The sequence below is a fragment of the Tachyglossus aculeatus genome, chromosome X1, assembly GCF_015852505.1.
Source record: "Tachyglossus aculeatus isolate mTacAcu1 chromosome X1, mTacAcu1.pri, whole genome shotgun sequence".
Taxonomy (NCBI): Eukaryota; Metazoa; Chordata; class Mammalia; order Monotremata; family Tachyglossidae; genus Tachyglossus; species Tachyglossus aculeatus.
The window spans coordinates 28637028-28708901 of NC_052101.1; the positions used below are offsets into that span (position 1 = coordinate 28637028).

The 71874-nt window shown below is 45.1% G+C and overlaps 2 protein-coding genes across 2 annotated transcripts; one reads left to right on the plus strand and one right to left on the minus strand.

Moving 5' to 3' along the window:
- Nucleotides 1–5435: 5435 nt before the first annotated feature.
- On the plus strand, nucleotides 5436–17172 carry NUDCD2 (NudC domain containing 2). Its single transcript, XM_038772381.1, has 4 exons — nucleotides 5436–5660; nucleotides 15183–15231; nucleotides 15914–16065; nucleotides 17071–17172. Exons 1-4 carry the CDS (start codon nucleotides 5472–5474, stop codon nucleotides 17152–17154), a joined length of 474 nt encoding a protein of 157 aa, XP_038628309.1. The 5' UTR covers nucleotides 5436–5471; the 3' UTR covers nucleotides 17155–17172.
- A 1892-nt stretch (nucleotides 17173–19064) lies between these two features.
- Nucleotides 19065–29424, minus strand: CCNG1 (cyclin G1). The gene is made up of 7 exons (XM_038772380.1): nucleotides 29373–29424; nucleotides 24913–25176; nucleotides 23703–23956; nucleotides 22901–22979; nucleotides 22712–22810; nucleotides 22290–22480; nucleotides 19065–20728 (listed from the first exon to the last, which is right to left on the minus strand). Coding segments are annotated over exons 2-7 (888 nt in total). The 5' UTR covers nucleotides 29373–29424; the 3' UTR covers nucleotides 19065–20727.
- Nucleotides 29425–71874: the final 42450 nt, after the last annotated feature.

The window sequence follows — 71874 nt, forward strand, 5'->3', positions numbered from 1 at the left end:
TAAGCGCTGGGGGAGATGATAATAATGATGGCATTTGTTAAGCGCTTACCAAGTGCCAAGCACTGTTGTAAGCGCTGGGGGAGATGATAATAATGGCATTCGTTAGGCGCTTACTAAGTGCCAAGCACTGTTCTAAGCGCTGGGGGAGATGATAATAATAATGGCATTCGTTAGGCGCTTACTAAGTGCCAAGCACTGTTGTAGGCGCTGGGGGAGATGATAATAATGATGGTATTCGTTAAGCGCTTACCAAGTGCCAAGCACTGTTGTAAGCGCTGGGGGAGATGATAATAATGATGGCATTCGTTAAGTGTTTACTAAGTGCCAAGCACTGTTCTAAGCGCTGGGGGAGATGATAGTAATGATGGCATTTGTTAAGCGCTTACTAAGTGCCAAGCACTGTTCATTCATCAATCGTATTTATTGAACGCTTACTGTGTGCAGAGCACTGGACTAAGCGCTTGGGAAGTACAAGTTGGCAACTGCTCTAAGTTCTGGGGGAGATAATAATAATGCTGGCATTTGTTAAGCGCTTACTAGGTGCCAAGCACTGTTCTAAGCGCTGGGGAAGATAATAATAACGGTGGCATTTGTTAAGCGCTTACTAGGTGCCAAGCACTGTTCTAAGCGCTGGGGAAGATAATAATAACGGTGGCATTGTTAAGCGCTTACTAGGTGCCAGGCACTGTTCTAAGCGCTGGGGAAGATAATAATAACGGTGGCATTTGTTAAGCGCTTACTAGGTGCCAAGCACTGTTCTAAGCGCTGGGGAAGATAATAATAACGGTGGCATTTGTTAAGCGCTTACTAGGTGCCAGGCACTGTTCTAAGCGCTGGGGGAGGTAATAATAATGCTGGCATTTGTTAAGCGCTTACTAGGTGCCAGGCACTGTTCTAAGCGCTGGGGGAGGTAATAATAATGACAATGGCATTTGTTAAGCGCTTACTAAGTGCCAGGCACTGTTCTAAGCGCTGAGGGAGGTAATAATGACAATGGCATTCGTTAAGCGCTTACTAGGTGCCGAGCACTGTTCTAAGCGCTGTGGGAGATACGAGGTGATCACGTTATCCCCCGTGGGGCTCCCAGTCTTCATCGCCATTTGACAGATGAGGGAACTGAGGCCAAGAGAATAATAATAATAATAATAATAGTGATGGCATTTGTTAAACACTTATTATGTGCCAAGCACTGTTCTGAGCGCTGAGGGAGATATGAGGTGATCAGGTTGTCCCCCGTGGGGCTCCCAGTCTTCATCGCCATTTGACAGATGAGGGAACTGAGATCAAGAGAATAATAATAATAATAATGATGATGGTATTTGTTAAGCACTTACTAGGTGCCAAGCATTGTCCTAAGCGCTGGGGGAGATAATAATAATAATAGTGATGGCATTTGTTAAACACTTATTATGTGCCAAGCACTGTTCTGAGCGCTGAGGGAGATACGAGGTGATCAGGTTGTCCCCCGTGGGGCTCCCAGTCTTCATCGCCATTTGACAGATGAGGGAACTGAGGTCGAGAATAATAATAATAATGATGATGGTATTTGTTAAGCACTTATTAGGTGCCAAGCACTGTTATAAATGCTGGGGGAGATAATAATAATAATAATAATGGCATTTGTTAAGCGCTTACTATGTGCCAAGCACTGTTTTAAGCGCTAGGGGGGTACAAGGTAGTCAGGTTGTCCCACGTGCGGCTCACACTTTTAATCCCCATTTTCCAGATGAGGTAACAGAGGCCCAGAGAAGTGAAGTGACTTGCCCCAAGTCACACAGCTGACAAGCGGCAGAGCCGGGATTAGAACCCACGACCTCTGGTTCCCAAGCTCGGGCTCTTCTCACTGAGCCACGCTGCTTAAGCGCTTACTATGTGCCAAGCACTGTTCTAAGCGCTGGGGGAGAGACAACGTCATGTGGGCTCCCAGTCTTCATTGCCATTTGACGGATGAGGGAACTGAGGCCCAGAGGCTAATAATAATAATGACGATGGCATTTGTTAAGCGCTTACGACGTGCCGAGCACTGTTCTAAGCGCTGTGGGAGATACGAGGTGATCACGTTATCCCCCGTGGGGCTCCCAGTCTTCATCGCCATTTGACAGATGAGGGAACTGAGGCCAAGAGAATAATAATAATAATAATAATAGTGATGGCATTTGTTAAACACTTATTATGTGCCAAGCACTGTTCTAAGCGCTGAGGGAGATATGAGGTGATCAGGTTGTCCCCCGTGGGGCTCCCAGTCTTCATCGCCATTTGACAGATGAGGGAACTGAGATCAAGAGAATAATAATAATAATAATGATGATGGTATTTGTTAAGCACTTACTAGGTGCCAAGCATTGTCCTAAGCGCTGGGGGAGATAATAATAATAATAGTGATGGCATTTGTTAAACACTTATTATGTGCCAAGCACTGTTCTGAGCGCTGAGGGAGATACGAGGTGATCAGGTTGTCCCCCGTGGGGCTCCCAGTCTTCATCGCCATTTGACAGATGAGGGAACTGAGGTCGAGAATAATAATAATAATGATGATGGTATTTGTTAAGCACTTATTAGGTGCCAAGCACTGTTATAAATGCTGGGGGAGATAATAATAATAATAATAATGGCATTTGTTAAGCGCTTACTATGTGCCAAGCACTGTTTTAAGCGCTAGGGGGGTACAAGGTAGTCAGGTTGTCCCACGTGCGGCTCACACTTTTAATCCCCATTTTCCAGATGAGGTAACAGAGGCCCAGAGAAGTGAAGTGACTTGCCCCAAGTCACACAGCTGACAAGCGGCAGAGCCGGGATTAGAACCCACGACCTCTGGTTCCCAAGCTCGGGCTCTTCTCACTGAGCCACGCTGCTTAAGCGCTTACTATGTGCCAAGCACTGTTCTAAGCGCTGGGGGAGAGACAACGTCATGTGGGCTCCCAGTCTTCATTGCCATTTGACGGATGAGGGAACTGAGGCCCAGAGGCTAATAATAATAATGACGATGGCATTTGTTAAGCGCTTACGACGTGCTGAGCACTGTTCTAAGTGCTGGGGGGCGGGGGGGGGGGGACACAAGGTGATCAGGCTGTCCCACGTGGGGCTCACAGTCTTCATCCCCATTTTACAGATGAGGTAACAGAGGCCCGGAGAAGTGAAGTGACTTGTCCAGAGTCACACAGCAGACAAGTGGCGGAGGGGTGATTAGAACCCACGACCTCTGATTCCCAAGCCCGGGCTCTTTCCACCGAGCCACGCTCCTTCTGGAGCGATAATAATAGTAATAATAATAATAATAATAATGGCATTTATTAAGCGCTTACTATGTGCAGAGCACTGTTCTAAGCGCTGGGGAGGTTACAAGGTGATCAGGTTGTCCCACGGGGGGCTCACAGGCTTCATCCCCATTTTGCAGATGAGGTAACTGAGGCCCAGAGAAGTGAAGTGACTTGTCCAGAGTCACACAGCAGACAAGCGGTGGAGGGGTGATTAGAACCCACGACTTCTGACTCCCAAGTCCGGGCTCTTTCCACCGAGCCACGCTGCTTCTGGAGTGATGATAATAATAATAATAATAATAATGATAACAATAATAATAATAATGGCATTTATTAAGCACTTACTATGTGCAGAGCACTGTTCTAAGAGCTGGGGAGGTTACAAGGTGATCAGGTTGTCCCATGGGGGGCTCACAGTCTTCATCCCCATTTTGCAGATGAGGGAACTGAGGCCCAGAGAAGTCAAGTGACTTGTCCAGAGTCACACAGCAGACAAGTGGCGGAGGGGTGATTAGAACCCACGACCTCTGACTACCAAGCCCGGGCTCTTTCCACTGAGCCACACTGCTTCTGGAGCGATAATAATAATAATAAATAATAATAATAATGGCATTTATTAAGCGCTTACTATGTGCAGAGCACTGTTCTAAGCGCTGGGGAGGTTACAAGGTGATTACTTCCCAAGCGCTTAGTACAGTGCTCTGCACATAGTAAGCACTCAATAAATACGATTGATGATGATGATGATGATGAGGTTGTCCCACGGGGGGCTCACAGTCTTCATCCCCATTTTGCAGATGAGGTAACTGAGGCCCAGAGAAGTGAAGTGACTTGTCCAGATTCACACAGCAGACAAGTGGCGGAGGGGTGATTAGAACCCATGACCTCTGCCTCTCAAGCCCGGGCTCTTTCCACCGAGCCATGCTGCTTCTGGAGCGATAATAATCATAATAATGGCATTTATTAAGCGCTTACTATGTGCAGAGCACTGTTCTAAGCGCTGGGGAGGTTACAAGGTGATCAGGTTGTCCCACGGGGGGGCTCCAGTCTTCATCCCCATTTTGCAGATGAGGTAACTGAGGCCCAGAGAAGTGACTTGCCCAAGGTCACACAGCAGACACGTGGTGGAGGCGGGATTGGAACCCATGACCTCTGCCTCCCAAGGCGGGGCTCTTCCCACCGAGCCACGCTGCTTCTCGCGCCTGCGCTGTAGACGGTGGGGTCGGGGCCCGCGACTGCGTCGTGGGAGGGGCTCGGCGCTCGCGCCTGCGCTGGTGGGGGGGGGGGGGGGTCGGCGCTCGCGCCTGCGCTATAGGAGTGGGGTCGGCGCCCGCGCCTGCGTTGTGGTGATGGTGGAGGGGGTAGGCGCTCGCGCCTGCGCCGTGGACGGGGCCCGGCGCCCGCGCCAGCGCTTGGGAGGGGGTGGGCGTCCGCGCCTGCGCCGTGGACGGGGAAGGGGTCTGCGCTCGCGCCTGCGCTATGGGGGGGGGGGTCGGCGCCCGCGTGTGCGCTGTGGTGGTGGTGGGGGGGGGGGGTGGTAGACCTCGCGCCTGCGCCGTGGGAGAGGGGTAGGTGCCCGCGCCGTGGACGGGGCCCGGCGCCTGCGCCTTGGGAGGGGGTGTGCGCCCGCGCCTGCGCCGTGGACGGGGGAGGGGTCGGGGCTCGCGCCTGCGCTATGGGGCGGGGGGTCGGCGCCCGCGGCAGCGCTGTGTTGGGGGTGGGGGGGGCAGGCGCTAGCGCCTGCGCCTTGGGAGGGGGTGGGCGCCCGCGCCTGCGCCTGCGCCTGCGCCGTGGACGGGGGAGGGGTCGGCGCTCGCGCCTGCGCTATGGGGGGGGGGTCGGCGCCCGCGCCTGCGCTGTGGTGGTGGGGAAGGGGGGTGGTAGGCGCTCGCGCCTGCGCCGCGGGAGAGGGGTAGGTGCCCGCGCCTGCGCCTTGGACGGGGCCCGGCGCCTGCGCCTTGGGAGGGGGTGGGCGCCTGCGCCGTGGACGGGGGAGGGGTCGGCGCTCGCGCCTGCGCTATGGGAGGGGTGGTCGGCGCCCGCGCCTGCGCTGTGTTGGGGGTGGGGGGGGGGTAGGCGCTCGCGCCTGCGCCTGCGCGGAGAGGGGTAGGTGCCGCGCCTGCGCCTTGGACGGGGCCCGGCGCCTGCGCCGTAGTGGCGGCGGCGGGGAAGTGGGCGCCCGCGCCTGCGCCGTGCGAGGGGCCGGCGGCGGGGATGTCGGACTGCTTCGAGGAGCGCAGCGGGGTGGTGTGGTGCGGGACGCCGTGGGGCCGCTGGTCGCAGACGCTGTCGGAGGTGGTGGTGGAGGTGGGCCTGCCGGCGGGGACACGCGCCGCGGACGTCCGCTGCTCTCTGCGCACGCGGCACCTCGACCTGGCCCTCAGGGGGCGGCCCATCCTACAGGTCGGTCGCAGGCACACCGCCCCCCCCCCCCCCCCGTCCTCCTCTGTCCACCGCGCGCCCCCTGCTGGACAAGCAGCGCGGCGCGGCGCGGCGGAAAGAGGCAGAGGTCGTGGGTTCGAATCCCGCCTCCGCCACGTGTCTGCCGCGTGACTTGGGGCAACTGCTCTGCGCACAGTCAGCGCTCGGTAAAGACGGTTGAATGAATGAATGATGATGATGATGATGGCATTTATTAAGCGCTTACTATGTGCCGAGCACTGTTCTAAGCGCTGGGGAGGTTACAGGGTGATCAGGTTGTCCCGCGGGGGCCTCACAGTCTTCATCCCCATTTTACAGGTGAGGGAACTGAGGCCCAGAGAAGTGAAGTGACTCGTCTAGAGTCACACAGCAGACAAGTGGCGGAGGGGTGATTAGAACCCACGACCTCTGACTCCCAAGCCCCGGTTCTTTCCACCGAGCCACGCTGCTTCTGGACCGATAATAATAATAATAATGGCATTTATTAAGCGCTTACTATGCGCAGAGCACTGTTCTAAGCGCTGGGGAGGTTACAAGGTGATCAGGCTGTCCCGCGGGGGGCCTCACATTCTTCATCCCCATTTTACAGGTGAGCAAACTGAGGCCCAGAGAAGTGAAGTGACTCGTCCAGAGTCACACAGCGGACAAGCGGCGGAGGGGTGATTAGAACCCACGACCTCTGACTCTCAAGCCCCGACTCTTTCCACCGAGCCACGCTGCTTCTGGAGCGATAATAATAATAATAATGGCATTTATTAAGCGCTTACTATGCGCAGAGCACTGTTCTAAGCGCTGGGGAGGTTACAAGGTGATCAGGCTGTCCCGCGGGGGGCCTCACATTCTTCATCCCCATTTTACAGGTGAGCGAACTGAGGCCCAGAGAAGTGAAGTGACTTGTCCAGGGTCACACAGCAGACAAGTGGCAGAGGGGTGATTAGAACCCACGACCTCTGACTCCCAAGCCCCGGCTCTTTCCACCGAGCCACGCTGCTTCTGGAGCGATAATAATAATAATAATGGCATTTATTAAGCGCTTACTACGTGCAGAGCACTCTTCTAAGCACTGGGGAGGTTACAAGGTGATCAGGTTGTCCCGTGGGGGGACTCACAGTCTTCATCCCCATTTTGCAGATGAGGTAACTGAGGCCCAGAGAAGTGAAGTGACTCGTCCAGAGTCACACAGCAGACAAGTGGCGGAGGGGTGATTAGAACCCACGACCTCTGACTCCCAAGCCCCGGCTTTTTCCACCGAGCCACGCTGCTTCTGGAGCGATAATGATAATAATAATGGCATTTATTAAGCGCTTACTATGTGCAGAGCACTGTTCTAAGCGCTGGGGAGGTTACAAGGTGATCAGGTTGTCCCGCGGGGGGCCTCACATTCTTCATCCCCATTTTACAGGTGAGCGAACTGAGGCCCAGAGAAGTGAAGTGACTTGCCCAAAGGCTCGGCGGAAAGAGCCCGGGTTTGGGAGGCAGAGGTCGTGGGTTCGAATCCCGACTCCGCCACGTGTCTGCCGCGTGACTTGGGGCAACTGCTCTGCGCACAGTCAGCGGTCAATAAAGACGAATGAATGAATGATGATGATGATGGCATTTATTAAGCGCTTACTATGTGCAGAGCACTGTTCTAGGCGTTGGGGAGGTAACAAGGTGATCAGGTTGTCCCGCGGAGGGACTCACAGTCTTCATCCCCATTTTGCAGATGAGGGAACTGAGGCCCAGAGAAGTGAAGTGACTCGTCCAGAGTCACACAGCAGACAAGTGGCGGAGGGGTGATTAGAACCCACGACCTCTGACTCTCAAGCCCCGGCTCTTTCCACCGAGCCACGCTGCTTCTGGAGCGATAATAATAATAATAATGGCATTTATTAAGCGCTTACTATGCGCAGAGCACTGTTCTAAGCGCTGGGGAGGTTACAAGGTGATCAGGCTGTCCCGCGGGGGGCCTCACATTCTTCATCCCCATTTTGCAGATGAGGGAACTGAGGCCCAGAGAAGTGAAGTGACTCGTCCAGAGTCACACGGCAGACAAGTGGCGGAGGGGTGATTAGAACCCACGACCTCTGACTCCCAAGCCCCGGCTTTTTCCACCGAGCCACGCTGCTTCTGGAGCGATAATGATAATAATAATGGCATTTATTAAGCGCTTACTATGCGCAGAGCACTGTGCTAAGCGCTGGGGAGGTTACAAGGTGATCAGGTTGTCCCGCGGGGGGACTCACAGTCTTCATCCCCATTTTGCAGATGAGGTAACTGAGGCCCAGAGAAGTGAAGTGACTCGTCCAGAGTCACACAGCGGACAAGTGGCGGAGGGGTGATTAGAACCCACGACCTCTGACTCTCAAGCCCCGGCTCTTTCCACCGAGCCACGCTGCTTCTGGAGCGATAATAATAATAATAATGGCATTTATTAAGCGCTTACTATGCGCAGAGCACTGTTCTAAGCACTGGGGAGTTACAAGGTGATCAGGTTGTCCCGCGGGGGGACTCACAGTCTTCATCCCCATTTTACAGATGAGCGAACTGAGGCCCAGAGAAGTGAAGTGACTTGCCCGAAGGCTCGGCGGAAAGAGCCCGGGTTTGGGAGGCAGAGGTCGTGGGTTCGAATCCCGACTCCGCCACGTGTCTGCCGTGTGACTTGGGGCAAGTGCGCTCTGCGCACAGTCAGCGCTCAATAAAGACGAATGAATGAATGATGATGATGATGGCATTTATTAAGCGCTTACTATGTGCCAAGCACTGTTCTAAGCGCTGGGGAGGTTACAGGGTGATCAGGTTGTCCCGCGGGGGGCTCACAGTCTTCATCCCCATTTGACAGATGAGGGAACTGAGGCCCAGTGAAGTGACTTGGCCAAAATCACGGAGCTGACAAGTGGCGGAGTCAGGATTTGAACCCATGACCTCTGACTCCAAAGCCCGGGCTCTTTCCACTGAGCCACGCTGCTTCTCGTGCTACATGTGGCCGACCTGGACCCCCCCCCCAAGCGCTTAGTCCAGTGCTCTGCACACAGTCAGCGCTCAATAGATGATTGAATGAATGAATGAATCCCCCCCCCTTTTACCTCCTTCCCCTCCCCACAGCCCCTGTATATATGTATAGGTGTTTGTACGGATTTATTACTCTATTTCATTTGTACATATTCCATTTATTTTATTTTGTTAATATGTATTGTTTTGTCGTCCGTCTCCCCCTTCTAGCCTGTGAGCCCGCTGGTGGGGAGGGACCGGCTCTAGATGTTGCCAATTTGGACTTCCCGAGCGCTTAGTCCAGTGCTCTGCACACAGTCAGCGCTCAATCAAGACGATTGAATGAATGAATGAATGAGTGAATCCCCCCCTTACCTCCTTCCCCTCCCCGCAGCACCTGTATATAGGTATAGGTGTTTGTACGGATTTATTACTCTACTTATTTATTTTACTTGTGCATATTGTATTTATTTTATCTTGTTGATATATGTTGTTTTGTCTATTTATTTTACTTGTGCATATTCTATTTATTTTATCTTGTTAATATGTGTTGTTTTGTCTACTTATGTATTTTACTTGTGTCTATTCTGTTTATTTTATCTTGTTAATATGTGTTGTTTTGTCTACTTATTTATTTATTTTACTTGTACATATTCTATTTATCTTGTTAATATGTGTTGTTTTGTCGTCCGTCTCCCCCTTCTAGCCTGTGAGCCCGCTGGTGGGGAGGGACCGGCTCTCTAGGTTGCCAACTTGGACTTCCCAAGCGCTTAGTCCAGTGCTCTGCACACAGTCAGCGCTCAATAAAGACGATTGAATGAATGAATGAATGAATGAAACCCCCCCCCCCCCACCTCCTTCCCCTCCCCACAGCGCCTGTATAGGTGTTTGTACGGATTTATTACTCTACTTATTTATTTTACTTGTACATATTCTATTTATTTTATCTTGTTATTATGTGGTGTTTTGTCTACTTATTTATTTTACATGCACATATTCCATTTATTTTATCTTGTTAATATGTGTTGTTTTGTCGTCCGTCTCCCCCTTCTAGCTGTGAGCCCCTGGTGGGTCGGGACCGGCTCTAGATGTTGCCGACTTGGACCCCCCCAAGCGCTTAGTCCAGTGCTCTGCACACAGTCAGTGCTCAATAGATTGAATGAATGAATGAATGAATCCCCCCACCCCTTACCTCCTTCCCCTCCTCACAGCACCTGTATATATGTATAGATGTTTCTACGGATTTATTACTCTATTTATTTTATTTGTACATATTCTATTTATCTTGTTAATATATGTTTTGTCGTCCGTCTCCCCCTTCTAGCCTGGGAGCTCCCTGGTGGGGAGGGACTGGCTCTAGATGTTGCCAACTTGTATTTCCCAAGCGCTTAGTCCAGTGCTCTGCACACAGTCAGCCCTCAATAAAGACGATTGAATGAATGAATGAATCCCCCCCCCCCCTTACCTCCTTCCCCTCCCCACAGCACCTGTATATACGAATAGGTGTTTGTACGGATTTATTACTCTATTTTATTTGTACATATTCTGTTTATTTTATTTTGTTAATATGTTTGGTTTTGTTGTCTGTCTCCCCCTTCTAGCCTTTGAGCTCCCTGGTGGGTAGGGACCGGCTCTAGATGGTGCCAACTTGTCCTGCCCAAGCGCTTAGTCCAGTGCTCAGCACACAGTCAGCGCTCAATAGATTGAATGAATGAATGATTCCCCCCCCCCCCTTACCTTCTTCCCCTCCCCACAGCACCTGTATATATGTATAGGTGTTTGTACGGGTTTATTACTCTATTTATTTTATTTGTACATATTCTCTTTATTTTATTTTGTTAATATGTTTGGTTTTGTCGTCTGTCTCCCCCTTGTAGCCTGTGAGCCCGCTGGTGGGGAGGGACCGGCTCTAGATGTTGCCAACTTGTACTGCCCAAGCGCTTAGTCCAGTGCTGTGCACAAAGTCAGCGCTCAATAAAGACGATTGAATGAATAAATGACCCCCCCCCCCCCCCCGCCTTACCTCCTTCCCCTCCCCGCAGCACCTGTATTTATGTATAGGTGTTTGTACGGATTTATTACTCTACTTATTTGTTTTACTTGTATATATTGTATTTACTTTATCTTGTTAATATGTGTTGTTTTGTCTACTTATTTATTTTACTTGTACATATTCTGTTTATTTTATCTTGTTAATATGTGTTGTCTACTTATTTATTTTACCTGTACATATTTCATTCATTTTATCTTGTTAATAATATGTGTTGTCTACTTATTTATTTTATCTGTACATATTTCATTCATTTTATCTTGATAATATGTGTTGTTTTGTCGGCTGTCTCCCCCTTCTAGCCTGTGAGCCCGCTGGTGGGTAGGGACCGGCTCTAGATGTTGCCAACCTGGACTTCCCAAGCGCTTAGTACAGTGCTCTGCCCACAGTGAGCGCTCAATAAATACGATTGAATGATTCTGTTTGTTCTGACCATTTGACACCCGTCCACATGTTTTGTTTTGTTGCTGTCTCCCCCTTCTAGACCGTGAGCCCGTTGTTGGGTAGGGACCGTCTCTCTAGGTTGCCAGCCTGTACTTCCCAAGCGCTTAGTACAGTGCCCTGCACACAGCCAGCGCTCAATAAATACGATTGAATGAATGCTTGATGCATAGTAAGTGCTTAGAGAAGCAGCGTGGCTCAGTGGAAAGAGCGCGGGCTTTGGAGTCAGAGGTCATGGGTTCGAATCCCGGCTCCACCACATGTGTGTTGTGTGACCTTGGGCAAGTCACTTCACTTCTCTGAGCCTCAGTTGCCTCATCTGTAAAATGGGGATTAAGACTGGGAGCCCCACGATAATCACCTTGTATCCCCCCAACGCGCTTTGCACATAGTAAGCGCTTAACAAATGCCATCATTATTGTTATTATTATCATTACCACAATTGCTTCTTTTATTAACTTCTCTGTGCCTCGGTTACCTCATCTGCAAAATGGGGATGAAGCCTACGAGCCTCACGGGGGACAACCTAGTTACCTCATATCTACCCCTGCGCTTAGAACAGTGCTTGGCACGTAGTAAGCGCTTAACAAATACCATCATTATCACTAAGAGGAGAGTTGAGATTTCTCCTCCTGCCCCAGCCCCTTCACACCGAGTTGGCTTAATCCAAAACCGTGCTGTACCGAGACCTCGAAAAGGCCGCCCGAGAAGCAGCGCGGCCTAATAAGATGATTAGCTTGGATCTACCCCAGCGCTTAGTACAGCGCCTGGCACACAGTCAGAGCTTAACACACCATCAAAACAAACAAAAACTGGTCTGCAAGCAGCTGCGATAAAAGAATCGATTCGGCCTGAGTGTCTACAAGTCAATAAATCGTAGTTATTGAGCGCTTACTGCGTGCGCTGTACTGTGCTAAAAGCTCGGTAGAGTACAAAGTGGGTAACCATGTGAACACGTAGTAAATACCCAAGATCTCTGCCAAACCGGACCTATTGGGCCCTTGCGATGCCGAGGAAAAGGCAGAATGTTCAAGACGCTATAATTGATTAATCAATAAATCAATCGTATTTATTGAGCGCTTACTGTGTGCAGAGCACTGTACTGAGCGCTTGGGAAGTACAAGTTGGCAACATATAGAGACAGTCCCTACCCAACAGTGGGCTCACAGTCTAAAGGGGGGGGGGGGAATTAATAATAATTAATGAATTATAATGAATGAAAACCTGACGACAGAAGATGTGTGCTTCTTAGGCCTTCCCAGACTGAGCCCCGTCCTTCGTCTTCCCCTCTTCCCCCTCCCCATCCCCCCCCGCCTTACCTCCTTCCCCTCCCCACAGCACCTGTATATATGTTTGTACAGATTTATTACTCTATTTTACAAGTACATATTTATTCTGTTTATTTTATTTGGTTTATATGTTTTGTTGTCTGTCTCCCCTTTCTCCCCTCTTCCCCCTCCCCATCCCCCCCCCGCCTTACCTCCTTCCCCTCCCCACAGCACCTTATATATGTTTGTACAGATTTATTACTCTATTTTACTTGTACATATTTATTCTATTTATTTTATTTGGTTTATATGTTTCGTTGTCTGTCTCCCCTTTCTAGACTGTGAGCCCGCTGTTGGGTAGGGACCGTCTCTGTATGTTGCCAACTTGGACTTCCCAAGCGCTCAGTCCGGTGCTCTGCACACAGTAAGCGCTCAATAAATACGATTGAATGAATGTGTGGCTAGGGACCGTCTCTCCATGTTGCCGATTTGTACTTCCCAAGCGCTTAGTCCAGTGCTCTGCACACAGTAAGCGCTCAATAAAGACGATTGAATGAATGTGTGGCTAGGGACCGTCTCTCCATGTTGCCAATTTGTACTTCCCAAGCGCTTAGTCCAGTGCTCTGCACACAGTAAGCGCTCGATAAAGACGATTGAATGAATGTGTGGCTAGGGACCGTCTCTCTATGTTGCTGATTTGTACTTCCCCAGTGCTCTGCAGTCAATCAATCAATCAATCAATCGTATTTATCGAGTGCTTACTGTGTGCAGAGCACTGTACTAAGCGCTTGGGAAGTCCAAGTTGGCAACATCTAGAGACAGTCCCTACCCAACAGTGGGCTCACAGTCTAAAAGGGGGAGACAGAGAACAAAACCAAACAACCCAACAAACAAAATAAATAGAAAAGATATGTACATGTAAAATAAATAGAGTAATAAATATGTACAAACATATATACAGGTGCTGTGGGGAAGGGAAGGAGGTAAGATGGGGGGATGGAGAGGGGGACGAGGGGGAGGGGAAGGAAGGGGCTCAGTCTGGGAAGGCCTCCTGGAGGAGGTGAGCTCTCAGTAGGGATTTGAAGGGAGAAAGAGAGCGAGCTTGGCGGATGTGGGGAGGGAGGGCATTCCAGGCCCGGGGGAGGATGTGGGCCGGGGGTCATCATCATCATCATCAATCGTATTTATTGAGCGCTTACTGTGTGCAGAGCACTGTACTAAGTGCTTGGGAAGTACAAATTGGCAACACATAGAGACGGTCCCTACCCAACAGTGGGTTCACAGTTTAAAAGGGGGAGACAGAGAACAAAACCAAACATACTAACAAAATAAAATAAATAGAATAGATATGTACAAATAAAATAAATAAATAGAGTAATAAATATGTACAAACATATGCATATATACAGGTGCTGTGGGGAAGGGAAGGAGGTAAGATGGGGGGATGGAGAGGGGGACGAGGGGGAGAGGAGGGAAGGGGCTCAGTCTGGGAAGGCCTCCTGGAGGAGGTGAGCTCTCAGTAGGGCCTTGAAGGGAGGAAGAGAGCCAGCTTGGCGGGTGGGCAGAGGGATTGGGGGCATTCCGGGCCCGGGGGTCGATGGCGGGACAGGCGAGAACGAGGTAAGGTGAGGAGATCAGCGGTAGAGGAGCGGAGGGTGCGGGCTGGGCAGTAGAAGGAGAGAAGGGAGGTGAGGTAGGAGGGGGCGAGGTGATGGACAGCCTTGAAGCCCAGGGTGAGGAGTTTCTGCCTGATGCGCAGATTGATTGGTAGCCACCGGAGATTTTTGAGGTTTCCATCAGATGTTCACGCATTGTGGATATCAGCTCGGATCCAACATCAGCAGTCATTCTCCTGTCACTGCGGTTCACCCGTCCCGACGAGAGTTTCGTGTTTTCATCGGGTTTACGACGCCGACACAGAGGCGTGGGCAGGTTTGCTGAGGGCTGCAGTCGGTGTTATTTCCCCACCACTCAAACAGGAGACGTAGCAGCAGTACTAACGAAGCGTTTCGTGTATACTGAGCATCAGAAGAGAGAAATGGAAAGTAGACACGGATTTGGTCCTCAAGGGGCTCACAGTGTACGGTCCAGCAGTAATTGTAGGTGGGAGAGAGACGGGAGACGGACCCATCGGGAGCTATACAACAGTAAAACGTTAAAACACTACAGGGATTCTTCAGCTGAACCAGAACCCTCCAGTTAACTAGAAGGGAGATTACTCCTCGAGATTTAATTTTCCTTATAGAAATGCACGTCAATTCAGTCAGCCAGGAGCCTGAAATAGGCACTAAACTTGATACTAAGCTCTCCCTACTGAGAGCTCACCTCCTCCAGGAGGCCTTCCCAGACTGAGCCCCTTCCTTCCTCTCCCCCTCGTCCCCCTCTCCATCCCCCCATCTTACCTCCTTCCCTTCCCCACAGCACCTGTATATATGTTTGTACATATTTATTACTCTACTTTACTTGTACATATCGCTTCTATTTATTTTATTTTGTTAGTATGTTTGGTTTTGTTCTCTGTCTCCCCCTTTTAGACTGTGAGCCCACTGTCGGGTAGGGACTGTCTCTATATGTTGCCAACTTGCGCTTCCCAAGCGCTTAGTACAGTGCTCTGCACACAGTAAGCGCTCAATAAATACGATTGATTGATTGATTGATTGATACACCTGTAAAACTAGGTAAAGGAAAACCTGATATGGAAACAGTTAACTTTCTGTTAAAGTTTAGGCTTTTTTAAAATTGACATACTGAATGGACAGCTTTGTTTCTTTTCAGGGTAAGCTCTTTGATTCTACAATAGCGGATGAGGGAACGTGGACATTAGGTAAAATGATTTATGTGCTAAGTTTTGAAAACTGAATTCCGCTTTCTTGTTCCAAAGTGTCTTTACAAAAAGTGCCTTCTCTTTCTTACTAAAATATTTTGGGCTGGCATCATTTGTTTTCATTGATGATTGATCCCACCACGTGTTAAGACTCTAGACTGCCAATTATCTTTTTTTTGAAATTTAAAAAATCACTTTTCGAGAACTGTAAAATGTATATTTAACCGTGATAGCTGTACATCAGTTTTAGCACTTACTATAATAAATTTGCATAGGCAGGTTTCTTTAAATATTCACATGAATTCCACACCTTATATAAAATTGTGACTTTTGAACAACTCTGATTTTGTAGAGTATGAACGTTGTGCCGGTTTACAAGCTGAGGAACTTCAAAAATTACAGTTTGCTCCGTAAAGCAAACTTTTAACCCTATAACCAAAAGCTAACGTCAGAAGTGAATTTGTGAAAAATCATGGGTAATAATTGGACGTGTTCTTCTAAAACGCCTGGGTTCCTTTACCAACATTTATTCTCTTCCTCCTCGGCGAATAGCTTTTACTAAAGATGCAGGAGGAATTGAAGTTGATCCAGAGAAACTGTCAGTGGTGGTCTGGCGCTTGAGAAACAGGAGGCTTGTTTCTAAGATGAAGTTGTAATTAATAAGTTTTTGGTTTTGTCGCAGAGGACAGAAACATGGTGCGCATTGTTCTCACCAAGACCAAGAGAGACGCTGGAAATTGTTGGAGTTCTCTGTTAGAGAATGAGTATGAAGCTGATCCTTGGGTACGGGACCAGATGCAGAAGAAACTTACACTGGAAAGATTCCAAAATGAGGTAAGGCAAAAGAGTTTATCAAAATAAAAATGGGGGGCACAAACGCACAGAGGTCGCCGCGTCTTTGGGAAACCGGGGCCTTTGGGAAGAATAATGCTGATCAAAATTGGTGCAGAATTGCTTTATGTGAGTTCATTCATTCAGCCATATTTCTTGAGCACTTACGGGATGCAGGGCACTGTACTGAGCGCTTTAACTGGTAACGTATAGAAACGGTCCCTACCCAACACTGGGCTCACAGTCTAGAAGGGGGAGACAGACAGCAAATAAAGCAAGCAGACAGGTGTCAATACCATCAGAATAAATAGAATTATATCATCATCATCATCAATTGTATTTATTGAGCGCTTACTATATGCAGAGCACTGTACTAAGCGCTTGGGAAGTCCAAATTGGCAACATATAGAGACAGTCCCTACCCAACAGTGGGCTCACAGTCTAAAAGGGGGAGACAGAACAAAACCAAACATACTAACAAAATAAAATAAATAGGATGGATATGTACAAGCAAACTAGAGTAATAAATATGTACTATATACACATTAGCAGAGTAATAAATATGACAAATACGTACAAGTGCTGTGGGCAGGGGGGTCAGTCTGGGAAGGCCTCCTGGAGGAGGTGAGCTCTCAGTAGGGCTTTGAAGGGAGGAAGAGAGCGAGCTTGGCGGATGGGCGTTCTAGACTGTGAGCCCGCTGTTGGGTAGGGACCGTCTCTAGATGGTGCCAACTTGGACTTCCCAAGCGCTTAGTACAGTGCTCTGCACACAGTGAGCGCTCAATAAATATGATTGAATGCGTGGAGGGAGGGCATTCCAGGGGTCGACGGCGGGACAGGCGAGAACGAGGCCCAGTGAGGAAGTGAGCGGCGGCAGAGGAGCGGAGGGTGCGCGCCGGGCTGGAGAAGGAGAGAAGGGAGGCGAGGTAGGAGGGGGCGAGTGGGTCTGATAGCTTGGAGTACTTGGTGAAATCATGCTTCATTAATAAACCTCTTCTTTCCGTCTAGAATCCTGGCTTTGACTTCAGCGGAGCAGAAATCTCAGGAAACTACAGCACAGGAGGACCAGATTTTTCCAGTCTCGGAAAATAAAAACCGTTGAAGTTGTAAGACTCGCTGAACGTCATCAAAAGAAATAGATTTTGCGATTAATAGAAAATTCACTCATTCTCCCAGGTGACCGAGTGGCCAAATATTGAGATGTTTATGCTAGAATACTCGTGTTTCAGTGCACGTTTCAGCGAGAACGTGATGGCGGAATTAGAACGTGTTTTTCCAACAGTGCAGGCCTGCCTGGATTCAATACCACGTGGTGTTGGGAGAAGCAATTTAGTGCCTGTGTGCAGTGGGAGACTACTACAAGGATGGCTTTCTTTCATGTGTGTTTGTACAAGAGGGAAAGCTCCACATTACACAAGGGTGTGGTTTCATTCATTCATTCAGTCGTATTTATTGAGTGCTTACTGTGTGCAGAGCACTGTACTAAGCGCTTGGGAAGTACAAGTTGGCAACATCTAGAGACAGTCCCTACCCAACAGTGGGTTCACAGTCTAGAAGGGGAGACAGAATAAAACATATTAACAGAATAAAATAGATAGAATAAATATGTACAAGTAAAATAGAGTAAAATATGCACAAACATACGTAGTTTCAGGTTATTGCCAGTAAATATTGTTTAGGCAGCAAAACATCCAGTATATCAGTGAGGTCTGGCATTTAAGATAGTTGTGTCTGATCAAAGATTGTTGAACTTTTCAACTTTTATATAATGTGGGTTCTCAGCCCTGAAATCATGACTGGACCAAGACTCTTCTGTTGCTTTAACTGGAGACTCCATCCATCAACAATTTGCAAAAATGGAAGTTTTCGAGCGTTCGAAAGCAAATGGGCATAGAATGGGTGAAAAGGACTCATAATTGGGCAAAATATTGAGATAAGTAAGATTTTTGAATACTGGAGTAAAATTAGTTCCATTAAAGAGCACTACTTTTCACAGGATGGGATTCCTTAGAGTTCAAGAAAACAACTACTGAAGAAAATGCACATATTGTTTGCTTTCCAGGATTTCTAAATTAAAACTAAAATAGAATAAGGAAAATGTGGTTTCATAGTTGATTCTGCAACTCAGTATCAGAAAGGAATATTTTAATTTTCTTCATGTTTTATCTATTTTTGGGGCAGCAGTAATCAGTAACTACATCAAAGATGAAATTTTGTAACCAGTCACTTGAAAGGTTGCCCATACATCACCACTGCTTCACATCTTTAAAAAAAAAAAAAATCAATCCAAAAAGATTCCAAGTTAAATTCCCTGATTGCACAGATTCTCAGAATTGTGTTTATTTTGCATATTCAAGCGTCAAAGCTTTTGGGAAAATGGTGTAGGATGGAAGACTTACACATCTCGGGATAGACCATAGGTCAGTTGGATAGTTCAAAATAGAAAACAGTGAAATAGTATTGCTTTTTCATCTTTGAGTGAACAGCAGAGGTATTTTTAATACACAAAGTATAAAATCAAAAGTGAAAATGACCCTAATCCTTCTTATGGGTCTGGTTATCAACAGAGTGGAACTGATCCAAGAAGCCTTGAATTAGAATACAGCATTAATCTCTCCCCCAATAGGAAGGGAACAAGATTATATATATCTATATATAGATATATGGATATATATATATAGATATAAATACTAGCAATTTAATAGCAAATGACCCTTAGCTGTCAGTAAGGAGTGAAAAACAGTATTTTACTGTAAGCAACTAGTGCCTTTTTGGAGGAAAAGTCACAAACCTTCCCACATCCTATTTTTCCACGCTTTCGGAACAATGATTGAAAGATTAATCTTTCCCTCAAACTGCTGTACTTTGCTATGCTTAGTACAGTGTCCTGCACCTAGTAAACACAATAAATATGATTGAATGAATAAAAAGGCATTTGGAAGCAAGGTAGAAGGGATACAGTCCATACATGTACCTCCCCCAAAAGTGAATGACAACACAAGTAGCTTATGAAAAGCTTTATTGAAAGGACAATTACTTCATACCAGAAATACATAATGGCACAAACACAGCCACTTCTCCCTGCTGGAAAACATTGATATTTGGGCAACTTAAATAGTGGGTATTTGGGTGAATTGAAAAAATATTTGCAAAGAACACCTTACCAAACTAAGCACAGTCAATATATATATATCATCTTTGGTTTCTCTGGAAAAGGAAGTATAAGTAAATCCCACTCTATTCCGGAAAGAATATCTCAAAGAGAAGCTGGGGAGCCATTTTTCTGCAGAGCTAGAAGCTGTACTTCCAGCTGCCCTAACGGGGGGCCTTTTAATAAACTGAATGTAGCACTTTGGCTCCAAAGACAAATAATATCACAGGTAACCCTGTGGACTGTTTCTTGAAAGAATTACATTTGAGAATGGGTGCTCTAGAAAAATGGAATTATCAAAAGGAATTTGAACTTGTTATACCCGTCATGGGGGTAATGTTATATATTGCACTGATGAAGGGTCTACCACTTTCAACATCCAATTAGTTTAGATGCGATGACACACTGCTGCTATACTAAATGCTCCAAAGGTTGCATATGTAAATTTGTAGATTGCATTTTTCCATCATAGGAAATTACAGAAAGGAAGACCTGCCCTCTATTTTCTTTAACTTTCGAGTAGCACAGTGTCTTTCCAGCAATATTCTACTTGTCTACTTTCTTTTTAAAGCTGAAGCACTTTCCCACGACTGGAAAGCGATATTTGGGCTATAAGAGAAATATAATTTTAGAAGCCAAATAATCTTTACATGAAAAAAACTTCTGGAGTGTTCTCTCAAGCACAACTTAAGGCATCTTCTTTAACACTGGCCTAAATTCCCATTGGCAATGCAAAGCCGAAGTTTCCAAAAGATTGTGATCTTTACACAGATCTCAGATTACACAGCTGAGGTAAGGAGCACGCACAATCCAAAAGACTGGATGGTACAATGAAAATTCACCTTTTCTACAGAACATACTAAAAACACATCGTTCTGTATAAAATGTTGTAGAAGGAACATAAAAATCACTTGTTCACAAAGATAACATCAGAGATAATTTACTTAGGGCCAGAAGTTTTGTTTAAGCATACCAAGCCTTAGGAGAACTGCCTTCCAAAAATATACTTTCTACTCTTCAAATTATCTGCCATAAAAATCTCTGAAGGTAGCTTATCCAGTTTTGAAATCTAATAATCACAGCTTTGCTAAAGTGCATGTTGCATTGTTTGGTGACCTATGTTTGGAGGAACTTCTATCAGAGGACTCAAGATGGTTTAGTTTTTATAGTTAAATAGGCCCTGTTGCTTTCAACATGGCCAAAGTTTATTATACTGACCCAAATTAACTATAAGGCCGTACAGTTTTCGTTCTGGAAACGTCAACTTAAACCTGAGTCTTCCTTAGTCTCTTGAAACCATGTAAATGTATTTAAGTTTCATATTACGATTTAGTCACATCTCTGCTTCAAAAATGGTCATCCTCACAACCGACTGTATAATATTAGTAACCAGTCTGAACATCAATGCCAAACTAGTTGCTAAGTGTCAGGCTTCACAGCTTAAATACACTCTCGACGTTCACAGCTCGGGGTAATAAGTCTTCTAAAAAGCCAAATCATTCTTCACTAGTAAACCTATTTGAATAAAGAAACAGTGGTTATAAGCTTCCCATAAACACTTAAGTTAGCAACTGATGTTGGAATGGTGATATTTACAAGTCTGCATACGGTTTAATTTTACGGATGCAGGCAGAATGGTTTTGGATGCTGACAATCTGCGACTAAATTACCTGTATTAGTACACAGTCTAATCCATAGGCTCCTACCCCTCCGACTGATGTTATGGCATTCAGAGCGCTTACTGTGTGTGCAGAACACTGTACTAAGCGCTTGGGAGAGTACAACAGAGTTAAAAGACGTGTTCCCTGCCCGAAACAAGCTTATAGCCTAGAGGGGGAGACAGACATCAAAATAAATTATGGTGTATATGCACATAAATATATATAAATGGGTACATCGAAAGTTCTGGTGGGGAGAGGGTGGGGTGAATATTAAGTGCTTAAGAGGTACAAATTCAAGCGCATTGGTGACGCAGAAGGGGTAAGGAGTAGGGACGATGGGGGTTTAGAGGTGTCAGAAGTACGGGCCGGAGTGGAGTACTATTAAGACTGTAAGCCCCATGTTGGACAGGGATGCTTGTAATTAATAATAATGGTATTTGTTAAGCGCTTACTATGTGCCAAACACAGCTCTAAGCACTGGGGTAGATACAAGGTAATCCGGTTGGACGCAGTCCCTGTCCCAAACGGGGCTCATAGTCTCAATCCTTATTTGACAGATGAGGTAACTGAGACGCAGAGAAGTGACTTGTCCAAGGTCACACAGCAGACCAGTGGCAGAGCCGGGATTAGAACCCACGACCTCTGACGCCCAAGCCCATGCTCTTGTCACTAGGCTGGAGTCTACTACAGTGCCTGGCACATAGCAAGTGCTTGCCACACTAATAATAATTACTATTATTAAGATGGCGGTAAGAGGAAGAAAAGTGTTTCAATACAGGGTGAAGGGATTGGGGTTGGAGGTGCAGATTTTGAAAAGTGGTGGTAAATCACTTGAGACACTGCTGGGAATGAGGAGAGAGTCCAAGAGGGGACAGGAAGAGGGAGGGATTAAGAGGAGCAGGGATGATTTAAAAAAAATCTTAATCAGGCATCACTTATAACAAGCTTCAGTCATGGATTTGCCGGCACTAGACTAGCAATTCAGGCCTGAGTTCAGTTACCGCACTGTTTATCATAAAGGATTTCTAAGATTATTTTGTTCTCAAGGAACTGAAAGGGAGAGTAAGTAGGAGATAAATCCCAATATTATTACGGTGTTTGTTAAGCGCTTACTACGCGTCAATCCATCAGTGGCATTTCTTGAGCTGACAGTCTAAATAGGAGGGAGAACAAGTACTTAATCCCTGTTTTATAGATGAGGAAACTGAGGCACGGAAAAGCAATACAACATGCCCAGGCCTAGGTCCTACAGGATAAGTTTAATAATCTCTTTCCTGGACTTCAACCATCACCATTTTCTCTCCTTACAATGAAGCACTGTAAATTCTGAGGGTTTTCTGTTTATCTTAACCATCAACAGTGCTAACTGGTTGGCAACACTACCTCAATAATAATTTGAAACTAAAATTACTTACTAGAGCCCAGTCTCAGGAATCGTTGGAAGATGTGCTATCTTGTAATAGCTGTGCTTTAACTGCCGGGCTGTACGTCCAGAGACGATCCATTTCAACTTCTGACCATTTGGTTTGGAACATTTGTTGGAAGAATACTCCGCTAGGCACTTTGTCACGAGTTCCTGCCAAAAGGTCAGATCTCTGGCATTGATCTATATTAAGGGACAAGTGAAAAGAGAAAATTAAGGTAGAAACACAACTAAAGCATATCAAAATTCTATACAGAATTTCACTGCTGCATTTTTCCACGAGATGGGAAAAAATAACCTCAGGTAACGGGTAGCATACTTGAGCCTAAACGCTAGGCAACCTATCTGATCGAAGACAAACGATAAGTTCTGTTATAGATATTAAAATAATTTAATCTGATAACCATGACATACCTTGGAATGCTTCTGAAGACACTCTATGGTTTCTGTTAATTCCAAAATTTTCTGTGCTTGAATCTCCAAAGCAATTATAGACAATGCCAACACAGAAGGCTGAGGAGAAATACAATTTTGCCATAAATTTCAAAAGGTCCAAAATGTCAAATATCAGTCTATAAGCAAGTTGATACTTAAAATATTTACCTTGGCTTTAGAAAACATGATCCTACAATGGCATGCTTTAAGTTGAGCTTCCAGTCTCTCAAAAATAAGATTCTTTCTTCTGAAAAAAAAAGTTTCAAAGCACTTCAAAATTTGGGGAAAATGCCATTAAGTCCTTTTCTTAAACCAAAGTACTGTGCACATCTCACCTCTACCAGTCTAGAACAGAAATGAATTTTTATATTACTACATTCTTCCCCTCAAGAGTCAGTACAGTCTCGGTTTAGAACGAACGACATTTCTGACTCAAAGCAGATAACATATGGTGCTTTATTAATAGTACCTAAAACTGTGAAATGAAGGCGCTTCGTGTTACAGCTGCCAGCAAACTATCCTCCTTGCATTCTTAGGAAATACTAATCTTCAAAGCTTGGATTTCCACGACTTGTTAAAGGTATTAAGAGGATGTTCTGAGAGTCTGTATCCAAAAAACTTTTATATACACGACTATCTTCACTTCTCTAACCCCAATCTACGCACCAACGTTACTTGAGCTTTCTCAGCATAGGGCTACGTGAAGAAGGGTGAAATCATTTTTACTACGGATGTTCGGTTAATGTTACTGAGATTCCAAGATAATGTTTGGGGGGCGAGACCATAGCCACGACAGTCTTTGAGAAAATCCTTTGCACAGTTGTACCCCCTGCTCACGTCTGTGGTCATCTACTTATGTCAAAATAAACAAGTACTTTACTACAGAATTCACACCAATTAAGGGACAATCTAAAAACGGGAAAATTTAGTCTTAACCATCTCAATTGTCACGATAATAAAGATCACCTACCTTTCATGTGGTACATTCTCATGAATGAGTGAATAATAGAGCTGGAGCAACTGAAAAGCTGTAGTAGCTTTGATCTTCCAACAGACCTTCTCCAAAACGATCTTCTCCATTCTCATTAGGTCAGAAACGGTGAATTTATACTGGCTTATTCGGATTAAGTCGGTGGCTAATGGTACATTTCTCTCCTCTTCTGTTGATTTTACAGCCAAATAGAAGCAGCTCAATCCAACACACCCGAGATGTTTCGGTTGAACCTCCAAAAAAACAAGCATTGCTTAGATAAGTTAAATCATTTCTCTATTCATTCAATCAATCGTATTTATTGAGCGCTTGCTGTGTGCAGAGCACTGTACTAGGTGCTTGGGAAGTACAAGTTATCTAGCATAACAGCACCACTCTCCCCTTGTAGAGACAGCACTAAAGATTCCTGGAAGTAGGTGAAGATTTTTTTGTGTGGACTTCACAGGGTCTGTGATGGTAGTTAGGATCCAAGCACTGAAAACAGCTAAAAAGTACAAAGGGAATTCTGAGGGATTCAGTGAGATACCCCCAACGGTCACGTCTTCATAACTAAAACTCCTGAGATACTTAAAACTAAAAGTACTAGAAGAAGGCCTTAAAAGCCTTAAACATCTAATCAAATCAATGTGAATAGGAAGAAGCATTAACAAGTAACGTTTGAAAGGCCTCTCCAGTCCGCAACTTTATATGAGATGGAGTAAGAAAAAGCGAAACCTGCTATCAAGTAGAATTTAATAATGGCGTATCCTTATCGCAATATAACTAGGAATAAACTCGATCGAGACACGTGGCGCTGCAACTAAAGGCTGTTGGCTTTTAGCAAAATCACCTTCCTTGATCAATCAACAGTGTGCACAGAACTGTACTAAGTGCTTGGGAAAGTACAATAGAATTGGTCAGCATGATCTCTGTTCGTTCACTCAAATCTCTATATGTTGCCAACTTGTACTTCCCAAGCGCTTAGTACAGTGCTCTGCACACAGTAAGCGCTCAATAAATACGACTGAATGAATGAATTCAATCGAATTCACCGAGCGCTGACGGCGTGACCCGCAAGCTTACGTTTTATAGGCGGTGACGGACTTTAAAATAAATGCCACCCGTAGGCGCTGGACTTTTGAAATGCTCTGAATTTGAATCGTCTCAGTCGGGCGAAATAAGCCCCAGCGCAACCCGCTTTACGACGTACCTTCATCTTCGACAGAAATCTGTCCAGCAGGTTCACGGCCAGAGAGAACGTCTCGCCGTCGAAGCCGAAGAACTGCGTTAGACTGAGGAGGTCCTTCACTTCAAAGTCCCTGAGCCCTGCGGTCATCCGGAGGCCATTATCGTGCGCGGCCTCAATCAGTCTCAGGCCACCGACTTTTGGCTGACCCCTCGACTCCTGGTCCAGGAGGACGCTCAGCTGGTGGAGCAGTTTCTGGGCTTCGGTTGTGCCGAGTGCCTCTATCATCTAAAAATAGAGCAAAATACGGAGAAACATTGGTCCGAGCGCCCGGCCTCAGAAGGAGCCCTTTACCGTTCAGCTGGGCCTGGCGAAGATGTGCACGACCTGTGGGCAGGGGGAGGGCAACTGGGCACAAGGGCTTTTTCATTCATTCATTCCCTATTAAGTTCTTACTTTAATAATAATAATAATAATGGCATTTATTAAGCGCTTACTATGTGCAAAGCACTGTTCTAAGCTACTTTGTGCAGAGTACTGCGCTAAACACTTGGGAAAGTACAACCCAACAATAAAGAGTGGCAATGCCTGCCCACAACGAGCTCACGGCCTGGGGCCGGGGGGAAGACAGACATCATTCATTCAGTCGCATTTATTGAGCGCTTCCAGTGTGCACTGCACTAAGTGCTTGGAAAGTACAAGTAGGCAACAAATAGAGACAATCCCTACCCAACCTGTCTAGGGCGGGGAGACAATCAATCAATCGTATTTGTTGAGCGCTTACTGTGTGCAGAGCACTGGACTAAGCGCTTGGGAAGTACAAGTTGGCAACATATAGAGACAGTCCCTACCCAACAGTGGGTTCACAGTCTAAAAGGGGGAGACAGAACAAAACCAAACATACTAACAAAATAAAATAAATAGAATAGATATGTACAAGCAAAATAGAGTAATAAATATGTACAAACATATATACATATATACAGGTGCTGTGGGGAAGGGAAGGAGGTAAGATGGGGGGATGGAGAGGGGGGTGAGGGGGAGAGGCAGACATCATTCATTATTCAATCATTTATTGAGCACTCACTGTACGCAGAGCACTGTACAGAGCGCTTGGGAAAGCACAATTTGGCCAAAAAGGCTGACAATTCATCCAACCGTATTCCTTGAGCACTTCCTGTGTGCAGAGCACTATACTAAGCGCTTGGAAAGTACCACCCAACAACAAATGGGGACGATCCCTACGAAACAACGAGCTCCCGGTCTGGGGGCAGTGGGGACACGGATGTCAATAAAAGAGTTGTCGATACAAATAAATAAAATGACAGATCAGGACATAAGTGGGGGGGAGGGGATAAAGGGAGCCAGGCCACCCCTTCAATCAATCGTATTTATTGAGCGCTTACTGTGCGCAGAGCACTGTACTAAGCAGCTGCCCCTGAAATTGGACAGCCCTCCCCTCGACAACACAAACACACACCCCTTCCTCCTCTTCTCCTCCTCCCCCTCCCGCTGCTGCCTGTAGTAATAATAATAATAATAATGATGGCATTTGTTAAGCGCTTACTATGTGCGAAGCACTGTTCTAAGCGCTGGGGGTGGGGAGACAAGGTGATCAGGTTGTCCCACGTGGGGCTCACAGTCTTCATCCCCATTTTACAGATGAGGGAACTGTGACTTGCCCAAAGTCACGCAGATGATAAGCGGCGGAGTCGGGATTAGAACCCACGACCTCCGACTCCCAAGCCCAGGCTATTGCCACTGAGCCACGCTGCTTCTCTACTATCCCAAGCGCTTAGTACAGAGCTCTGCACACAGTGAGGGGAAGGCCATATAATAATAATAATAATGATAATAATAATAATAATGGCATTTACTGGGCACTTACTATGTGCACGGCACTGTTCTAAGCGCTGGGGAGGTTACAAGGATTTTGACACCTGTCTACATGTTTTGTTTTTTTGTCTGTCTCCCCCCTCTAGACTGTGAGCCCATTGTTGGGTAGGAACCGTCTCTGTATGTTGCCGACTTGTTCTTCCCAAGCGCTTAGTACAGTGCTCTGCACACAGTAAGCGCTCAATAAATACGATTGAATGAATGAATGAAGGGAAGGGAAAAAGGAAGGAAGGAGGGAAGGGCAGAGGGGAGGAAGGAAGGAAAGAAGGAAGGAATAATAATAATTTATAATTTTGGTATTTAAGCGCTTACTATGTGCGAAGCACTGTTCTAAGCGCTGGGGAGGATACAAGGGGATCAGGCTGTCCCACGCGGGGCTCACAATCTTAATCCCCATTCTACAGATGGGGGAACTGGGGCATAGAGAAGTGAAGCTGTACTTCCCAAGCGCTTAGTACAGTGCTCTGCACACAGTAAGCGCTCAATAAATACGACTGAATGAATGAATGAAGTGACTTGCCTAAAGTTACACAGCCGACAAGAGGGGGAGCCGGGATTTGAACCCATGACCTACAACTCCCGGGCCCTTTCCACTGAGCCAAGCTGGGAAGGAGGGAGGGAAGGAAGGAAGGAAGGAAAGCTTATTACAGTGCCCTGCACACAGTAAGCGCTCAATAAATCCGATTGAATTGAATGAATGAATGAGAGGGAAGGAAGGAAGGGTGAGGGGCCGAAGGGAGGCCATGGGGGCGGGGCCGGGCCCGACATGCCCGGGCTAGAAGCAGCGCGGCTCAGTGCAAAGGGCCGGGCTTGGGAGTCAAAGTCGTGGGTTCAAATCCTGCTCCGCCACTTGTGTGACTTTGGGCAAGTCGCTTCACTTCTCTGGGCCTCGGTTCCCTCATCTGGAAAATGGGGATGAAGACTGGGAGCCCCCCGTGGGACAACCTGATCACCTTGTAACCTCCTCACCGCTTACAACAGTGCTTTGCACATAGTAAGCGCTTAATAAATGCCATTATTATTATTATTGTCTGGGCCTCGGTTCCCTCATCTGTAAAATGGGGATGAAGACTGGGAGCCCCCCGTGGGACAACGCGATCACCTTGTAACCTCTCCAGCGCTTAGAACAGTGTTTGGCACGTAGTAAGCGCTTAATAAATGCCATTATTATTATTATTCTCCGGGCCTCGGTTCCCTCATCCGTAAAATGGGGATGAAGACTGGGAGCCCCCCGTGGGTCAACGCGATCACCTTGTAACCTCCCCAGCGCTCAGAACAGTGCTTTGCACATAGTAAGCGCTTAAGAAATCCCATTATTATTATTATTATTATTGTCTGTGCCTCAGTTCTGTCATCTGTAAAATGGGGATTAAGACTGTGAGCCCCCCGTAGGCCAACCTGATCACCTTGTAACCTCCCCAGCGCTTAGAACGGTGCTTGGCACATAGTAAGCGCTTAATAAATGCCATTATTATTATTATTACTATTATTATTCTCTGGGCCTCGGTTCCCTCATCTGTAAAATGGGGATGAAGACTGGGAGCCCCCCGGTAGGACAACCTGATCACCTTGTAACCTCCCCAGCGCTTAGCACAGTGCTTGGCACACAGTAAGCGCTTAACAAATGCCATTATTATTATTATTGTCTGGGCCTCGGTTCCCTCATCTGTAAAATGGGGATGAAGACTGGGAGCCCCCCGTGGGTCAACGTGATCACCTTGTAATTTCCCCAGCGCTTAGCACAGTGCTTGGCACATAGTAAGCGCTTAATAAATGCCATTATTATTATTATTGTCTGGGCCTCGGTTCCCTCATCTGTAAAACGGGGATGAAGACTGCGAGCCCGCAGTGGGACAACGTGATCACCTTGTAATTTCCCCAGCGCTTAGAACAGTGCTTGGCACATAGTGAGCGCTTAACATAATGCCATTATTATTATTATTGTCTGGGCCTCGGTTCCCTCATCTGTAAAATGGGGATGAAGACTGGGAGCCCCCCCGTGGGACAACGTGATCACCTTGTAATTTCCCCAGCGCTTAGCACAGTGCTTGACACATAGTAAGCGCTTAACAAATGCCATTATTATTATTATTGTCTGGGCCTCGGTTCCCTCATCCGTAAAATGGGGATGAAGACTGCGAGCCCGCCGTGGGACAACGTGATCACCTTGTAATTTCCCCAGCGCTTAGCACAGTGCTTGGCACACAGTAAGCGCTTAACAAATGCCATTATTATTATTATTATTGTCTGGGCCTCGGTTCCCTCATCTGTAAAATGGGGATGAAGACTGGGAGCCCCCCGTGGGACAACCTGATCACCTTGTAACCTCTCCAGCGCTTAGAACAGTGTTTGGCACGTAGTAAGCGCTTAATAAATGCCATTATTATTATTATTACTCTCCGGGCCTCGGTTCCCTCATCTGTAAAATGGGGATGAAGACTGGGAGCCCCCCGGTAGGACAACCTGATCACCTTGTATCCCTTCCGGCGCCTAGAACAGTGCTTTGCACATAGTAAGCGCCTACCAAATAACCACCCACTTGTCGGCCGGCCCCAGCCCGGCCCGCTGGCTGCGCCCACCGGCCTCACCGTGCGGTGCTGTGCGGTGCGCTGCCCTCGGAGCCCGGAGCGCCGACGTCCTCCCCTCAGGCCGCCGCGAGGGCAGCAGGACGCCCGGCCCCGCCGCCGCCGCTTATATAGCCAGGGCGGGGGCGGGGGGCGGGGCCTCCGCCGGAGCCGCCATGCTGATTGGCTCGGCCCCGCCAGATGGACGTCCCCGCCAGCCTATCCCGCCCCGGCAAGCCGCTCCCGACCGATCGGCTCGGCTCGCCCCGCCCCCTGTTGGGCTCGGCCCCTGTTCGGCTCCGCTCGGCTCGGCCCCTTCCCTTGTTCGGCTTGGCTCGGCTCGGCTCGCCCCCTGTTCGGGTCCGCTCATCATCATCAATCGTATTTATTGAGCGCTCATCATCATCATCATCAATCGTATTTATTGTGTGCAGAGCACTGGACTAAGCGCTTGGGAAGTACAAGTTGGCAACATCTAGAGACAGTCCCTACCCAACAGTGGACTCGGCCCTGTTCGGGTCGGCTCGCCCCCCCTGTTCGGGTCCGCTCGGCTCGGCTCGGCCCTGTTCGGCTCGGCTCGGCCCCTGTTCGGCTCGGCTCCTGTTCGGCTCCGCTCGCCCCGCCCCCTGTTCGGCTCGGCCCCTGATCGGCTCAGCTCGGCTCGCGCCCTGTTCGGCTCGGCTCGGCCCCTCCCCCTGGTCGGCTCGGCCCCTTCCCTTGTTCGGCTTGGCTCGGCTCGGCTCGCCCCCTGTTCGGGTCCGCTCGGCCATTTTCGGGTCGGCTCGCCCCCCCGTTCGGGTCCGCTCGGCTCGGCCTCTTCTTTTGTTCGGCTTGGCTCGCCCCCTGTTCGGGTCCGCTCATCATCATCATCATCAATCGTATTCATTGAGCGCTTACTGTGTGCAGAACACTGGACTAGGCGCTTGGGAAGTACAAGTTGGCAACATCTACAGACAGTCCTTACCCAACAGTGGGCTCGGTCCTGTTCGGGTCGGCTCACCCCCCCTGTTCGGGTCCGCTCGGCTCGGCTCGGCCCTATTCGGCTCGACTCGCCCCCCTGTTCGGCTCGGCTCGGCCCCTGTTCGGCTCGGCTCCTGTTCGGCTCAGCTCGCCCCGCCCCCTTTTCGGCTCGGCCCCTGTTCGGCTCGGCTCGGCCCCGCCCCCTGTTCGGCTCGGCCCCTGTTCGGCTCGGCCCCTTCCCTTGTTCGGCTTGGCTCGGCTCGGCTCGACCCCTGTTCGGGTCCGCTCGGCCCTTTTCGGGTCGGCTCGCCCCCCCCGTTCGGGTCCGCTCGGCTCGGCTCGGCCCTGTTCGGCTCGACTCGCCCCCCTGTTCGGCTCGGCTCGGCCCCTGTTCGGCTCGACTCGCCCCCCTGTTCGGTTCGGCTCGGCCCCTGTTCGGCTCGGTTCGGCCCTGTTCGGCTAAGCTCGGCCCCCCTCTTCGGCTCGGCTCGGCTCGGGCCGCCCGGGGAGGCCCCCCCCCCCCCCACCCAGGCCGAGGGCCTCATTCAATCAATCAATCAATCCTATTTATTGAGCGCTTACTATGTGCAGAGCACTGGACTAAGCGCTTGGGAAGAGAACAGCAACAAAAAGCAAAACAACAACGACCATTTGGCTCCCCAGTCCCCGCTGGCTGAGGTGACTGATGGGTTGACTTTGGGCAGGTCACTTCACTTCTCTGGGCCTCAGTGACCTCATCTGTAAAATGGGGGTGAAGACTGGGAGCCCCCCCCGTGGGGCAGCCTGATCACCTTGTAACCTCCCCAGCGCTTAGAACAGTGCTTTGCACATAGTAAGCGCTTAATACATGCTATTATTATTATTATTATTGTATATGTTTGTACATATTCCTCCATTTTACTTGTACATATGTATTCTATTTTGTTCACATAGACTTTTTAGACTGTGAGCCCACTGTTGGGTAGGGACTGGCTCTCTATGTTGCCAATTTGTACTTCCCAAGCGCTTAGTACAGTGCTCTGCACATAGTAAGTGCTCAATAAATACGATTGATTGATATTATTATTATTATTATTGTATATGTTTGTACATATTCCTCTATTTTACTTGTACATATTTATTCGATTTTGTTCATATAGACTTTCTAGACTGTGAGCCCACTGTTGGGTAGGGACTGTCTCTCTATGTTGCCAATTTGTACTTCCCAAGCGCTTAGTACAGTGCTCTGCACATAGTAAGCGCTCAATAAATACGATTGATTGATTGATTGATTGGATCGAGTGCAAATTTCATTTTCAGACCGAATTTGGCCTCCGGGCTATTAAGTGCAGTTTCCTAGGTACTCAGAGGGATTCAGATGTGAAGACGATGGTATCTGGTTAAGCGCTTACTACGTGCCCAGCCCCGTGCTAAGCGCCTGGGGTGAGATGAGCTGATCAGGTTGGCCCACCTGGGGCTCCCAGCCTTCAGCCCCGTTTGACAGATGAGGGAACTGAGGCACGGACAATAATAAGAATAATCAATCAATCAATCGTATTTATTGAGCGCTTACTGTGTGCAGAGTGCTGGACCAAGCGCTTGGGAAGTGCAAGTTGGCAACATCTAGAGAAGCAGCGTGGCTCGGTGGAAAAGAGCCCGGGCTTTGGAGTCAGAGGTCATGGGTTCAAATCCCGGCTCCGCCACTTGTCAGCTGGGTGACTTTGGGCAAGGCACTTCGCTTCTCTGGGCCTCAGTTCCCTCATCTGGAAAATGGGGATTAAGTCTGTGAGCCCCACGTGGGACAACTTGATTACCTGGTGTCTACCCCAGCGCTTAGAACAGTGCTTGGCAAATAGTGAGCGCTTAATAAATGCCATCATTATTATTGTTATTATCTAGAGACAGTCCCTACCCAACAGTGGGCTCACAGTCTGAAAGGGGGAGACAGAGAACAAAACCAAACGTACTAACAAAATAAAATAAATAGAATAGATATGGACAAGTAAAATAAATAGAGTAATAAATATGTATAAACATATATACATATAATAATGGCATTTGTTAAGCACTTACTATGTGCTAAGCACTGTTCTAAGCGCTGGGGTGGGGGAGAGAAGGTGATCAGGTTCTCCCCCTCACCCCCCTCTCCACCCCACCCCCCGTCTTACCTCCTTCCCTTCCCCACAGCACCTGTATATATGTTTGTACTTAGTTATTACTCTATTTATTTATTTATTTTACTTCATCATCATCATCATCAATCGTATTTATTGAGCGCTTACTATGTGCAGAGCACTGTACTGAGCGCTTGGGAAGTACAAATTGGCAACACATAGAGACAGTCCCTACCCAACAGTGGGCTCACAGTCTAAAAGGGAGAGACAGAGAACAAAACCAAACATACTAACAAAATAAAATAAATAGAATAGATATGTACAAATAAAATAAATAAATTAATGGAGTAAAAAATATGTACAAACATATATACATATATACAGGTGCTATGGGGAAGGGAAGGAAGTAAGATGGAGGGGATGGAGAGGGGGACGAGGGGGAGAGGAAGGAAGGGGCTCAGTCTATTCTATTTTATTCTGTTAATATGTTTGGTTTTGTTCTCTGTCTCCCCCTTCTAGACTGTGAGCCCACTGTTGGGTAGGGACTGTCTCTCTCTGTGTTGCCAACTTGTACTTCCCAAGCGCTTAGTACAGTGCTCTGCACACAGTAAACGTTCAATAAATACGATTGATTGATTGATTGATCAGGTTGTCCCCCGTGGGACTCACAGTCTTCATCCCCATTTTACCGATGAGGTAATCGAGGCCCAGAGAATAATAATAATGATGGCATTTATTAAGCGCTTACTATGTGCAAAGCACTGTTCCAAGCGCTGGGGAGGTTACAAGGTGATCGGGTTGTCCCACGGGGGGCTCACAGTCTTAATCCCCATTTTCCAGATGAGGTAACTGAGGCACCGAGAAGTGAAGTGACTTGCCCAAAGTCCCACAGCTGACAAAGGGCAGAGCCGGGATTAGAACCCACGACCTCTGACTCCCAAGCCCGGGCTGCTGTCACTGAGCCGTGCTGTTCAGGTGATCTAATTATTTAATAATTAAAATATTTTTGTCCGATATTGGTGGAGCGCTGACTGTGTGCCAAGCACCGTACTAAGCTCTGGTAATCAGGTTGGACAGAGCCCATGTCCCATATGAGGCTCACGGTCTTAATCCCCATTTTCCAGATGAGGTAACTGAGGCACCGAGAAGTGAAGTGACTTTCCCAAAGTCCCACAGCAGACAAGGGGCGGAGCCGGGATTAGAACCCACAACCTCTGACTCCCAAACCCGAGCTGCTGCCACTGAGCCGCGCTGCTTAGGTGATCTAATTATTTAATAATTAAAATATTTTTGTCTGATATTGGTGGAGCGCTGACTGTGTGCCAAGCACCGTACTAAGCTCTGGTAATCAGGTTGGACAGAGCCCATGTCCCATATGAGGCTCACGGTCTTAATCCCCGTTTTCCAGATGAGGTAACTGAGGCACAGAGAAGTGAAGTGACTTGCCCAAAGTCCCACAGCTGACAAAGGGCAGAGCCGGGATTAGAACCCACGACCTCTGACTCCCAAGCCCGGGCTGCTGCCACTGAGCCGCGCTGCTTAGGTGATCTAATTATTTAATAATTAAAATATTCTTGTCTGATATTGGTTGACCGCTGACTGTGTGCTAAGCACTGTGCTAAGCTCTGGTAATCAGGTTGGACAGAGCCCATGTCCCATATGAAGCTCACGGTCTTAATCCCCATTTTACGGATGAGGTAACTAAGGCCCAAGGTCACACAGCAGGCATGCAGCAGAATCGGAACTAGAACGCAGGTCCTTCTAACTTTCTGATGATCTGTATATATGTATATATGTTTGTACATATTTATTACTCTATTTATTTATCTTACTTGTACATATCTATTCTATTTATTTTATTTCGTTATTATGTTTGGCTTTGTTCTCTGTCTCCCCCTTTTAGACTGTGAGCCCACTGGTGGGTAGGGACTGTCTCTATGTGTTGCCGACTTGTACTTCCCAAGCGCTTAGTACAGTGCTCTGCACACAGTAAGTGCTCAATAAATACGATTGATTGATTGATCTAGGAGGCCACGCTGCCTATTTCACGTTTAAAGCCCTACAGGAAGCAACGTGGCTCAGTGGAAAGAGCCAGAGCTTTGGAGTCAGAGGTCATGGGTTCAAATCCCACCTCCGCCAACTGTCAGCTGTGTGACTTGGGGCAAGTCACTTCACTTCTCTGGGCCTCAATGACCTCATCTGTAAAATGGGGATGAAGACTGTGAGCCCCCCCCCCCCCCCCCCCACCCGTGGGACAACCCGATCACCCTGTAAATAGTAAGCGGGAAAAAATGTGCCTGTTGTGTAAAGTGCATAAATTAAGTATAAGACTGAATGAAAGTAGTTAATTAGACATCCTGCTTTTGTAAACAGTGTAAATAATTTTGTTTAGAAGTTATCTTTAATCATCTATTATTCCATTAAAACAAACCAAGTAGCAGTTTAAGTATCTTTGAGATGAATTACAAAAGTTCTTCTTTGCATTAACAGTTTGAATGCCTGATAGAGTAAATACATTATACTAAAATTTACACTATATTTTTTTCAGGGAAATAGCTTTTATTGAGGATTTCAAATTCCCGTAATTCCTATGTATATTCCTTCTCTGCCTCATTTTCCTGGGTGTGTTTTGTATATTTTTCAGCATATCTTGGTGAGTAATATTATAGGAGTCTCTAAAATTCCTGCAGTATTATTTTAATGAGTACTTAAGTGCATTAACTAAGTGAACAAGGAAGCTCAAGAATATAATCTTTCTGCCAGCGAAAAGTATGTAACTTTATAACACAGCTATGCAGATCTTATAAGGCACAGTTGCCTTGTCTATAAATCTGTAATATCATAGCTTTTAAAAAATACTGTGTTGCTAATATGAAGAAATATGCAGAATTTTTGGGGTGAAGAAATAGTAGTGAAGGAAAAATCGTATAACTAACTAGAATTTTAGTTTTTGGTCTATACCGCAGAAGTGCAAACTATTGACTTGGATGAAATCAATCGTATTTATTGAGCACTTACTGTGTGCAGAGCACTGTACTAAGCGCTTGGGAAGTACAAGTTGGCAACATATAGAGACAGTCCCTACCCAACAGTGGGCTCACAGTCTAGAAGGGGGAGACAGAGAACAAAACCAAACATATTAACAAAATAAAATAAATGGAATAGATATGTACCAGTAGAATAAATAAGTAGAGTAATAAATATGTACAAACATACATACAGGTGCTGTGGGGAAGGGAAGGAGGTAAGATGGGGGGAATGGAGAGGGGGAGGAGGGGGAGAGGAAGGATGAAAAGTGTCGCAGTCTTCTAGACTGTGAGCCCACTGTTGGGTAGGGACCGTCTCAACATGTTGCCAACTTGGACTTCCCAAGCGCTTAGTACAGTGCTCTGCACACAGTAAGCGCTCAATAAATACGATTGAATGAATAAATGCCATTATTATTATTATTATTATTATTATTATTATTATTATTATTATTATTACATCCTCCAAGAAGTCTTCGTTGTCCCATCTCTCCTCTCCCCACCCTACTCTGGGGTGGATGCAAACTAATCAGGTAGGACATAGTCCATGTCCCATATGAGGCTCACAGAGAGTGTCTCTCTTTCTTGTTGCATTGTACTCTCCCAAGCATTTAGTACAGTGCTCCGCACACAGTAAGCACTCTATAAATGTGATTGACTGAAGGACCTGAAAAGCAGCATGACCTAGCATGACCTTCTCCAGCCCAGCCCATACCCTCCGCTCCTCTGCTGCTAATTTCCTCACTGTACCTCGTTCTCACCTGTCCCTCCGTCAACCCCCGGCCCACGTCTTCCCCCTGGCCTGGATGCCCTCCCTCCCTCCCCACATTCATCCATTCATTCAGTCATATTTATTGAGCGCTTACTGTGTGCAGAGCACTGGACTAAGCGCTTGGGAAGTACAAGTCAGCAACATATAGCGATGGTCCCTACCCAACAGTGGGCTCACAGTCTAGAAGGGGGAGACAGGCAACAAAACAAAACATGTGGACAGGTGTCAAGTCATCAGAATAAATAGAAGTAAAGCTAGATACACATCATTAACAAAATAAAAAGAATAGTAAATATGTACAAGTAAAATAAATAGAGTAATAAATCTGTACAAACATATATACAGGTGCTGTGGGGCGGGGAAGGAGGTAGGGCCTGGGGGTTGGGGAGGGGCAGAGGAATGGGGGGGCTCAGTCTGGGAAGGCCTCCTGGAGGAGGTGAGCTCTCAGTAGGGCTTTGAAGGGAGGAAGAGAGCGAGCTTGGCGGATGTGTGGAGGGAGGGCATTCCAGGCCAGGGGGAGGACGTGGGCCGGGGGTCGACAGTGGGACAGGTGAGAACAAGGCACAGTGAGGAGGTTAGAGGCAGAGGAACAGAGTGTGCGGACTGGGCTCTAGAAGGAGAGAAGGGAGGTGAGGTTGGAGGGGTGAGGTGATGGACAGCCTTGAAGCCGAGAGTGAGGAGATTTTGCCTGATGCGTAAGTTGACTGGTAGCCACTGGAGATTTATGAGAAGGGGAGTAACATGCCCAGAGCGTTTCTGTACAAAGACGGTCCGGGCAGCAGCGTAAGTATAGATTGAAGTGGGGAGAGACACGAGGATGGGAGATCAGAGAGGAGGCTGAGGCAGTAATCCAGTCGAGATAGGATGAGAGATTGAACCAGCAAGGTAGCACTTTGGACGGAGAGGAAAGGGCAGATCTTGGCAATGTTGCGGAGGTGAGAGTGGCAGTTTTTGGTGACTGTCACCCGCCAAGCTAGCTCTCTTCCTCCCTTCGAAGCCCTACTGAGAGCTCACCTCCTCCAGGAAGCCTTCCCAGACTGAGCCCCCTTTTTCCTCTCCTCATTCAATCGTACTTATTGAGCGCTTACTGTGTGCAGAACACTGTACTAAGCACCTGGGAAGTACAAATCGGCAACATATAGAGACAGTCCCTACCCAACAACGGGCTCACAGGCTACCTCCTTCCCCTCCGCACAGCACCTGTATATATGTTGGTACAGATTTATTACTCTATTTATTTTACTTGTACATATTTACTATTCTTTTTATTTTGTTAATGATGTGCATCTAGCTCTATTTCTATTTATTCTGATGACTTGACACCTGTCCACATGTTTTGTTTTGTTGTCTGTCTCCCCCTTCTAGACTGTGAGCCCGTTGTTGGGTAGGGACCATCTCTATATGTTGCCAACTTGTACTTCCCAAGCTCTTAGTACAGTGCTCTGCACACAGTAAGCGCTCAATAAATACGATTGAATGAATGAACGAGAGTCAAAGGAGCTGGGTTCTAATTCAGGCTCTGCCTCTTGTCTGCTGTGTGACTATGGGTAAGCCACTTAACTTCTCTGTGCCTCAGTTCCCTCATCTGCAACATGGGGATTCAATACCTGTTCTCCCTCCTACTTAGACTGTGAGCCACAGTCTGTGTAATTACCTTTTATCTACTCTGGGGCTTAGATATCGCTTGGCATATAGTAAGCTCTTAAACATTAGTAGTAGTAGTAGTAGTAATATTTACTACCATTTGTGTTGCTCCACAATTAGTCCTTAAAGTCACTGTAGAGGCCTGGGAGTGTATCTAACTTAACATTTTGTTACCTTTTTTGATCTTTTTAGATATTTCTTGCTTGGATGCATATGGCAGGAGAAAATTCTGTTTGCCATCATCTTTGGGGGACAAATTCATCATGGTGGCAAAGGAAAAATACACTAGGCTAATGGTGGATTTTAGCACTGGAAAAGAACTGGACCTTCTTCTGCAGGATCTGCAGTTGGCTCAGGATCTTTTGATTTGCTCTTTATATGCGTCTCCAATATACGACAAGTGAAGGGACCCGTGTTAGTTGTCATTTTGAAGCAGCTCTTTGCAAAGTCAACTTTCATCAACGAGTTTGCTCCTTAAACTTTTCTTCTGTTGGGTCTTTTTGCTTGGTTCTCTAAGCCTTTGTAATATCTGCTTTGTTTTCTTTATCTTTTTGACCTCCCTTTCCTTAGGATTTCTATGTCTTTGAGGATGTGCAGTGCTTAGCATTCCATCCTCCTGCTGCCTGACTGTTGCTTTGACTGTTGTTAAATCCGCCTGTTAGGCAGCTGGGTTAATAGGCGGTATTCCATATCTGTCTTTCACTAAATCCTCCCTCCCCACACCTCGGCAGATTCTACTGCTGCTGTTTAATTTAGGTCTGCTAATTACAGTCTAGAGAGAAGGTTTTCTGCTTCTCACCAAAACTTCCCTTCCTATTGAAAGGGCAAAAAAATGGAAGGGTAATATGTCCATACAGTGTTCTGTAATCTCAAATTCCAGATGTGAGGCAGAAACTACGTTCGCGTTCCCCTTCACCCACCCTGCCACTCCTCCTTCTTTCTGTCCCCTGGTTCAGTGGTGGTAACTGTGCCGTGCTCCGGTTTCGGAGGAAACTAAACACATGCGTGTGGCCCCAGAAGACAGTCCTCTGCGCACACATGAGTCTCTTTCTCCTACAGAGCTTCATGGAAAGTCCCATTCCCCCCTTTCCTGGCACCATCCCCTGCTCTGAAGATCAGGCACCCTAGTTAATTTGAACTATGAGTAGCCATTATAAACTGCTTGTTTGGCATATCATCTTGAAGGATTTTGCCTCATTGACATTTTGCAGTGAACAATATGCCAACCTGTCGTGGAACTCTGCTAACCAATAGAACCGTCTTAGAAAATTCATTCACTCCCATGACTTCAACTCTCATCTCTACATATCGAGGCGGTCCCTACCCAACAGCGGGCTCACAGTCTAGAAGGGGGAGACAGACAGCAAAACAAAACATATTAACAAAATAAAATAAATAGAATAGTAAATATGTACAAGTAAAATAAATAGAGTAATAAATATGCACAAACATATATACAGGTACACCTTAACATCAGTGGACACTTCTATACTCTCATCAAGTTCATAAACCACTAGGTATGACACTAAGAATGCTGAGAGGTGGTTTCCGTTTGTCTAGTGTGCTGGGTTTGGGGCATTTTACACATTTCGTCTTTGAATTTGACTTCTTTTCCTCCTCATTTTTGTGCTTACCCTTTATTTCAGAGTCCCCTAGCTGCAGCATATAAGATGGAGTGAGGCTGCGGGAGGTTGAAGGTGGGAAGTACTTAAGGTAGGAGGGTATAGTGTCCTACAGTTCTAGGCTAAGCCAGCTCTGAATGGAAACTTTAGTGATAGAGGTAGTACAGAAGAGACTAGCCAATAAATTTTATAAGAAATGTGGGAATGTGTGAGTGGACACTCAATATCTTCCTTGGGAGAGAGGGCAATCAATCAATCGGTGTTATTTATTCAGTGTTTACTGGGTGAAAGATCCTGACCTAAGCACTTGGGAGAGAGGGCAGAGATGATGCTGTGGAAGGGATGGATCGGTAGGGTTTAAGGAGAGCCCATTACCTAGCAAGTAGGAGGGACAGATTCAGAATGGGGAGTGGAGGAAGAGAAAGAACAAAGGGAGACTAAGAGGATCGAGGAGGGGAGTAAGAGGCTGAGATGGTAAGCCAAGTCCAACTTTGAAAGGAACGGGGCCAGTGCAGAGTTGAATGATGATATACATTTTCACTACAGGGCTCTGCGTATCCTAAGTGCTCAATGAATACCACTGATTGATGACGAGAGACCAGGGTCAAAGGTGGAGTTGGGAAAGCCGGTTTTAGAAGGGAAGTTTCTGAGAGGTTGAAGAAAATTTCATTCATTCACACAGAAACAGGAGTCAAACGCAGAAAGTCCCAGGACCAATTGGCTGGATCTTTCCCCCAGAACCCAGGGACAGATACCCTCACCTCTCAGGACAGAGTAGGGAGGGAAACAGAGATGGCTCAGTGTTTGAGAAGCAGCGGGGCTCAGTGAGAAGAGCACGGGCTTGGGAGTCAGAGGTCATGGGTTCTAATCCTGGCTCTGCCGCTTGTCAGCTGTGTGACTTTGGGCAAGTCACTTCACTTCCATGGGCCTCAGTTACCTCATCTGTAAAATGGGGATTAAGATTGTGAGCCCCACATGGGACAACCTGATCCCCCCAGTGCTTAGAACAGTGCTTTGCGTGTAGTAGGCGCTTAACAAATACCATCATTATTATTATTAACAAATGCCATCATCATCATCATCATCAATCATCTCAGAGTGGATCCTGGAACTCTCATTCATTCATTCATTCTATTGAGCACTCACGGTATGCCGAGCACTGTACTAAGCGCTTTTAAAGTACAATTCAGCAGCAAATAGACACAATCCCTACCCTACAATGGGCTCACAGTCTAGAACAATGACTTCTCCCCACTCTCTCTGACTTGCCCCAGGCTTCTGCCTAACTCACGCCCTGCCAGTCCTCTCCCAGGGCGATGGGTAGCTCCGTCACTGTGTCTCTCTGCGGCTCTGTCTTCCAAAGAAGAAGTCGGAGAGGAATTGTCTCAAGCTCCTTAGGGCAGAAGTTACTGTCTGAAAGGGTTTCCCTGTTATGAGAGGCTGGAGGAGGAACCACCCGGGGGGGGGGGGGAAAGAAGGAAAGGGTGGGTCTTCCTTGAATCATGGCTGTCTCCAACAGGACATCCGTGGAGGGGAACTCAGTGGGCTATAACAGTGCAACAGCACAAACCTTTCTGAGCTCTTCTTTAGACCCCCATGGCTATAGTCCCCACTCCACCTCACTCCACCATCCACTCCCTGAAACCTATACCTGACTCACTGCTCTGGGAAGGAAGCCCATACACACATACACACATTCACCTGTCTTTTCCTCCTACATTCCCTGACTCATTTCCTCAATCTCTATGCCTCGAAGTTTCTGTATAGCCCTATGCATACATAAAGCACGTACTGCATAGCGAGGAGACCGAATCTATCATCATCATCATCATCAATTTATTGAGCACTTACTGTGTGCAGAGCACTGTACTAAGCACTTGGGAAGTACAAATTGGCAACATATATATATATGTATATATGTTTGTACATATTTATTACTCTAGTTATTTATTTTACTTGTACATATCTATTCTATTTATTTTATTTTGTTAGTATGTTTGGTTTTGTTCTGTCTCCCCCTTTTAGACTGTGAGCCCAATGTTGGGTAGGGTCTGTCTCTATATGTTGCCAATTTGTACTTCTCAAGCGCTTAGTACAGTGCTCTGCAGATAGTAAGCGCTCAATAAATACGATTGATGATGATGATAGAGACAGTCCGAATCTATATATTAACAACCCAGCATCATTTTGTTCTGTGCCACTCAGAAAATCGCAATTCAGCCTATTAACTGAAAATGGTCCTGACATGGTCGATGGGCAAAGTCAGAAGCAGGGTTATTTAGTATGTTTTGTTTGCAACCTAGGGTTGTTTTTGAAGCTGATTTTCCCTCCACCCGCACTGAAAACTCATGTCAATTCTACTTCACTTGGAACTTTTAATGCTTTTTAAAGTTTCACATACTATTAAACAGTGAGGCCTAGAGGACAGATCAAGGGCCTGGAAGTAAGAAGGACCTGGATTCTAATTCCCACTCTGCCTCTTCTGGGCAAGGCACTTAACTTTTATGTGCCTCAGTTACTTCATGTGGAAAATGGGGATTAGGACTGTCCAGTCTGATTAGCTTGTATCTACCCCAGCATTTAGTACAGTGCCTGGCATATAGTAAGCATTTAACAAATGCCATAAAAAATCAGTAGGGCTTTTAATCTACATGAATGTCCTACCTTGAAATAGCCATACTTCTGAATTTCATTTTCATAAATTACCACTTGTGAACTCATTCTAGCCTTTATGAATTTATTTACATGCCTCTTGGCACTCATGGTATTTAGGTCTGCCCGTTTTATCTTTTGACCAGAATTGGTGTAAATATTTTTATGTTTGTCTCTCTCATCACAGTGTACACCCCTTAGGGGCAGGGAATGTGTCACTTGGTTATTTTGAACTTTCCGAGCATCTATTATAGTGCACTGCGCTAAGTGGGCGTTCAGTACAAACTAACACTACTACTACTACTCCTATTTCTACTACTACTACCATGAAACATTAAACAATGAATGAACAAGAGAATGAGATAATACAACCTAAAGAGCAGGTACAGTGTGGATACCACCATGGAAATCGCCTTGCTTTCCACATTTCCTGATCAAATATTTACTTGCAAAAGCTACAGCTCATGGTTTCATTCGAGGATTTGGATGTGAAAAAAATACAGTAATCACTGCCATTTTCCTTGAATCATACTCAAGCCTACCTAAAATTATCATTCAGCCTCACTATTTTCATTGTGAATCATCGTCTCCTGAAGCACAAGAATCGCATGTCATCAGCCTTCTAGACTGCGAGCCCACTGTCGGGTAGGGACCGTTTCTATATGTTGCCAACTTGTACTTCCCAAGCGCTTAGTCCAGTGCTCTGCACACAGTAAGCGCTCAATAAATATGATTGAATGAATGAATGAATGAGCCATGTAAATCAATAAATAATAATAACAATGGCATTTATTAAGCGCTTTCTACGTGCAAAGCAGTGTTCTAAGCTCTGGGGTGGTTACAAGGTAATCAGGTTGTCCCACAAGGGGCTCACAGTCTTAATCCCCATTTTACAGATGAGGTGACTGAGGCCCAGAGAAGTTAAGTGACTTGCCCAAAGTCACACAGCTGACAATTGGTGGAGCCGGGATTTGAACCCATGACCACTGACTCCAAAGCCCGTGCTCTTTCCACTGAGCCACGCTGCTTCTCTATGAAACCACAGAATACATGAAACCAGTAAATTCACAATGAGCCCTGATGTGAAAGTGGGTTAGAAGAGACAACTCTGTGTGCCTGCTCTGGGAGGAATATGGATAAAGGAATTGGCATCCTGATGAATAAAATCGGAAGTACTGCAAGAATTGGAGTTCTGGAATAAACGTCCTCAAATGCAAAGTACTCCTCCATTTCCAGAGAAAATGTCCCATTTTTCTAGCGCATAATGGAACCCTTTATAAATATATTTTTCCTGTTCAATAGGTATCTGGGATTGTAGCTGCAGATGGCAGCCTTGCACTACTTCGGGTTGCTGACAATTCATGCACCATCAATCTAAATTTAGGCAGAAAATGTTCAGCCTTAGAGTTTAAGGAAGGTTGCTAGCTCGTTTGCGTTGATCCTGCGCACAGTTCTGGCATCCACCTCCTTGGGATTCTTCCATAAATTATGACACGCAAAGTTTCTGCTGTTGTAAAAATATCCGTTGAAAGGTATACAGGTGCAGCTTAATTAAACCCCTGAGTACTCTGCATCCTGACATGGAAGACTGTGAATCTTGGAGGGGAATCCGTTCTTCCTAATGGGTTATTATAACCCTCTAAAGATTTCAAATGAGTAAGACCAAAATTCTTCCTTGGGATGAATGACTAAATCTGTTTATTTTAAGGAGGGCTTTTGCCACTCCGGCTCTGGTCTGTAGAAATCCTAGAAAAGATGTCCTTGAAAGATTGCACTGGCTTTATTTGCCATAAATTCCGTATATGAAATGTACATTTTATCCACTTTTTCACAGATCTCAAATTAAGGTCCAGTTTGGATTTAGAAGAAATTCGCTGGTATGTCTTACTGATCTCTTCGTCATCCTAATACAATCTTGTTCCTGCTTTTGTGTGCCCTTTCTCCTTTCCTCCGAAAGCTTTCCAGATATATCAAATCGGTACATATGTCTTGTTTCTGGGGGCAATCTTATCACCAGGTTGAAAGCACTATGAGGAGTGTGTGGGAGTCTTTCTAGCCCTAACAATATTCTACTTGCCAATCAAATAACAATAGGAGGAATTTTATATTAACAATGTAATAATTAATAGCAGTAGGAGGAGGAGTTTTAAAGTGCCCTTTGGTGCAGTGCACTGTACTAGGCATTTGGGAAAATCAACAGAAATGAAGTCACACATTCCCCGCCCCCAAGGAGCTTACATGCTATTGGGGGAGACAAACATAATCAATCAGTCATATTTATTGATTGCTTACTGTGTGCAGGGCACTGTAGTAAGCACTTGGGAAAGTGCAACACAACAATATAACAGACATATTCCCTGCCCACAACAAGCTTACGGTTTAGAGGGGCAAGCAACATATAATATTAAAAGAGTAAGTTAGTCTGGTGGTAGGTAAGGGACTACTGCAGAATTTTTACACTAAAAAACAAGTCATGCTCTTCTGGGGCCCAGCAAACTCGTGCTTGGTTTGGATTTTCCTAGTGATTGTGTCCTGTTTTTTTGATACTACACACACACACCTTCTCAGGGGAAAGTCCAGCTGCCTGAATGCTCCCCATATGTTATCACAATTCAGAATCATGCAGCTTAAAAGGGTGTTGAGTTCTGCATGTTTCAGACATGCTTCCTGATTGACTCAATTGATACCTGCTTCTCAAAGTCAGTCTGTCATCCACTTGTGCACCTGGATTTTGGGGACCATCCTGAAGCTACCTGGAGTAGGAAGAGAGTTGTGGGACGAGGCTGCAAGAGCAGAAAAGCCCAAAATGTAGCCTGCCAGTCATCCAACTTGTACTTCCCAAACGCTTAGTACAGTGCTCTGCACACAGTGAGCGCTCAATAAACACAATTGAATGAGTGAATGAATGATAGAAATTGTCAGGGTTCTCAGTATTGGTTCACATTTGGCTCCAGAAACATGAATCTTGACTCTGGGTTCAAATTCTCTCAGATTTTTCCAATGCTGACTCTGACCAACAAATAGATTCTTCTTTTGAATTGGACTCTCAACCTATGAGGAGTGTGTGGGAGTCTTTCTAGCCCTAACATTATTCTACTTGCCAATCAAATAGCAATAGGAGGAATTTTATATTAACAATTAATAATTAATAGCAGTAGGAGGAGTGGTTTTTAATCAATCAATCGTATTTATTGAGCGCTTACTCTGTGCAGAGCACTGTACTAAGCGCTTTTAAGTGCCCTTTGGTGCAGTGCACTGTACTAGGCATTTGGGAAAATCAACAGAAATGAAGTCACACATTCCCTGCCCCCAAGGAGCTCACATGCTATTGGGGGAGATAAACATAATCAATCAATCATTGATTGATTGTTTCCAATCAAGTTTGATAAGACCCAAGATGGTGGTATTCTGGCCTATTATTAGTTCTTTAAAGGCTGATCCTTCTCAGTCCTCAGCCCCAGTAAAATTCCCGATCCGAGTGTTTCCATTCAAGTTTGATAAGACCCAAGATGGTGGTTTTCTAGCCTATTAGCTCTTTAAAGGCTGATCCTTCTCAGTCCTCAGCCCCAGTAAAAATCCAGATCTCCTTTTGCTCCCACACTTGCAATGAAAAGTTGGTATTAGTTTCAAACTGGTGAACCAAATCTCAGTCAAAAAATAAGTGTGACCCTTGCACACATTTAACCTTATATAGAAAGCATCTGCTATTCCAGGAATGTTACTGGACAATTCAGCTGGCCCCTAAACTCCAATGCTTTCCCCTTAAATTGCTATCTTCCAAATGAAAGAAAAATCAGTCAGTAGAAGGGAGGGTTAGGTCTGAACAACGCATCCTAGATCAGGTGATTGTCATAATGCTTAGAATATTTCCTTCAGCCTATGAAGCCAGAGAATAACAATGATATTCACCTGGCCCCTAAACTCCAACGCTTTTCCCTTAAATTGCTATCTTCCAAATGAAAGAAAAATCAGTCAGTAGATGGGAGGGTTAGGTCTGAACAATGCATCCTAGATCAGGTGAATGTCAGAATGCTTAGAATACTTCCTTCAGTCTGTGAAGCTAGAGAATAACAATGACATAAGCTTTTTAACAAACATAGAATTAGTTAAGGACCCTGTCAGCAGCACTTAATTTATCCTGGGAGAGATGCCAGGGCACTGGGAATCAGCAAACTGGCACCTCTCCCTCTGACAGAGCAATCTCCTTTTAGGAGACTTGAGCGGAGGGCAAGGAGAGAAGATAGAGGGGTGAGGAGCAGGATGTTTGAGTGAGGGTTTCACCTCTTATTTCCAGTCTCATAGTTTGCACAGACTCAGTGTCTGATCACTCCTCCTGGGGATGGTGCTGGGGGTTTCCCCAATAACACCAACGTTTTAGAAGGATTCCAACCTTGGGTTCACATTCCAGTAGAAACTAAACTCTTCCCTCGAGGGATGGCGGGTAAGTAGTTGGGAGGAGAGAGAGAGGAGTCACATGATGGTAGGCCAATGGGAGAGTTAGCTAGAAGAACTGGTCCAAAGGAGCTTGGGAGGAGGAATAAGAAGGTCATCTCTTATCCCCCCACAGCTAGCTGTCTCCCAGTTCCTCTGCCTTTCTCCTGAATGCTCCACCAATGCTTTCTTATACTGGCTATAATAATAATAATGGCATTTATTAAGCGCTTACTATGTGCAAGCGCTTCCTTCCTCTCTTCCTCCCTTCAAGGCCCTGCTGAGAGCTCACCTCCTCCAGGAGGCCTTCCCAGACTGAGCCCCTTCCTTCCTCTCCCCCTCGCCCCCCTCTCCATCCTCCCATCTTACCTCCTTCCCTTCCCCACAGCACCTGTATATATGTATATATGGTTGTACATATTTATTACTCTATTTATTTATTTATTTATTTATTTTACTTGTACATTTCTATCCTATTTATTTTATTTTGTTGGTATGTTTGGTTCTGTTCTCTGTCTCCCCCTTTTAGACTGTGAGCCCACTGTTGGGTAGGGACTGTCTCTATGTGTTGCCAATTTGTACTTCCCAAGCGCTTAGTACAGTGCTCTGCACATAGTATGCGCTCAATAAATACGATTGATTGATTGATTGCAAAGCACTGTTCTAAGCACTGGGGAGGTTACAAGGTGATCAGGTTGTCCCGTGGGGAGCTCACAGTCTTAATCGCCATCTTACAGATGAGGTAACTGAGGACAGAGAAGTTGGGGAAGCAGCGTGGGGCAGTGGAAAGAGCCCGGGCTTTGGAGTCGGAGGTCATGGGTTCAAATCCCTGCTCTGCCCGTTGTCAGCTGTGTGACTTTGGGCAAGTTACTTAACTTCTCTGGGCCTCTGTTCCCTCATCTGTAGAATGGGGATTAAGACTGTGAGCCCCACGTGGGACAACCTGATCACCTTGTAACCTTCCCAGCGCTTAGAACAGTGCTTTGCACATAGTAAGCGCTTAATAAATGCCATTATTATTATTATTATTAAGTGCGTTGTCCAAAGTCACGCAGCTGACAAGTGGCGGAGCCGGGATTTGAACCCATATCCTCTGACTCCAAAGCCCAGGCTCTTTCCACTGAGCCACACTGCTTCTCTAGTCCCAACTTGAACACTTCAGGCCACCAAAGGACTTGGGTACTCATATCCTCCCATAGCGTATACACTGCTTATGTACCTATCTTTACACTCTATTATGGCTTAGTGGGAAGAGCGTAGGCCAAGGCAGTCATTCATTCATTCATTCAATTGTATTTATTGAGCGCTTACTGTGTGCAGAGCACTGTACTAAGCGCTTGGGAAGTACAAGTCGGCCTCAGAGAGACGGTCCGTACCCAACAGTGGGCTCACAGTCTAGAAGGGGGAGACAGACAACAAAACAAAACATATTAACTAAATAAAATAAATAGAATAAATATGTACAAGTAAAATAAATTCATTCATTCAATCGTATTTATTGAGCGCTTACTGTATGTATGCAGAGCACTTGGACTAAGCGCTTGGGAAGTACAAGTTAGCAACATATAGAGACGGTCCCTACCCAACAGAGGGCTCACAGTCTAGAAGGGGGAGACAGACAACAAAACGAAACATATTAACAAAATGAAATAAATATGTACAAGAAAAATAAATTCATTCATTCATTCAATCGTATTTATTGAGCGCTTCCTGTGTGAAGAGCACTGTACTAAGTGCTTGGAAAGTCCAAGTTGGCCACATAGAGAGATGGTCCCTACCCAACAGTCAGGAGATCCAGGTTCCAATCCTGGCTCTGCCGCTTGATTTCTGTGGGACCTTGAACGTCTTCTCTGTAACTCAATTTCCTCATCTGTAAAATAGGGATAAAAACCTGTTCTCTCTACTCTTAGAATATGAGCCCTCTCTGGGACAGGACTGTGTCCGATTTGATTATCTTATATCTGCTTCAGGGCTTGGCACAATGCTGGGCATATAGTAGATGTTTAACAGATATCACAATTATTATTTCATTCTCATTCCACCTATCTGTAATTTTTTAAATGGCTGTCTCCCTGATACATTGTAAACTCAAGGGAAGAGATGATTTTTTTCTAATTTTATTACACTAGCCCAAGTGTTAAGTCCCGGGTTTCTGTATACCTTAGCCACTTAGTAAAGTCTACTGATTGATTATATCTGAGGGGTTGTGAGATTTGCCTAGCACCGATGGTACCAAAAGCATTGAAAAACAAGACCAATGGGGAAATAAAGGCCTTGGGTTGATTTCACCCGGAAAAGAAAAATAAAAAATATCTCGAAGCATCTGAAGTGCTTTATAACCATGATTAAAACTAGCTGCTCTTCAACTCTGCAATAGATAGGATAATTAAGTGATTTTAAATGTTAGCAGGAGTAATTTGGGCAACTTACAAGGCCAAACTTTCTAAGGCACTGAGTTGTCTGGATAATTCAGGACTGAAACTTCCTTTGGTTTCAGCTAACTGGCTAATTATCTGGATGTTTTTCAATTGCCTAGTAATGGAAGTCAAAGGGAGTCTGGGAATCTGGATTATTCACAAAAAAAGGATGCTATGAGTGTAGGCCATCTATGAAAGGTAAGTTTGAAGTTATCAAGAGCCCAAAGAGATTGATTTAGGTAGTGTGGTGAGGTAGGAAAGAGAAAATGAAGAAGAGGGTGATATAGGTTGGGTCCTCAAACTCAGTTTAGATATTTCAATTTAATGTGGATAGAGATGATAGGCAATGGAGAGTCTTGAGGAATCTATTGATTTGCTGTGAGAAATTGACATGAAGGACTATTTTAGCAGTTTCATTTTGAACTTATATATGAACAAGAAAAATTCTGGAGGCTTGGACATTTGTGAAGACAAAATTGATGGTGGGCAGAAGTCTGTAAATTAGCTGTGATGACACCCTGAAGTAGGAATGGAGAGGAAAAGAAGAATCTTGGAGATGTGACAGATAAAGGATTTTTTTTTTAATGGGAAGAGATAAAAAGTGAGATATATTTTATTATATTTGAAGAACTAGAGTTTAAATAGGGGTCCAATTTGACTACAGTAGGTCACTCAGTAGTCCAAATGGAGATTTTAACAATGCTGTGTGGTAGTGCCTAATTAGAACATTTCATCAGTCTTTCACATGTTCCAAGTTTACTACTGTACTCCTTCAAAAGCTGCGAAAGTGGAACCACTGAAAGTATGGGATTTAATGTTAAATAATGCTGAGACTAAGGGAGTCAGAATTGGATGGCCCTCACACCCCCGTTCCAATAATTCCAACAAGGCTTCTCATTAGAATTTATATTCATTATTCATACTCTAAAATGAGATTATTCATAATACAGTTCTTCAGCTAGTCCTGTTAGAGCTGGGCAAGCTTATATCTTGAGGACCTGTGCAATTGTGGGAAATCATGCTCTTCCATTATCTCTATGTCTATTTTATTATATTATATAGCTTTAATTCTATTTGTTCTGACAATTTTGACACCTGTCTACATGTTTTGTTTTGTTGTCTGTCTCCCCTGTCTAGACTGTGAGTCCGTTGTTTGGTAGGGACCGTCTCTATATGTTGTTGACTTGTACTTCCCAAGCACTTAGTACAGTGCTGGGCACACAGTAAATGCTCAATAAATACCATTGAATGAATGAATGAACGAATAATGCATAATGTCTGTCTTCGTGGGTTTTGTAAAGTTTGAAAGACAAAGTTTTGAAAGGGAAGAATATAGCTCAGCACCTGGATATGGATATTCTAGCCCACCTTGTCCTTCTGGGACACCAATTTCCCGAACAAAATCGCACCAATCAAGTGCATTTAATGTAGTAGCTGGGATGAGGTAATTTCTATAGTATATATTTTAAGGAGAGAGGGGAAGACAGAGAAGCTGCAGAGTGGGTTTTTTTTTTATTTTTCCTAACTCTTTCATGTTCTTAGTATAACCTACTTGTCTTTTTCCAGCAACTCCTTGGAGAGTTTGACTTTCTGTAAAAGCCTGGAGGCCTGCAGTGCCTAGTAGAATAAGCCAATCAATACTCTCCTTGAAGATGAAAAGCTATAGCTTCTTAAAAGTGCCTACCTTCAACTGGCATTACCAAGGAGAAACTTGCATTTAGGGTCCTTCTACGATGAATGCATTTAAATTTCTAAAGATAGAATGGTGATGGGTGATTAAAAGTCTCCCTAAGAGTTTGCATAATTGAATAGTCAGATTTTCAACTAATTTGAATGTTTCCAGGCAAAATGTGCCACTGTGTCACTGAGATGGGTTTCAGATCACATTGGCTGTTTTCTGCTCTGTATTGCTGCTCTCCACAGAACCAGCCACAGTCCAGGTTCAAGACTTTACCCAGAAGTGTTACCCCAGCTGCAGTAAGAGTAGTATCTATTGAACACCCACTGGGTACAAAGCATTGTACTAAGTGTTTGGGAAGAACAAAACAAGTAAGTGACATGTTCTCTACCCACAAGGAGCGTGCACTATAATTGGGCAGATGGACCTCAAAGTCTTTTCAAATTAAGCATTCAGAATAAAGTAACTGAGGTGTACAATTAAATAGATGCATATGCATAAGTGGAGGCAACAGCATGGCTAGGAGCTTAGGAGAAAGAGCACGGGCTTGGTAGCCAGAGGACTTGGTTCTAATCCCGGCTCTACCACGTGTCAGTTGCATGACCTTGTACAAGTCACTTAACTTTTCTGAATCTCAGTTACCTCATCTGCAAAATGGAGATTAAGGCTGTGAGCCCCTTGTGGGACAGGTTCTGTGTCCAACCTGATTAGCTTTTATCTAGCCCAACACTTACACTGGTGCTTGGCACGTAGGAACTGCTTAACAAATATCACTAAAAAATGCTGAGGGTGAGTATGTCTGGGGCACCATATACTCACCTGGAAATCATTCAGTGTTCTCCTCCACTCAAACTGTGTTCACATACTTCAGGGACACTGAGATAAATGGTGCAGGTCCCTGAAGCTTCTCTGAGTTGGCGAAAACAGTAAGACTGCCAGAGAATCATTGGGTTAATTAATTTGAGGAAATGTCATGGCTTCATTTCTTTATTATGGTCCGCAAGTCTACGCAATAGATAGACTCAAGGACAGGCTAGCCATCATGCCGTGACCAGAGTGGCCTATGGCTTCGTGCAGGGCCTAAGGTGGTGATGCTACAGTCTAAGCTCTGGTTAGGGGTGAGTTTTTCCCCCAAAACTTTGCTGCCACTGCTTCTGCAGGGTTCTCTTGCCCAGGGTTGGGCTGTTTCTGGAAAGCAACATTGCTCTGGGGCTGAGGAAACAGGTAGCGCAAGTGGAAATATTAGACTGGGCTGGAATGATCTGTGGGGCTGGCCCAGGGCCTTCCATGGCTCCAAGGCAGCCTTCCTACCGGCAGAAACCTTGTCCAGGCTGCAGCAATAATAATGATAATAATAATAATAATTTTGGTATTTGTTAAGCGCTTACTACGTGCCAAGCACTGTTCTAAGTGCTAGGGGAGATACAAGGTAATCAGGTTGTCCCACATGGGGCTCACAGTCTTAATCCCCATTTTACAGATGAGGGAAATGAGGCACAGAGAAGTTAAGTGACTTGCCCAAAGTCACACAGCTGATAAGTGGCAGAGCCGGGATTAGAACCCATGACCTCTGACTCCCAAGCCCGCTCTCTTTCCACTGAGCCACGCTGCTTTTCTAATTTGTGGGGAGAGCGGACATTCAGGTTACCCACTTCGGTACCTCGGCTGGCTATTTGAACTCTGCCCAGGTCAGGGCTAGTGCTGGAAATCTGCTGCTTGGGTACGAGGGAGACAGCCTTTTTCAGCAGGACGAGACAGGGGTGATTTTTTTTTTTCCTGGTACTTGTTAAATACTTGTTATGTGTCAAACACTGTTGTAGGTGCTAGGGTAGGTACAAGTTAATTAGCGTGGCTCAGTGGAAAGAGCACGGGCTTTGGGTCAGAGGTCATGGGTTCGAATCCCGACTCCACCACATGTCTGCTGTGTGATGTTGGGCAAGTCACTTAACTTCTAGGAGCCTCAGTTACCTCATCTGTAAAATGGGGAGGATGACTGTGAGCCCCATAACCTGATCAACCTGTATCCCCCCCAGTGCTTAGAACAGTGCTTTGCACATAGTAAGCGCTTAACAAATTCCATCATTATTATTATTATTAGGTTGGACACAGTCCCTGTCCTTCATGGGGCTCGCAGTCTAAATAGAAAGGAGAACAGGTATTTGATTCCCATTTTTAGTACAGTGCTCTGCACACAGTAAGCGCTCAATAAATACGATTGATGATTTTACAGTTGAGGGAACTGAGAAACAGCGAAATTAAGTGACTTCCCCAAGGGCACACAACAAGCAATTGACAGAGCAGGGATTAGAACCCAGATCCTCTAATTCCCAGGCCCGTGCTGGGAGTCAGCTTTTTCCACTAGGCCGTGCTGCTTGTCCAGGATATTGAATAAAGGGCATTGGATTGGATAATGGATGTGTTTGGGCATCCCTATATGATCTATCTCTACCTAGCTGGAGGGATTGGTTCATGATCCGCTAACGAGCAGCACCCTGGTTCCTGCAGAAGGGGTCTGATCTGTTTCAACCTCAACTGTCCACCTCTCCCAGCTGCAAGGCAACACTGCCTGCCTGTGGGAGTCTTTGGCTAAGTGTCTGAGGGTGGTGATAATAATAATAATAATAATAATGGCATTTATTAAGCGCTTACTATGGGCAAAGCACTGTTCTAAGCGCTGGGGAGGTTACAAGGTGATCAGATTGTCCCACGGGGGGCTCACAGTCTTAATCTCCATTTTACAGATGAGGTAACTGAGGCACAGAGAAGTTAAGTGACTTGCCCAAAGTCACACAGCTGACAAGTGGCAGAGCAGGGATTTGAACCCGTGACCTCTGACTCCTGAGCCTGTACTTTTTCCAATGAGCCACGCTGTTTTGGCAGCAGGGTTACTTTGAGGTTAGAAGAATCTCAGGCCCTTTGTAGTCTCCCCAGACAACACAGACCCTGGGCATTTGCCCACTTTCCATTTCCCATTACCCTATTACTCTATTTATTTATTTATTTTACTTGTACATATCTATTCTATTTATTTTATTTTGTTAATATGTTTTGCTTTGTTCTCTGTCTCCCCCTTCTAGACTGTGAGCCTGCTGTTGGGTAGGGACCATCTCTCTATGTTGCCAACTTGTACTTCCCAAGCGCTTAGTACAGTGCTCTGCACACAGTAAGCACTCAATAAATACGATTGATTGATTCCCAGCTCTGACTGTACAAGATTATGCAGCATTATGGGGAAGCAGCGTGGCTTAGTGGAAAGAGCTTGGGCTTGGGAGTCAGAGGTCACGGGTTCTAATCCAGGCTCTGCCACTTGTCAGCTGTGTGACTTTGGGCAAGCCACTTAACTTCTCTGGGCCTCAGTTCGCTTATCTGTAAAATGGGGATTAAGATTGTGAGCCCCCAGTGGGACAACCTTGATTACCTTGTACCCCCCCCAGTGTTTAGAACAGTGCTTGGCTCATAGTAAGCGCTTAACAAATACCAACATTATTATTATGCATGAGTTTTATCCAGAGGAAACTCTACATAGTCTGGCCTCTCTTCTTGCTGCTTGCACCACAATTTGTTTAGCACAGTATACTGGGATTAGGAAACAAAAGCCAGAGATGGCAGAGTTCATTTGTACTAGGTCTGCCATTAAACCTAGCATGAGATGTGTGAGGTACTTTCTCTTCGGTCAATATTAGAGGCACTATGCTGCTGTAATAGGATTGTCAGCCTCGCTTCACTCACATGAAAGGACGAAGTGGGAAAAACGACATTTCAATTCTGCAGTTGTGAATCGACTCGCTCCTTTCCCCAAGCTAAACCGGTGAACAAGAAATAAACTGTAACATAGGAGCTGAACGGTTGAACACCAGGTAAGGCATGCTTTTCCAAAGGAACGTGAAAAGCCCAAATCCAATTACCAGTGTTGATTTTAGTTGCTTTCCCACGGATATTTGGGATCGACCCGGAATTTCAAGAAATAGTGGTGTGGTTTCTGAGCAGAGACTCCGCAATGTAAAAGGACTCTTAGAGTGTAAAGAAAAATGCAAACAGTGAAATCATCATTCAGCCACTGGCCTAAGGAAAACAGTGAATGACTTCTTGTAGGATTGTAGGCTGTTTATCCTGGTGATGGGCGTCTATGAGCATGTGTATCATCATCATCATCATCAATCGTATTTATTGAGTGCTTACTGTGTGCAGAGCACTGTACTAAGCGCTTGGGAAGTACAAGTTGGTAACAACTTGGTAACAAGTTGGTGTATCTTGGGCAAGTACACTGTCCTCTGTCTCAAGTGACAATAAAGGGATAAGTAGCAGTGGTTTTCACTTTCTATAGCTGAAGAACATGAAACCTAGCACAGTGCTCTCCATGCAGCCCTGCTAATGATTTAAAGGGCCCCCAAATTCAGAGGGAGCCCAACCTTGAAAGAGACTTAGAGAATGAATACCTGATAGCAAACCCTATACTAAAAAGCAGCTAAAGTTAGAGACTGGATATAAATATAAATATATATAATCTCTATATAGAGAAGCAGCGTGGCTCAGTGGAAAGAGCCCGGGCTTTGGAGTCAGTGGTCATGGTTTCAAATTCCGGCTCTGCCAATTGTCAGCTGTGTGACTTTGGGCAAGTCACTTAACTTCTCTGTGCCTCAGTTAACTCATCTGCAAAATGGGGATTGACTGTGAGCCCCCCATGGGACAACCTGATCACCTTGTAACCTCCCCAGCACTTAGAACAGTGCTTTGCACATAGCTTAATAAATGCCACTATTATTAAATACCTGTCAGAACTTTGCCCTAGAAAAAATGAACAGGGGAGAGAAAACCATCAAGTGTGATGCTACTATTCACAGAAGAAAGGCCCAGGACTGTTTGCATTGAATGACAAAGTCTATTTAATTATGGTCTCATTAAGGGTTTACTATGTTTCAAGCACTGTAATAATAGTAATGGCATTTATTAAGCGCTTACTATGTGCAAAGCACTGTTCTAAGTGCTGGACTAAGTGTTGGGGTAGATACAAGATAATCAGGTGGGATAGAGTCCACATGGGGCTCACAGCCTAAATAGGAGGGAGCTGTTTTACAGCTGCGGAAACTCAGGCACAGAGAAGTTAAGTGAATTGCCCAAAATCACACAGCAAAGTGGCAGAGTGAAATTAGAACCCAGGTCCTCTAAGCCCAGGCCTGTGCTCTTTCTATGCGGCTGTGCTGCTTCTCTATTTGCAAATGTTTTTGAATCTGCCTCTCCTGTTAGAATGTAAACTCCCTGTGGTTAGGGAATATGCCTCAGAGTTTTACTATACTTTTCAAGAGCTTAGTACAGTGAATTGCCCAAACTGGGCACTCAATATTAGTGCTACCACCACTACTATTATCAATCAATCAATCAATCATATTTATTGAGCACTTACTGTGTGCAGAGCACTGTACTAAGCGCTTGGGAAGTCCAAGTTGGCAACATCTAGGGATGGTCAATCAATCAATCAATCATATTTATTGAGCGCTTACTCAATTGGCAAAATATAGAGACAGTCCCTACCCAACAGTGGGCTCACAGTATGAGGTGTTTCTGTGTTGCTCAGACAGCTGTGAACCTCTTTCATAATGAGGGACTCCATCTGGGATACTGAGTAAAACTAAGAGTACGTTGAATTTAGAATGTATATGGAAGGGTATGGAAAAGAAGATATTATATGACATTCATTCATTCATTCAATCGTATTTATTGAGCACTTATTGTGTGCAGAGCACTGTACTAAGTGCTTGGGAAGTACAAGTTAGCAACATATAGAGACGGTCCCTACCCAACAGTGGGCTCACAGTCTAGAAGGGGGAGACAGAGAACAAAACATAACATATTAACAAAATAAAATAAATAGAATAAATATGTACAAATACAATAAATAAATGGAGTAATAAATACAAACACATATACATATATACAGGTGCTGTGGGGAGGGGAAGGAGGTAAGGCAAGGGATGGAGAGGGGGAGGAGGGGGAGAGGAAGGAGTGGGCTCAGTCTGGGAAGGCCTCCTGGAGGAGGTGAGCTCCCCACCGAAGCTATGTACATATCCTAATACTCTGTTTCTTTCTCTTTCTGTAATTTACTTTAATATCTGTCTTCCCCACTAGATTTTAAGCACCTCGAGGGCAGGATCTTACAATTCTACCATATACAGTGCTCTGCACACAGTAAGCACTCAATAAACACTACCGATTGATTGACCGAAGACAATTATAAAGGTACCATTTATCAATCTCTTCTCTTTGCTAAACAATCCCAAATTTCCACGTTAACCTTTCTTCAGAGGACTCATTTTCTAGCCCTTTAAAAATATTGTTCAACAAAACTTTTTTTTTTCTTTAAAAAGCCTGTGTCTTAGAGGTCAAGAAATAAAACAAGAATTTAAGATTTCTGATTCAAGGTGGATAAATTCTTCAACCATCTCTGTTACTGACATCCAAGTTACTGACTTTCTGTGCATTAGTTTCTTCACCTGAAAAGTTGGACTTCGGTTTGTCTTTTTGTTGACAGTCAATTCTGGAAAGCGGAAGAATGGAAAGGCCTCCATTTATATGGCACTTTTTTCCCCAAGTGCTTTCACATTAGCGATCTCATTTGTTCTCCCAATAGCCCTGAGAGACAGTGGCAGAGTAGCTTGAGGGAAACTGAGGAATGCAGGCTATTGGTCCAGGGAAATTGTCCATGGAAATTTGTTACTCACAGAAAGTTAGAGATTATGAAAAGAATTCTTATCTTGAGCATTGTTAACCGCCACCAAAGGCAACCAAGGGACAAATGAGAATATTTTAGTTTGGATGCCTTAAAAATAGAATTGATAACCATTTGAAGAGGATTAGACAAAGTCAGCTTGAGAGAGAGAAGCAGCGTGGCTCAGTGGAAAGAGCACAGGCTTTGGAGTCACAGGTTGTGGGTTGGAATTCCGGCTCCAACACAAGTCTGCTGTGTGACCTTGGGCAAGTCATTTCACTTCTCTGAGCCTCAGTTCCCTCATCTGTAAAAATGGGGATTAAGACTGTCAGCCCTACGTGGGACAACTTGATCACATTGTATCCCCCCCAGCGCTTAGAACAGTGTTTTGCACATAGTAAGCGCTTAACAAATGCCATTATTATTATTATTATTATTATTATTATGTATTAGATGACCTCTAGAGCTCCTTCCAGCCCTATGATCTGGGGTTCTTTTTCAGTTCCAGTCCTTGTTCCAGGGTTTTATTTCATAAGCTCCTCACATCTACACTGCTGTATTCAGTCTGTTTGCCATTTCCTCCTTCTCTACTTTTCTATTCAGGCTAAAAGTCTAGCTTCCATTCTGAATAGACTTCTTAAAGTCTATTCCTTCCTTCCTTCCTCTCCCCCTCGTCTCCCTCTCCATCCCCCCATCCTACCTCCTTCCCTTCCCCACAGCACCTGTATATATGTATATATGTTTGTACATATTTATTACTCTATTTATTTATTTATTTTACCTGTACATATCTATTCTATTTATTTTATTTTGTTAGTGTGTTTGGTTTTGTTCTCTGTCTCCCCCTTTTAGACTGTGAGCCCACTGTTGGGTAGGGACCGTCTCTATATGTTGCCAACTTGTACTTCCCAAGCGCTTAGTACAGTGCTCTGCACACAGTAAGAGCTCAATAAATACGATTGATTGATTGATTCTTAAAGCTTTTTTTTGTTTAAATGGTATTTGTTAAGGGCTTACTACGTACCAGGCACTGTACTAAGTACTGGGGTAGGTACAAGCTAATCAGGTTGGACCCAATCCATGAACCCCCAGGGAGACTCACAGTCTTAGTCTCCATTTTACAGATGAAGTAACTGATGTGCAGAGAAGTCAAGCGGCTTGTCTAAGGTCACATAGCAGACAAGTGGCAGCGTCAGAATTAGAACTCAGGTCCTTCTGATTCTCAGGCCCATGTTGTATCTACTAGGCCATGCTGCTTCTCTAATTTGATTTGCCTTTGATTTATTTTGATTCCCCTACTGAAGTTAAAGGAACAAATTAGCAGCTCCACTGGAAAGAGAGTACAGCTGACAATCTGACACCTTAGGCCTTCAAAAGAAAATTGAAATAAGGCTGCTGGTACTTGTCATTTCCCAAGCTCTAAATCAATCTATATTTCCCAGGGAGATTCCCTCATAATTGCCTAGGAACAGAAACTCAAGAACTTAAAGTATTCACAAATACAGAACATCAGAAATAATGAACAGAGTAAATCAGACCATGAATATTCAGATTCTTCTGCTTTGAGATACGTGAGTTATTGGAATTAAAAATCCAACATTATGCATTGCAGAGAAGGTGGCATTTTCAAACACTTGAACAATTGGAAAACATCTTGAGGAATCGAGTCTTCATGTCTCATAATTCCAGAAAAGAATGCCAGAAAAGTATGTTGTTTTGAATGCTTCTATGCCAGACAAGAGTTTGTTAACCGCCCTGACTCTCAGGGATGCAGGCTGTGTCTCTTATCAGTGCCCAGATTTCCTTTTCCCTCCCCTCTTTGTTTTTCCTCTCTCATCTCATCTCTCCCACTCAACCCCACCAACTTCTCTCATCATTTAAAGTAGTGGGATATGGCCCATAAATAGGATGAGATCTGCAACAGCAACAACAATTGAAAAAAAAATCCTTCATTCCTTGTTGGGTCAGATCGGTTTTGCTCATCCTGAAAAAAACAAATGTTCAATTTAGGAGACTCCTATGATAGCAATAGCAGTGTCACAGTACTCATTCTATCTCCCTGGTGTGTGTTCCACGCAGTGAAAATTAAAAAATATCTTCACCTAGAAGGAAGAGCAAGTCCTCGGGATGCCAGATAATAATAATAATAATAATAATAATGATGATGGTATTTATTAAGTGCTTACTATGTGCAAAGCACTTTTCTAAGTGCTGGGGAGGTTACGAGGTGATCCCATGGAGGGCTCCCAGTCTTAATCCCCATTTTACAGATGAGGGAACTGAGGCTCGGAGAAGTTAAGTGAGTTGCCCAAGGTCACACAGCAGACACGAGGCAGAGATTGGATTCGAACCCACGTCCTCTGACTCCCAAGCCGGGGCTCTTTCCACAGAGCACAGGGCAGAGCTGCCAAAGCTAAAGTTTTTAATTATTGGTGACTTGAATAATGGATGGAGAAACAGTGGAAAACACACAGGACTGGCAGTCAGGAAAACCGGATTCTACTCCCAGCTCTGTCCCTTGCCTGCTGTGTGACTTTGGGCAAGTTACTGGATTTGTACTTCAGTTTCCTCATCTGTAATATGGAGATTAAATAGCTCTTTTTCCTACTTCTTAGACTGTGAGCCCCACGTGGGATGGGGACTGTATTCGTTTATATCTATCCTAGTGCTTGGCACATAGTAAGTGCTTTACAAATACTATGATTATCATTATGGGGGAAGAGAAACACCAGAGTAACTTAATTAGTTATACTAGAGGAATACTCAGCATTCTTAGTGTCATACTTAGTGGTTTATGAACTTGATGAGAGTATAGAAGTGTCCACTGATGTTAAGGTGTACCTGTATATATGTTTGTGCATATTTATTACTCTATTTCCCAAGTGCTTAGTAGAGTGTTCTGTACACAGTAAGCTCTCGGTAAATATGATTTAATAAATTAATTAACTGGCCCTTTTAAGCCACTGATGGGAGGGTTCTGGTGCAGTTGTAAATGCCAATCAACAATCAATAGTACCTACTGAGTGCCTACTGTACTGTGTGTTTGGTAAAGTAGAAGAGAGTTAGAAGTCATGGTTCTTGATTTTCAAGGAGCTTACAACCCTGCAGCAAAGACAGACACACCATAATTGCAGATAGGAGGAAGAAGGGAAGGGCCAGATGGATATGGGAATGCGTAAATAAGTCAAAAAACCTTTAATAGTAGATATGAGTTCTTAAGTACAAAAGTCTTGGTGATTGCGACTGCATAATGTGCAGGGAGGGTACTAAAATGCTGAGGAGATAATTGGGAGGATATGGCCTGAGGAGAAGAAAAATGAATAGGGGAAGGCCTTCTGGTGGATGCGGGATTTTAAAAGGGCTTTGGAAATAGAGTTCTGGCTTGGCGAATTGTGCCAAAAGTCTCAGACCTGATGTATCAAGAAAATCACTTCCAAAAAAGGATTACCTCATGGTTTTTCTCTTCACAATTAGGTCCCTTCAGGACTTCTTGAAACCATAAACTCAATCAAGAAGTTATCTCATCCTTTCTCTGTTCCAGGCTAAAAAACAAGCAGTCTTGCTGTAAACAATCCCAAGAAAATGGGAATATTGCTTGTACCTTAAGGAAGTCTCATATCTATCTTAATACATTAATTCCAATATCTAACCTTCACGGGTAGGGAGGTTCTTCTTAAGTCTAACTCAAATTTCTCCTGTTTTCACGGGGGCTCATTTCTTTTTCTTCTAGCTTAGTAAAGAGTTGGTTACCATCCCCATCCTCTTTGAAACAATTGTTTCAAAAATAATCACTTCCCAAAAAGGACTACTTCATGGTTTTTCTCTTCACAATTAGGTCCCTTCAAGACTTCTTGAAACCATAAACTCAATCAAGAAGTTATCTCATCCTTTCTCTGTTCCAGGCTAAAAAACAAGCAGTCTTGCTCTAAACAATCCCAAGAAAATGGGAATATTGCTCGTACCTTAAGGAAGTCTCATATCTATCTTAATACATTAATTCCAATATCTAACCTTCACGGGTAGGGAGGTCTTCTTAAGTCTAACTCAAATTTCTCCTGTTTTCACGGGGGCTCATTTCTTTTTGTTCTGGCTTAGTAAAGAGTTGGTTACCATCCCCATCCTCTTTGAAACAATTGTTTATATCCTAGACTCTCAAGTATTTGCTCAGTGCCTCTGAAGCAATGCCATAGCTTTTCTAACCTGATTATTCAAGTCCCACCAAAGCACAGCCAAACAGGATTCCCCAGGAAGGGTGGTGACAAAGGAGGGTCAGGACCGGTGACAGAAAGGGGAACTGCCTGTGTCTGTTTCCAGTCTAATAATAATACTAATAGTAGTATTTGGAGAAGCAGCGTGGCTCAGTGGAAAGAGCACGGGCTTTGGAGTCAGAGGTCATGGGTTCAAATCCCGGATCTGCCAATTGTCAGCTGTGTGACTTTGAGCAAGTCGCTTAACTGCTCTGTGCCTCAGTTACCTCATCTGGAAAATGGGGATTGAGACCGTGAGCCCCCCGTGGGACAACAAGGTGATCACCTTGTAACCTCCTCAGTGCTTAGAACAGTGCTTTGCACATAGTAAGCGCTTAATAAATGCCATCATTACTATTACTATTTGTTAAGCTCTATGTGCCAGGCGCTTTACTAAGCGCTGAAGTGGATATAAGCAAGTCATGTTGGATGCAGTCCCTGAACTCTATTTATTTATTTATTTATTTATTTTACTTGTACATATCTATTCTATTTATTTTAGTTTGTTGGTATGTTTGGTTTTGTTCTCTGTCTCCCCCTTTTAGCCTGTGAGCCCACTGTTGGGTAGGGACTGTCTCCCTATATGTTGCCAACTTGTACTTCCCAAGCGCTTAGTACAATGCTCTGCACACAGTAAGTGCTTAATAAATACGATTGATGATGATGATGAACCACAAAGGGCTTACAATCTCAATCCCCGTTTTACAAATGACTTAACTGAGGCACAGAGAAGTGAAGTGACTTGCCCAAGGCCACACAGCAGACAAGTGGCAAGCCAGGTTCAGAACCCAAGACCTTGAGACTCACAGGCCCATGGTCTAGCGACCAAGCCACACAGCTTCTCCAAAAACCTGGAGAGGAAACATTAACAATCATAGTAGCAGCCAGCTACTAGTAGCTAATTGCACTAGCCAGTTGCACTAGCAGCCAATTATAGTAGCAATTATGAGAAGCAGCATGGCTCAGTGGAAAGAGCACGGACTCTGGAGTCAGAGGTCATGGGTTCAAATCCCGCCTCTGCCAATTGTCAGCTGTGTGACTTTGGGCAAGTCACTTCACTTCTCTGGGCCTCAGTTAAGTCATCTGTAAAATGGAGATTGAGATTGTGAGCCCCACATGGGACAACCCGATCACCTTGTATCATCCCCAGTGCTTAGAACAGTGCTTTGCACATAGTAAGCGCTTAACAAATACCAAAATTATTATTATTATTATTATTATTATTATTATTATTATAGTATTTGTTAAGCGCTTACTATGTGCCAGGCACTGTACTAAGCTCTGGGGTAGATACAAGCTAATCAGGTTGGACACAGTCCCTGTCTCACATAGGGCTTGCCGTCTCAATCCCCATTTTCCAGATGAGGTAACTGAGGCCCAATCAATCAATCAATCAATCAATCGTATTTATTGAGCGCTTACTATGTGCAGAGCACTGTACTAAGCGCTTGGGAAGTACAAATTGGCATCACATAGAGACAGTCCCTACCCAACAGTGGGCTCACAGTCTAAAAGGGGGAGACAGAGAACAGAACCAAACATACCAACAAAATAAAATAAATAGGATAGAAATGTACAAGTAAAATAAATAAATAAATAAATAAATAGAGTAATAAATATGTACAACCATATATACATATATACAGGTGCTGTGGGGAAGGGAAGGAGGTAAGACGGGGGGATGGAGAGGGGGACGAGGGGGAGAGGAAAGAAGGGGCTCAGTCTGGGAAGGCCTCCTGGAGGAGGTGAGCTCTCAGCAGGGCCTTGAAGGGAGGAAGAGAGCTAGCTTGGCGGATGGGCAGAGGGAGGCCATTCCAGGCCCGGGGGATGACGTGGGCCGGGGGTCGATGGCGGGACAGGCGAGAGCGAGGTACAGTGAGGAGATCAGCGGTGGAGGAGCGGAGGGTGCGGGCTGGGCAGTAGAAGGAGAGAAGGGAGGTGAGGTAGGAGGGGGCGAGGTGATGGACAGCCTTGAAGCCCAGGGTGAGGAGTTTCTGCCTGATGCGCAGATTGATCGGTAGCCATTGGAGGTTTTTGAGGAGGGGAGTAATATATCCAGAGCGTTTCTGGACAAAGATAATCCGGGCAGCAGCATGAAGTATGGATTGAAGTGGAGAGAGACACGAGGATGGGAGATCAGAGAGAAGGCTAGTGCAGTAGTCCAGACGGGATAGGATGAGAGCTTGAATGAGCAGGGTAGCGGTTTGGATGGAGAGGAAAGGGCGGATCTTGGCAATGTTGCGGAGCTGAGACCGGCAGGTTTTGGTGACGGCTTGGATGTGAGGGGTGAATGAGAGAGCGGAGTCGAGGATGACACCAAGGTTGCGGGCTTGTGAGACGGGAAGGATGGTAGTGCCGTCAACAGAGATGGGAAAGTCAGGGAGAGGACAAGGTTTGGGAGGGAAGACAAGGAGCTCAGTCTTCGACATGATGAGCTTTAGGTGGCGGGCGGACATCCAGATGGAGATGTCCTGAAGGCAGGAGGAGATGCGAGCCTGGAGGGAGGGGGAGAGAGCAGGGGCAGAGATGTAGATCTGGGTGTCATCAGCGTAGAGATGATAGTTGAAGCCGTGGGAGCGAATGAGGTCACCAAGGGAGTGAGTGTAGATTGAGAACAGAAGGGGACCAAGCACTGGCCCAGAGAAGTGAAGTGCCTTGCCCAAGGTCACACAATAGACAAGCGGCAGAGCTGGGCTTAGAACCCATGTCATTCATTCATTCATTCATATTTATTGAGCACTTACTGTGTGCAGAGCACTGTACTAAGCGCTTGGTAAGTACAAGTTGGCAACACATAGAGACAGTCCCTACCCAACAGTGGGCTCACAGTCTAGAAGGGGGAGACGGATAACAAAACAAAACATCTTAACAAAATAAAATAAATAGAATAGTAAATATGTACAAATAAAATAAATAGAGTAATAAATCTGTACAAACATATATACAGGTGCTGTGGGGAGGGGAAGGAGGTAGGGTGGGGGGGATGGAGAGGAAGGAGGGGGCTCAGTTTGTGGGGCAGGGGGGTAGAGTAGAGGAAGAGTAGGGAGGCTCAGGTAGGGAGGGAGTTTGGGTGATGGGGAGGGAAGGAGGAGCAGAGGAAAAGGGGGGCACAGTCTGGGAAGCCCTCCTGGAGGAGATGAGCTTTGGACCTTGACGGGGCGAAGTGAGCTTGTTTGGTGGATGTGAGGAGGGAGGGCATCCCAGGCCAGAGGTAGGACGTGGGCCACGGGTCGACAGTGGGACAGGTAATAATAATAATGATGGTATTTGTTAAGCTTTTACTATGTGCCAAGCACTGTTCCAAGCGCAAGGGTAGATACAAGGTCCTTCCGGCTCCCGGGATCATGCGCTTTCCACCAGGCCACGCTGCTTCTCATCCAACTATGCCAGAGCTTCCAGAATCCACCCTGAAGTGGGGGAATTCTGCAGAGTCAGGTAGCTGGGTGGACAGGGTTCCTGCTGGCCTCGGGATGCCACTGTCACCCGCAGCTACCACCTGCCTCTGGGAGCCTTAAGTAGGACAGAATGGAAGTGACAGAGGAAGTGAGTCCTCTCTCCTTTACTTCTTGTTTCTCCCTATGCTTTCTCCCTCTCCATGCCCCCTTTTCATATTTCATTTTCTCTATCACCTTTCTTTTCATCTCCCTCTCATTAGCCCTCTCCTCTTTTTCTTAACACTTCCCTTCCTTATATGTCCTTTCCTCCTCTCTTTAGTTACCCTCTTACTCTTTTCTTTCCGTTTCCCTCCTCCCTGCCTGTTTCTTTCCTCTTTATGACTTCTTTCTGCTTTGGACCTGAGAAAATCTGATGACCTTGGCCAGAGAAGCTTCTTTTCCCCACTCTGGAAAAATCCATCAAGTGAATCCTTCCCCACAGACCACCAGGTAAATGTCAGATCCTTTGGGGTAATCGGATCCTGAGTGAAATGGGTGTTTACCGAATCGTTTAGCATTACAGACAACATTTAAAACATTTTAAACATTTTAACCCCGTAACCTCTGTGAGCCTGAAGATTTCAAGGAAAATAATGCAAGACTCTACAGAAGACTAAAGACCCTCAATTTCACATCAATCTCCTGTAAATTTGCATATGCCCTCTGCCACAATCCTGAAAGAACCTGATTATTATACTCATTCTGCCTAGTCACTGGTCTCTAGAGAGAGAGACAAGCAACGAGGCTTGCTGCTTAAATTTATTTACCGAGTGACTCAGCCTCAGTCTTGAAGTCAATTCATGCTTAAGGTAACGAGTTGTTTCCTTTTTGTTTCTAACTGACTGTTCCAGAGGTGTGAAGTCTGCGGTTCTGTGATGGCAACCCAAAATTTAAAAGGTGACTTCAAGATCATTTAACTTCCCATTCTGACTTTTCCTTCTGATGAAGATGAATCTTCATCTTTCCAGGGTGATTACTTAAATCAATCACGAAAAGGTCACTTCCCCAATTTATGGGCCATGGATTATTCCAGCAGTCCCACTTAATATCTCAAACTCAAATGAGGCCAAAGCTGTGATTAAATCTTGCCAGATACTCTTCTCTTCTTGATCCTCTGCGGATACCCAGTCTATAATTTCACCCTACGATTAAAAAAAAATTTGGAGGAAAGGACTAATTATGGGCTCCTAGATCTCCATCCAAATGACTCAGTTTGAAAATTGCACCTTTTCATATACGGGTGATTGCATCACTTTGTGTCAGATTATAACTGTGTCTCATCTGCACCCCTATGTGAGCCTTTTAGTACAAGTCTATAACAGAACAATTATATGCAAAACATTTGTGCTCTCTACCATAGTAGAAAAGGGGACCATTCTAGAAAGTCACTTTTTGATGATCTGTATGTACAATGTTCATTTTATAGTAGAACTTTAAACTCAGAGCAACATAGATCAGAGCACAGAGAAATTTACCTGACAATAGGTATCCAGTTCTCCACCTTCGGGACTCTAATTAAGGACAACTGGCATTATATTCCTGAGTGGGTCTGACACCATGTGTACGTATATACCCATGCATGAACACTCACACAAGCTACTTCTTTGGACATCACAACTTCTTTTGACAAATTTTTCCTAATTCTCCAACTGCATTTTAGTTAAAGTCTGGGATGAAACCATGCATATGGCAGAGTTAAATGTATGTCTAGCACTGTTTATCATTTTAAATATTCCAGCTCCCTTCCTGGTTTCCCCCCAAATTAAGGCCTGATCTTTCTTGGCCAGGCCTATTTTTCAAAATGGACATTTCATCGGGAAAAATCTAGTTGGGTCCTAACCTAAGATAATTATATTTTCCAAAACAAAAAGTGGTGTAGGCCTTGCTAGGGATTAGGCCAGTAGTCTTAGTTTTGAAGATCCTTGCTACTATTTTTTCTTTGGTGGTTTAGGATTGTTCCAAAAACAATAATAATAATGACAATTTTAGTATTTGCTCACTTACTATGAGCTTAAAACCATGATTATGATGTGCCAAACACTGTACCAAGTATCAATGATGAATCACATTTATTGAGCACTTACTGTGTACAGAGCACTGTACTAAGTGTTTGGCAAAGTACAATATAAGAGTAGGTAGACACATTTCCTGGCCACAGTGAGCATACTTTCTACAGGGACCTCATAAATACTGGACTATATACAAGATAATTAGGTCAGATACAGTCCCTGTCCCACATAGAGCTCATAGTCTGAGTAAAAAAATAAATAAATGATGGCATTTGTTAAGCGCTTACTAGGTGTGAAGACTGTTCTAAGCGCTCAGGGGGATAAAAGGTGATCAGGTTGTCCCACGTGGGGCTCACAGTCTTCATTCCCATTTTCCCGATGAGGTAACTGAGGCACAGAGAAGTAAAGTGACTTGCCCAAAATCACACAGCTGACAAGTGGTGGAGCCGGGATTAGAGCCCAAGACCTCTGGCTCCCAAGCCAGGGCTCTTTCCACTGAGTCACGCTGTGGGTTTTGAATCCCAATTTTAGAAATGAGCCAATTAATTCAGTAGTCCTGGTCACCAAACCCAAAACAGTCTTAACTTCATCAAAACATATTTGTTACCAGTCAATCAATCCACCAACGGTATTTATTGACAGCTTACTGTAGTGCAGAGCACTCTGCTACGTACTTCGGAGAATGTAATAAAACAGGGTTGGTAGACACATTTCCCGACCATAAGGGAACTTGCAGTCCAGAGGGATTCGACTCTCGGGGAATTACAGGATCATTTAGCCTATTGAACAGAAGCAGCCATGCCTCACTGCAGAGAGGCCTGGAAACCTGGGCTATTAGGTGGGAACAAGTGAGCAGCTGTGCTTAATCTGGGCCTGAGAACTACATAAACTGTGCCCGAGATAACTACCCACTTGCTCAGTCCAAACGTGACAGATTTGGCCTTTAAAATCATCGTTAAAAGATAGTTTCTGTTGGGAATAAAGTTATTTCTTGTTGGAGACATGACATCTCTGTGTGTATATGTATGTTTTCTATATTTAAACATTTCTTGGAGAGAGGGATCTTGAACAGTGTTCCTACAAATTACCTCCTCTTCAGGCATATTACAGCCTCTAGTTTTTGTGTAGATACTTCTCTTTATTTCTGAAAAGTTAAATTTCAGATGTTCTTCTACAATCCAGAAGATTATGCCTTATGTTACTTCCTTTTTTTCACCCCAAGCTTATTTAAAAACATGAAGTGACTGTTTTTTAACGGGGGAGAAGTAACTTCCAATCAGTGAAATGATTTAATATTTGTAACTGAAAATGATGGGATATAATTTGCTGGAGCACTAATTAGGTTGGAATTTAAAGTTATAATTGCAATGGCATTTATTAATTAGTGCTTACTATGTGCAAAGCACTATTCTAAGTGCTGGGGAAGTTACAAGGTGATCATGTTGTCCCACGGAGGGCTCACAGTCTTAATCCCCATTTTACATATGAGGTAACTGAGGCACAGAGAAGTGAAGTGACTTGCCCAAAGTCACACAGCTGACAATTGGCAGATCAGGGATTTGAACCCATGACCTCTGACTCCAAAGCCCATGCTCTTTCAACTGAGCCACACCGCTTCTCTGTTATTGAGGAATGAGGAATTCGCTACCTAAGAAATAGCAAATTGGACTTATTTGGTCTCATTATTCAACAGGATCATATTTTCCCCTTAACTGCAAATAATGAGATTACCCATTAATACCATAAAATTAGTGTCATACCCAGGAGAGAAAATATTTTGCGACTGAGAGTTAAAGATTTCAGAAATGTCTCGGCACATTTCTTATTCTGTAGGTGAAGGCAGTTCATGCCATGAACTGAGTTCCACAAACTGTACATTCGAGGATTTTGAGTTTTATACTATCCCATTTTGCCTCATTTACGAAAGCAAGAGGTTTGAGGAAAGGAAAAGAAGCAACTAGGCTTTTGAACTCTTATATTTCATAACGGTTTGAAAACTTTCAGATTAAAGATAGTTGTGGTCTCTTTACTGAGAAAGACATAATAAATTAGGTGATGCAAAACTCCCAAAGCATGGCAGAATTTTCTAGTAGTCTTGCAGGTAGATTAAAGACCTTTTCTTCCAGAAATGTTTCTGCTAGCAAGAAAAATGTGTGTCTCCCACTCACTCACTTCTCCTGTTTGCTAATGCCATTTCCTACCCCTGTTAGTGATGCCCACCAGCTTTATATCCAAAAGTATTACTTGTTTCCTTAAAGCTAGGCAATCAGTCGAATTTAGTGTTTGCTGTGTGCACGGCACTAAGTGCTTGGGAAAGTACAATATTAACAAGTTTACAGGCCAGTTTAGGCAAGACATTAACTCCTGGGCCATATGCAGGAAGTTGTTTGCCAAGCCATATGACTCTGGTCATGTTAGTGATGCCCATCTCCACTTCTTGGATCCACAGAAGAATAGTTTCCATTTTGGAATGTTTGTTCGGAATACCATTTTCCTTTTACCCAGGGACTTCCTGCCACTCTCCTTCTTGGCTCCATGTCTGTTAGGAGTATTCGGGGATGGCCAGGGCAAGACTCGGGTGTCCAGACTTTCAGCCTTGGTGTCGCAAATTTGAAAGTGGACAGAGTCGCTGCCCCATAACCACAACCTCCTCAGGTAGGTAAGAACGTGTTGGGTTGCTTTTGCCAGATATTGTCTAAACTGGGCACCACACCAGGCGGAGAACATGAGCAGCTCTCTATAGTAAACACACCAAGAATCCATTCCCTTCAATGCAGATTCCCATATATACCTAAGAAATATATTACATCACGAAAAGACAGAGTTATAATTTAATTTTAAGGCTACTGTTTGACTCTCTTTGGGCTTAGGCATATCTATTCTAAAGAAACAGATCCAAACATGACACACTGTGCATTATAAATATGCCGTCATAATATTTATGTAGGGAATATTAAAAGTTAATGTTTGATTAATACAATCAAGATTGAAAATAAAAGTTTGGTTTAGTTATTCTTGGAAGACTTCATGGAGGTGGGAAGCTTGATAACATTTTGAAGGAGAGGAAGGTTGTAGTGGTATGAAAGGAAAGGAGGGGGCATTCCAGGTGTGGGAAATGGCATGAAAAATGGATTCAGTTCCCTCTGTTCATTTATATTGTGCTTCAAGGACATATTCCAAGAATAAGAAATGTAGCATGCATAAAGCTTTCTGGGTCATGGAAGAAAAAAAAGAGCTTCTTGCTTCCATTTTCTAACGTTGCATTCAAATAAATTCAGTGCTCTAATTCTTAACTAGATTTTTCATTGAAGGCTTTCTCACTGTATTGCTTGCTAAGAAAAAACCGATGCCAACTGTCCTTGTGATATTCCCTTTCAAGCCCAAACCGCTGCGGAGTTTACTGTTCTTATCACAGAAGCACTGTAATTTGTTTGTTAAAGCATTCTCCCTTGCACTTTATTTGTTTATTTTGTGTATATGTAAAAATGGAGCCAAGTGGAGCTAAAGGTCTTTATTTACCCACGGAGATAGCAGGATTATGGAGAGTGAGTTTCCAATGCTAAATCTACATATGTAAAGTTGTCCTTTAGGGTCAAAGATAATAATAATGATAATAATTATGGTACTTGTTAAGTGCTTCCTATGTGTCAAGCCCTGTACTAAATTCTGTACTAAGATACAACTTAGACACACAGCCCCTGTCCTATCATGGCTCAGAGGAAAGAGCACGAGCTTGGGAGTCAGAGGTTGTGGGTTCTAATCCTGGCTCTGCCATTTCTCAGCTGTGTGACTGGGCAAGTCACTTAACTTCTCTGTGCCTCAGTTCCTTTATCTGGAAAATGGGGATTAAGAATGAGAGGCTCATATGGGACAACCTGATTACTTTGTATCCCCTCCAGCGCTTAGAACAGTGCTTGGCACATAGTAAGTGCTTAACAAATGCCATTGTTATTATTATTATTATTACAAGGGATTTACAGTCTAAGTAGAAGGGAATAGGATTTAAGCACCATTTTACAGGTGAGGTAACTGAAGCGCAGTGCCTTGTTCCAGGTCTCACAGCAGGTAAGAGATTTGTTAGGCCAAGACAGAAGATTTTTCCCTTAATATCTGATATTTGAAGCTTTGTAGGCTTAGCCATAGAGCATAATAAAGCATTAGCACTGCCATCCTGGACAGGAGCAATTGTCCATCTCTCCTTGTATTCCAACCCTGACCATGGCCCCACAGAGTCTTGGAGGACTAGAGTGAAAGTTACCCTCCTTGGTATCTGCACGTATAGTAAGGGATTGTAACATCTGAAGTGGCAAGACCTAGTGGCTAGAGCACAGGGCTCGGAATCAGAAGGACCTCGGTTCTAATTCTGGCTCTGCCACTTGTCTGCTGTGTGACCTTGGACAAGTCACTTAACTTCTCTGTGTTTCACTTACCTAATCTGTGAAATGGGGATAAAGACCGTGAGGCAGAGACTGGATCCAATCCAATTCGCTTGTATCCACCCCACTGCTTAGTACAGTGCTTGGTATTCAGCACTTTACAAATGCCACTATGATTATAATGAAGAGCAGTGTGGCATAATGGATGGAGTTCGGGCCTGGGTGTCCGAAGGACCTGGGTTCTAATCCCAGTTCTGTCACTTGTCTGCTGTTTGACATTGGGTAAGTTACTTAACTTCTCTGTGCCTCAGTTACCTTGGCTGTAAAAGGAGCATTAAGACTGTGAGCCCCATGTAATTCCCTGGGGGCTGTTTCCAACCTGACTAACTTGCATCTGCCCCAGCACTTAAAACGGTGCCTGGCACACTGTAAGTGCTTAGCAAATACCATAAAAAGCCTTCC

What these genes read in the sequence shown, in the direction of transcription:
- CCNG1 (XM_038772380.1), bottom strand. Translation starts at nt 25,176, where the DNA reads ATGATAGAGGCACTCGGCACAACCGAAGCCCAGAAACTGCTCCACCAG. An exon ending in GAGAATGTACCACATGAAAG is followed by an intron (nt 22,980 to 23,702) that starts GTAGGTGATCTT and finishes TTTTTTTTTCAG; the next exon opens with AAGAAAGAATCTTATTTTTG. An exon ending in TCATGTTTTCTAAAGCCAAG is followed by an intron (nt 22,811 to 22,900) that starts GTAAATATTTTA and finishes ATTTCTCCTCAG; the next exon opens with CCTTCTGTGTTGGCATTGTC.
- NUDCD2 (XM_038772381.1), top strand. Translation starts at nt 5,472, where the DNA reads ATGTCGGACTGCTTCGAGGAGCGCAGCGGGGTGGTGTGGTGCGGGACG. An exon ending in GGGGGCGGCCCATCCTACAG is followed by an intron (nt 5,661 to 15,182) that starts GTCGGTCGCAGG and finishes GTTTCTTTTCAG; the next exon opens with GGTAAGCTCTTTGATTCTAC. An exon ending in TGGAAAGATTCCAAAATGAG is followed by an intron (nt 16,066 to 17,070) that starts GTAAGGCAAAAG and finishes CTTTCCGTCTAG; the next exon opens with AATCCTGGCTTTGACTTCAG.